General features: G+C 35.5%; 2 protein-coding genes across 6 annotated transcripts; both read right to left on the bottom strand.

Moving 5' to 3' along the window:
• Positions 1-1,881: 1,881 nt before the first annotated feature.
• LOC119644445 (troponin C) lies at positions 1,882-6,709 on the bottom strand. 5 transcript variants are annotated; one of them, XM_038044003.1, is made up of 5 exons: positions 6,650-6,709; positions 5,934-6,020; positions 4,009-4,036; positions 2,025-2,420; positions 1,882-1,951 (listed from the first exon to the last, which is right to left on the bottom strand). In XM_038044003.1, the coding sequence occupies exons 2-5, from the start codon at positions 5,934-5,936 to the stop codon at positions 1,923-1,925; spliced, it is 456 nt and encodes a 151-aa protein (XP_037899931.1). In that variant the 5' UTR covers positions 5,937-6,020; positions 6,650-6,709; the 3' UTR covers positions 1,882-1,922. The 5 variants fall into 5 exon arrangements, with proteins under 5 accessions (XP_037899931.1, XP_037899932.1, XP_037899930.1 ...); XM_038044004.1 differs by having other exon boundaries at positions 6,672-6,692; XM_038044002.1 differs by lacking the exon at positions 6,650-6,709 and adding an exon at positions 6,264-6,353.
• A 21,001-nt stretch (positions 6,710-27,710) lies between these two features.
• On the bottom strand, positions 27,711-55,679 carry LOC119644444 (protein Wnt-5-like; the record flags this gene model as incomplete). Its single annotated transcript, XM_038043999.1, has 5 exons — positions 27,711-28,011; positions 28,087-28,254; positions 30,869-30,971; positions 51,904-52,185; positions 54,786-55,679. Coding segments are annotated over 5 exons (1,635 nt in total), but the record flags the coding sequence as incomplete, so codon positions are not given.
• Positions 55,680-59,505: the final 3,826 nt, after the last annotated feature.

The raw sequence follows: 59,505 nt of genomic DNA, 5'->3' as shown, positions 1-59,505 counted from the left end.
CACAGACCGACAGACACCCTACCCAAGGTTTGTTCGCGGCCGTTACAAGTTTTCAATTGCCATATGATGGAATGTTTAAGTTTAATGTAATAGAGAACCTAAGTCTCGAAAATTGCATAAAAAAACTTTTACACTATATCCTATATTTCTTTCATGTCTTATGTATTATAAGATAATAAAATGTAGTATTAAGCGGCGGGCAATGCGTACCGAGACCTAAAAAGATCTATTGTACTCGCTCGCTTCTTAGGTGCGGATCGCCAGAAGAAAATGCTCGCCAAACATCAGGTATATGATCCTGCCGATGACTTCGTATTCGCCAAAAGACGTCCGGTGTTATAAAATTGTCGCCAAACTTCAGGTATATGATCCTGTCGATGGCGACGTATTCGCGCAGAATATGATGGGTCTTTTGGTTCGCCCCTCGCAGAATCTATATGAATCTGTGTCTGAGATGCCGATAATATTGTGCACGTGATGCCTGAGAGAGTTATAACCCACATAGAAACCAGTTACAAGACGTATGCCGCTCCTCCTTAGCTTCAGTACCTTGTGTGCTTTGCTAGAGAATTCGAGGAATCTTTTAGCTTGCCGTTGTCCTATAGTCTGCTTCCAATGGTTTACTGATTTTTTTATGCCCCATCCACTTCATGTGACGCGGAACACGCCACAGAAATGTCACGGTCCCGTCACCTTCCCTTGGTCCTCTCTTCTTCTCCTTCAATGCTTGACTGTACCCAACTGCACTTCCTTGTGCTTCCTTAGTTCAGTCAGGATTTGAAATCAGTCGAGCACAAGAAGTTACTGCTTGCCCCCAAAAACATGCTAAGCATGTTATAAGTTATTTTTTTTTTTAATTTTCTTTTTTTTTTTATTTTGCTCTTTTTTTGTGGTAGCACTTTGGGATTAAGAATTGTACCTTTCATTAGAACGTCAAGAGTAAAAGTATGTGCGCTCGTCTTTTTTTATTTCTATCATTTTCTGTTTAACTTTTCTATTAAATAATTTAGCGCAAGCGATCAAACCACACACACACTGCATTTTTCCCGGTACTTGTCCGCATGGTTTCTTACAACCTTCCTCGGTTTCTCTTGCAAGCGCATTTTCCTTTCCCCTTTTTGAACGCATATAGTTGATCAATTTGTGAGCCCTGACTGCTTGGGTGCGGCCCTTCGGGGAGTACTCGTGGTGGTTGTGGTTACACTGTTCCAAGCCAAAGTGGAACAAATCGAGTTCAGGTAGGCCTCAACACTGGCCAGAGTGGGTTTATTGATCCATACACAATAAACAATCTGGACTCTGGCCCCTAGTTTATAGGGATTGTCTAACTCGCCAGGGGCATGGGTTACGCTTAATAACCCCCGTGGCATGGGCCACCGTCAGGTTAAGCCTTGCTGGCAGGAACTCACGTTAAACCCATGCTGCAGGATAAAAAAAAAAAATTTTGAAATTTTTGAAAGCACAAAAAATTACATTAAACAGGGAGCAATTTTTGTTGTGACAAAGTTGATGAAACCATAACCATACAAGGTCCTTTAACTGCCAGATAATAATTTTTCAAAAAAAAAAAAAATTAATATATCAAAGCATGAACTTAGTTTCATCTAAGAAAGCATATGAAAAGTGAAGCGTGCGAAGATTTAATCAGATGTACCGATAGAATTAGGTTGAAAGCTTCCCGAAAAGGTCCCGCCCTTTTTTTACAATAACTACAATTCAACTTATGTAAAATGTAGACAATGAAAAGCTGGACGAGCCGAGCTCTCCGATATTAAAATCGTTACGTCTTGTTCTCTCTCTTTCCTTATATGATATAAATTAATTTCTTTTTTATTTTACAATAAATAAATTATAATAAATTGATTTAGATTTGTTTTTTTGTTTTTGTTTTTTAGTTTTTGAAGAAGAAATAAAATCATGTCTTATTCGCCAGTCATGACCTCCATGAATTCTATAAAAAACAAAATTAATTTAAACGTTAGTTACATTTGAATAATTAATTATATGTCGATTAAGGCGCATACCATCAAAATCTACGGTTCCTGAACCGTCAGAGTCAATTTCCTCAATCATCATATCTAAATCCTCATTAGTGAGTTTGTCGTCTAATTCACGTAGGATTTCACGTAATACACCGGTCGTTATATAACCGTTACCCTCTTTATCGTATAAGCGAAACGCTTCTTTGAGTTCTGCTTGCATCGCTTCAGCATCTTCTTCAACCAGGAAACGAGCTGCTAGCGTGGTGAATTCTTCAAACTCAATTTGACCCGAGCCATCCTCATCGACTTCAGCTATAATTTCGTTTAAGGTAGCATCGTCCAGCTGATGGCCCAACATACTCAATATTGTGCCAACCATCTGAGTACCAATATAGCCTTTCTTCTCCGGATCAAAGGCGTTGAAGGCATTGCGCAAGACTATAATGAAAAAAAATAAATAAATAAAAAACAAATATTCCAATAACAACAATTATCGAATCATGACTTTCACTTGATAGCATGATTACATGTTCAAATTTTTCAATAAGCTTTTCCATGAAAAACATGTGTGTTTTTGCAGTAATTTAATAGCCGCAAAAACAACAAAACTCGAAAATACATAATTTTTGTTTCTATGCTTTCATGATAAACGCCGCAGACTTAAGCCAGACAAACTATGTCAAATTTTAGTCGTTCTCCTGTTTTTTTTTTTTTGGTTTTTTTATTACATATTTCTAGCACAAAAATTATATGTTTATAAAGTAACTAAACTAACTGCTAGTGCATATACCTGTGTGTACTAACGTACACATATGGGCCTAAGCAAGCACACATGCAAGCATGTTGTGTGTAAATTTGTGAAAAAAAGGAGCGAAAAAGTAAAAAAAAAAAAATTTTAACGAAAAGAAAAACATACAACTTATGAGCACAGTGGGTGCAGAGTTATTGAAATTCATGGAAATAATGAATTTAACAACAACAACCTACATAAGCGAAGTCTTGAAAGAGTTTTAACACCCGACACCATTTGCGGTGCAAACGTGTATTAAGTTTATACCTATGTAAGCAAAGTCTAGGAAGGCCTTTGATGAGCACATCTTCTTGATTCTCGATCGATTCAGAGTGACTTTCTGAAGCTAAACTTGTCCGTCCGTCTGTCCGGTTTTTTTCTTCTACAACCTGTAGGCCGCAATTGTTGAGATATTTTGGTGAAAGTTAGTATACTAACGTGTCCGCCCCGTTCAGCTGTCCGTCCTTCTGTCTTGTTTGCTTGCGTGCCAGCTGCAAATTTGTTGCACTGACGCGTTTGGACGAACGCTATTGATAACGGTTCGAATCGGACAATTTTTTGTGGAGTGTAGGATATTTAATGGCCGCTTCTATACCATTATAAAGGTTTTACTTTTTTTTTCCCAATCTGTTCAAGCCACCGGCCATATAGCAAGCAACCAGAAGCCGTACATTAAATTCATTGTAACATATTTGCAAGTCATAGTAAAAAAAATTAGGGAATAAAGCAAAATTACTCCACTGAACAATCGCGAGATTATATACCCTACACTAACAGTTGCAGTTAATTGAATCAATAAGATCAGCAACCCTACCCTAACTACCATTATTTAATTTAGTTATAAGAGAAGATTCATTGTACTCACTCACTCTCTCTCTCTCTCTCTCTCTATCTATCTATCTATCTGTCTCTCTATCTCTATCTCTATCTCTATCTCTCACTCTCTCCCTCTCTCTGGATGCACATCAACGCTCCAGCTGTGTCTTATTTTCTGCTGTCTCTTGGCCTACCGCATGGTGCGATTTGTCTTACGGTCTTTTTCGATGAAATCGCGTGGGTGTTGTTTTTACATTACATTAAAAAACAAACATAAATTTTTCGCTTATTGTGCGAATAAACGATACTTTGTCTCTTGTCTTTTAAACATTTGTTTTTAACTGCCCAATTAGTTTAATTTAATGTTAATTGTTTATCTTATGTTTATGCAAAAAAGAAAAAAAAAAAGAAAATACTTACGGGCAATTTGTTCTTTAGGTAATTCCTCCTGAAATACAGAAATTCAGAAAAAGTCAAAATTAAATTTAGTAAAAAATTTATTGCAAGTTTCATAAAGATAAAGCTATAAAGTTTTCATCGATTTCGAGGTGAGCGTTTTGACCTTCGAACTGTGTGAACAAATTGTCATCAAACAATTGAATAGAAGAAGAGTTTCGAAAGACCGCACGACTCGAAACATTTCATGGCTACAAAAGGTAGCCATGAAATTCTTATATATGGGGACTACCTTTTTGTGGTTCCGAAAGTGAAACATACTTCTGACTAAGATTTGGATGAAATTCTTTTCCAACCTACGGTTAAGTTCCATGCATATCAGATGAAGCTCATATTTGGCTAAAGGATTTCATAAACAAGGATTATTGCCCGTTTGGTGTAAAGGAAATACATCTTATGTTCCCAAAGGGTTTGTACATTTGTTTTTTGTGGAATAAAAGTGCCATTCGCTACAGAGTATGAAGACTCTTTTGAAGAATTCTTCTCATTAGTAATGTTGTAATATTCATCGAAAAAAATTAACATGAAAACGTGATATTTGTTTATATTAATTAGGTAAGGAGGCATATTTAACATATTAGGTGTTTGCAGATATTTTGATCAGCGACTTTTACAGATAAAAATGATAAAGGAATGGGAAATGCCATTCCTGTACACAATCCTTTATACTGGATATTTTGACGTTCCCCTACCTAAACTAGCAGTTTTCCATTGAACATTATTGATTTATTCAACGCAGGCCGACGCTGACCAAGGGCTGCTCAAAAATTCTCCGTCAAAATTCGTTACTTTTGTTGCTTATTTGAAGCAATCTCCTGCCGAAGCCCACCAAACACGTTCAGAGGCTTATGGTGATGCGGCTCCATTGCATCTCAATTGTCGGTTTAGGTAGCAGCGACACGAATTGTCTGAAAATGCCTTCTTTTGTCCGCTTGTTGCAAGAGCCATCCAGGATGACGCGGTCGGACTACCACTTGTTCGGAATGATGCAGCATAGCTTGGCTGGTCGGTGATTTCGCGAATTGAAGACATGAGAAAATGGATCGGCGGGTGAATCGGCGGGCTACCAAATCGATATAAATTCTTTCGAAACGATATCGTCATGTTGCCAGAAATATGGTAAAGCGTTGTGGAAAATGATGGAAAATATTTTGACTAGCATACGTTGTACCAATTTTTGCCAATAAGTGTCGAGTGAAAAAATGATCAAAATTTTTGCAAACACCTAATATTTGAAATATTTCCCATTAACTGTTCGACTCAGCCTAATGGATGTTTAGGCTTGTGCTAAAATAAGTAAATATGTTTTGTTGTTGTTTTGGAAGTACACACAAAAGCCAATTTTCTTAACATATTCTTTGCAAGGATTCCATTTTCTTGAAAATATTGCTTTCTATGGCAGAGACCGCAAACGTTCGTCGGTGCCGAGATGCAGTGTCTCGTTGCTTTCTTGCCACGTAAGAAAATAAAGAAAAAGTTAATAAACGCCAAAGCGTGGTTCAAGGCCGATAACGAAACCTTCCTGCAGTCAATCGTAATCGATTCCAGGGAGGGCATTAAACCCACTGCCCCCCAAGTTGACTTCACCTTGCTTTACATAATTGTAAAAAAAAAAAAAAAAGCGACGATAATATCCTAAGCTATTTGGATTTTGTCATAAGGCTGAAGCTTGCAAAGAACTGCACAAAACATTTATTTATTTATAGATTTTTTTTTTTTTTTTTTGTATTTTATTTAAAAATAATGCACAGCAATAACATAAATTTTATGAACACATGCATCAATTAGCTCGTAGTAAGATGACTCAAGCGATCAACATTTACGAGTTAATAAATTTTTTTTAAATTTTCGCTAAATATTTAAAAAAAAAAAACACAGAAAGCACTTACCATTTTTAGTTATTACTTGGTAATGAGACGATGAAGAAACACTGACACTGACAAACACACAGACACAGACAGAAACGAAATCGAATCCTTTATAATGAGAAAAGCAAACGAAAACGGTATTGCAAGCGATTTTTAAGAAAAAAAAAAAAGTAAATAAAAAAATAAAATCAATTTTTTTTCCGCTTTAACAGGATAACAGAGAGGATTTCGGTTTTCTTTTTTTTTTTTTCCTTCTTTTTTTTCTATTATTTAGCTATTTACTGATTATGTGATATGCTTTGATAAATTGCCTAAATGACCTTTTGGTTTGTTTTATGAGGAACACCGTACCGAACCGAACAAATGCGTTGTTAAACGTTTGGCAGAATGTTATGCTGAGAGATGATTTAGAAGAACTAAATCAATTACAAGATTTTAAGCCTTAATGGCATAGGTGCAAAAAGAAAAAAAAAAAAAAACAAACAAAAAGCAAAGAAAGAAAAAAAATTAATAAATAAAATAAAATAAGATTTATTCCTCTGGCTACATAAGAAAAAGAAAAAAAATATTAAAAATTTTCAGATAAATTAGAAAAAAAAAAATAAATAAATAAAAAATAATAATAATAATAAATGTTTAACGGGAAGTGGGTGGAGGTGAAAATGCGGCCGCAGCAGAACAAAACAAAATTTTGCAACAAAATTGTTTTTAAAGAAAAAAGTAAAACCAAATCGCACCAAGGAATCTACGAGCCTCTACCGTTAGTACCCGCGAACCGCACACCACACATTCACCGACTAATTCACCTATAGACAATTGTAACCGAGCAAACCATGCCATCTATCCGCCAATATTATTCTATTTCTACATCTTCTTCTTCTTGTTCTTGTTTTTGTTCTCCTTTTACGATTTCGTTACACTTACAAATTGTTGTTGCTACTGCTACTGTTACGGGGACAAATTATGAGATGAATGTATGTAACAAGTGCCAAAAATATAATATATTTGTATGCGTGCATTAACTCTTTAAGTGCCCAAAATATAAGCCAAGAAATCGAAGGTATAGGTGAAGCCACAGAAGCCCTTTACTGGTCATGTTTTACAAAAATCTACAAAGAGTTGACAACCCGGCACATCACTCAATAGCTTCGTACTACCCAAAAAAATCATATAAATTCTTTAATGGTGACAAAGTCTAGATGCTACGAAGTTATTCAGTGATGTGGTTACACTACCTATTAACCTGCGAATCGCTTTCAATTGTCATCAATTGATTTAATCGAATATACCTCGAATTCGTCTTAATAATTAATTGCAGTGTGAGGGATAACTGAGGACTCACGACCAGTTGGGGGGCTTCTTGTTTGAGTCGAAGGGTCTTCGATTTAAACGAAAATCAGTTTCACGTAATTCTCTCTTCATAAACCCAGTGATTTCCTCTCAAGGTACCGTAACGATTGTGGCTAAGGCCTCAATTCTTTTGTGTGAGAAATATTAAATAATCCATTTACGCAATCGTATACTAATTACGTAAACTCCCATAAATCTTGTTCTGTGATATAAATTTCTCTTAAGTGAGTATAGCGTGGAAAATTTAATACGATTTAAGGGAAATATGAAATTTCCAAAAACCATCAATCAACAAAACCTATCAGGGGCTGTTCAACTCACCAATTATGCCTTCAGAAGTCTAGCTATAGTTTTGCTAGGAGGTGCATGTCAAGCAAAACAAATAAGACTACCTTCTGTACAGAAGTATTAAAGAGTTTTCGTACGAAGGGCTTACTAGCCTATTATTCAGACTTATGAACAGAAATTTTTACTCTTAAGCTACTTGGTAACAATGCTTCGAAAAGTTGGATTGGTGAACTAAATCAATAACACTTAAACCCTGCGTGTAAGTTCTCTTTGATGTCGTCAAACTTTCAACGAGACAGAAGCAAAGATGAATAACTTGAGATAAGGTGTCTGAAGATAGAGTGCCTCCACATCTGAAACTATTCAAAATGTATGTACTTCCAATATAGTAGTAAAATGGAACGCTTAAACTAGTTATGATGTTAAGACGAAAGAAGTGTAAGTGAAATTTTTAAGTTTTATATCCCAATTTTTGCGATATTCATGGTTTGATACTTTCGATGGCTGTAATGGAATATGCAAAGAGGCAAAGAAATCGACTAACAATTCTTGATTTAGAACAAATGGACATGAGTGTTGCAAGTCGAACGACAAAATTAATGTAGAATCCATCGTTGAGCATTGTCTGTAATATCCCACAAAAACTTTATGAGTGTGAGTGCGTATGTGTTCGCTTTGCTTTGTCTCTAGTGTGGTATTTGTGTAAATATTTCACTACGTACTGATAACCTGCTAAAGGAGATCAAAATTTTTGCCAATACACACACACACACACAATGTCTCTGGTATATATACGTAAATATATATTTGCACACATTCATATATATATTTCAACATATGTTGTATGCATAAGCAACATGAACAACAATTTCATTTACAATCCGTTGGCCGTTATTGCTCACGATGCCAAAGATGAGATGTACTTGTCATGCTTGAATTGTTACCTTTGAAAAAAAAAAAAAAAAAACAAAAAAAAAATCTTTATGAAGTGTTTTTATTTAGATTGCTGTTGCTTTCTCGTTCGTCTTTCGCCGCCTCCATTCTCTCCTTCTTCCTGTCCCCCCCTTCATGTTACATATGCACATGTATATATATATATACATATATATATATTTAAAAATTCACACGTATTATAATTTCAATTTTGTTGTAAATTAAAAACCACTATAAACTTCTGTCATAAAAATAAAATTTACAAAAACAAAAAAAAAAGGGAAAACACTTCGTTAGCATGTGTTTTTCTCTTTAAGATGTAAAAAAAATCTCAGGCTCGTAAATCTTATTAAGAAAACTATAAATAAAAAAACAAAAAAAAAAAATCGTAAAAGCATTATAGTGGGACGCGACCTACCATTAAATACCATACACCATTGCGCTTAGTTTGATTTTGAAAATAAAATTTTCTACGGCCAGTAGTCGAGAAAGTGGCCCAATCGGAATCATTTTCAACAGCGTGCGTTCTTGACGAATGAAGGAGCAGGTGGGCAGACGAACAGATGGAGACCATAACTTATGGTCAGGTGGACAAACAAAACTTAGATCGATGTAAAAAATGATTCTAAATCAATCGGTAAAGATGGGCCTAACTCAAATTCTGCTCGGTGTTGTATACATCCGCGCAAACCTAATATGTCCTTGTACCGCAAGGTGTGTATCGTATAAAAATAAAAAAACCATTTTCAGCTTCGTTTTGCCATACTCTCCGATGCTGCTTGTCTCCTAAATGATTATAAAAAAATCGTTTTGACCTTTATAAAAATTTGAATGAACGCCTAAGCCCAATCTTTAATCTGGCTTTAAATTTTAGCCAGACAGCCGTCTCGTATAAGTCATGCGTTATTGCTATGGAAATTGCAATTTTTGGGGAATTTTCAAATTTCTCTCAAAGATTGCTTGAGTATTCTACGGGCGGACGATACAAGCCCATTGTGAAAGTTAAAGTGTACACGATTAGGGCATAAAAATTTGCTTAGGGTTATTCAATTCCCAGTTTTGAACTTTAAAGCGAATAGGCGAATAGGTCGATCAATAGGTCAACAATCTATCCATGTTTTTAAATACCATTGAATGTCGCGTACACAATGACGAGCCTAGGTATACCTACATCTCGCTCTCTGGTGGATGTGTAAATATGCACAACGTTAACTAATTTATATTTCGATGTTTATAAAACATTAATTAAAATTGATTTTTATTCTAATGGCTATTATGTAAAAATTTTTATAGCATTTTAAATTAAGAAAAAAAACATAAATCACTTTAAACAATTGTTGGCCACATAAACAAGAGAAAAGAGGAAAAGCGCAAGTTTCTAACACTATTGCAGCGGTCTAAAGAAGCTTTCTTTCGACGGAAAGGTATGACAATATTAACATTTAAGGACTTTGGTACCTTCCACCATACCTTCAGGAAAAAAGATGATTTTAGAAAATTTATAACAAATGGCAACATTCGACACATTCTTGCGAAGCATGTTCAGTGAAATGAGCCTAGCGTTATACTGACTCCTGCGACGTCACTTTTAATTAAAAGGAAAAGGAAGCAAATCGAATCTACAAGCCTACAGCTAGAGGAGTTCATGTGATTTTCTAAAAATATTCATTTTTGTTCTATTAGCGAGCAGAAGACAAAACACTCTTTCATTGTTAAACAAGTAAAAACACCATAGCAGGCCACGTGCAGTTATTCGTGCAAAACCTTCTCAGAATAAGAAGAGGAAGAAGACGCAACCAATGCGTTGCATGCAAAATAAATCGTACGGAAGGACGGACAGATGGACAGACAAGTTCAGATCGATTCAAAAGAAGGTTCAGATTCGATCTGCATAATACAGATAGGCCTATCTCAAGTCGTAGTCTCAGGACATAAAAATATTTTAAAATTCTTCCGTAGACCGCTGTGGTCGCATTTTGAGAAAAAAAAAAACGCTTTTCACGTCTTGCAATTTATTTATGATATGTTTTCTTATAATAATGTATTTTTTTATGACTAGACTGCAACGCCAGGACTGCAAAAATGGCTTTCCCTGTTCAAATTCTTCTCATTTTATGCTCGATTGTGCCTATTTTGCTGCATCCGTGCAAAGGCAAAATCGCACATTTTAAAGTTAGAAATCAACAGGTAAAATATTAGGCTATAACTTCCCAGCGGATGGATCGAGGATGTTTTAGTTTTTTCTGGTATGGTATAGTCATGTAAGTGACCAAATCACGGCCATTGGTTGACCTTATATTCCTAACTGATTATGAAATGTTTATGCCGAACCTCGACCCCGACAAATGTCGTTTTGTCGCGATGGAGACGCTCAATAAATGCAAGGACCCCAAGAGCAAAGCCGATGATAATGTAGCTACAGGTAGTGCCATCCATACGGGTGAGGTCGAACGTAAGCACTGAACACAAGAGCAAGCAGTCCAGACAAGTAACCCGAATGCCAAGCAAATATGCCTCAGGTAATTAGATGACAACGAAGGAAAAAGATCACCGAAACTTGCGAACCTACCAGGGCACCGTTTCGTCCTTAAAAGGCGAATGAACCAATGCAATTGATCAACGGCTTAAGCTTAAGCAAAACGTAACGGGAGATCGTTGAAAATCACATGCAAGGAGAGCAAATTCTTATAATCGATCAAGGGATGTTTGTGCCAAACTTCACTATCCTATCTTCATATTTGCGATTGTAAAGATTCACAAAAATGACCCGTGAAGTTGAGTCGCATTATGTCATATAATGCAACATATATACACATATAACATCTAAAGATACCATCTACCTCTTTAAGCAGACATCCAATGTTAATCTGCGTCAGCCATTTGCTCAGTAAAGGAGACGATTGCGTGAAATTCTTTGAAAAGCTAAATAAAGATCTCTACTTACAGTTTATATATCGCGCCTACATAAAGCCACTGGTGTATGTGCATACAATTGATGAGGTGATTGCAGTCAAAGGCATGCTTTCTTCCCGTCCTCGCTGTCCGCTCACGTTCACGTTTTATGTTAATTGGCAGCAGCAGACAATATAACGACAGCACAACATAGCTTTACAAATGGAAAGCAGCAATAATTTGAAAATATGCTAAAAACAACAGCAGCAACAGCAACAGCAACAACAACAGCAGCGCCTTGCAAATATGTAAAACAAAAAATGGCAAGAAAATGAATTTAAAAAACAAAAAAAAAAAAAACAATGACAAAATACCACAAAACATGCAAAGAAAAATTGACAAAAAAAAAAAAGAAAAGCAAACCATTACAACACAAAAGCACGATAATAAACAACTATAAAAATGCAATTTAAAAACAATATTAAATAAAAGGAAAGAACTTAATTTTCGTAATACAGTTTTGTAACTTATTTAATATAACATTGTTTGTGCTATGAACGAAAAGGAAATTTTTACAATGAAATTTATTTATTTATTTATTTTTTTTTTTTTTGTATGTTTTAAGCAAAACAAGAGATAATTATGGCTTAGTAAGTAAATTGAGCTCACTTTAAGGCAAATCCTAGATACTTTCCCGACCGGGAAATTTTTACAGGACCTATCTACAGAGGTTCGGTAAGCTATTTAATGCCATGCTTCAGGCTCTGTAGTCGATCGAAGGCACAACTGCCCACAATTGAAGAATAAAAATGAAAAAGCTTTCAGACATGGATCGAAATGCACCCGCAAAACGCATCAAAACAATGGGCAGTTACTAAGAAAATTTTCAACAAGATGTATTCTAAGTGGTGCTGGGGAATTTTTCATCTGCAGGTGTGAGTGTGTACACAGACAATTTCATCTGAGTCCCTTGTGGCCTTTCTTGACTTCGGAAAACCAAAGAGAAATAATGGAACAATCATAGACGTAGCACTTGTCGGTCGGCCGGGTACATTGGACACTCCCTACCTTTCTGCCACTGCCCCTATTTGACCATCTTTACATTATGCAGATACAGGGGCTATCCCCTGAGCGGTTGGTTGTGTGCATAAAACAGAAAAATAAATAAATAAAACAAACAAACAGGAAAGACAGTGACCTTAGTAAGAGTTCCTTACTGCTGAGGTTATTATGAAAGTGACCGGATTGAGGCCTTACCGAAAAGCATTGACTAACTTTGCTGGCCTTCAATTGACACCAAGTACGTGCACACCGTTTATTTTTACTAGAACATTACCCATCAATTCACTCACAGCTCGTAAAACAATGTATGTTAGATTGATTTAAAATGACGCCACTTGTTGAAAGATCTTTTCTTTTCGTACTTAGCACATAGGCATTCACTAATTTCGCAACAAGTAGTTACATATATCATAACAGGTGTGGCAAACTTTCAATTTCGTATAAGCAATTTTTTCTTCTTCAAGTAGATTGATCGTAACAGATTTTCCATTACCATACCACTACAACTGCAGCTACGTTGATTCACAGTTTCTTTCATTGTGGCGTTAATTTCCAACTTTCCTCACTTCTACAAATCAGTGGCGGCACTGCGTTCACTGCCTCAAAATCACTTTAGTAGAGATTATTATCAAATTTATGGCTACATTTGATTTATCGGTTCTTTTAAATGAAACAATAAAATGAATTTTTATTCGAATTTTTAATGGGGCTCGACGGCAGACATGCATTTGCGAAGCCTTAAAAGCTGCCAGACGAATGAAATAGAAATACAATAGAATCTTTTGCGAATATGGAGCAAATTGCTTTTATTTCTTTTCGTGACCCATTTATTTATTTGTACATTTTAACGTATCATTGCAGGAAAGTTTTATTTCTCATTTACACGGTATTGTTTTTCTCGAAATTCTCGGCCGAACAGATAGCAAAGGAATGTTCGCTTGAAGGTTGTGGACAGAAAACAAGTAAAAACGCTATGGTGGACCACGGCCTACCATCGAATACCCTACACCACTTCGTTTGATACAGTTGTTAATGTAATATCTTCTCGAAGTAAGTTGTTACATGGGGAGTGCTTGACAAAGTGGTCCGACCTAAATCATTATCAATAGTACATGTCCTTGGGCCGGTTTCCCGAATTTAATCAAAAATAGCTCAAAAATTACGATCACTTGATTGAATACAAGAAAATAAGAAAGAAGGACAGATGGACGGACGGAAAGACACGCAGAAAGACAAGCTTACTGAATCGACCGATATAATAAAAGCTGGGCGTATCTTGAATCCTTCTGTGTGTTGCGTACATTCGCACAAATTTAATATGCTCTCGACAGTGCTAAAATGTACGTGAAGAACGTGAAGCACAAAAATGGGAAAGCTCTACAACGCAGAATGTTTGTGGTTAGGCGGTCCTCTCAAACGCAGTTCCAGGCAGACGGTGGGAATAGCAAGCCCTACAAGGGTCATGGCCCGATAAGTGGCACATCCGATAAGAAATCTTATATAAAACTTTCACTATTCTATTGTAAACGTAAACCGTAGATAGGTGCGATCACGGCACTTAATCGTAGCATATAAATTTTCCTTTGGTGTACAATTTAAAAAAAAACGAAACATTGAAGATATTTGCGAACTTATGCGCCTCCGATGGAATGCTTAATAGTGGTTTCATAAAATTCTTATTTTCTTCTTTTTTATAAGAAAACTCCTTACAGCTGGGTTAGGTGATAAACATTTGCGGTTGGAGAAGCGCAGGAAGACTTCGTTTCATTTTTATTTTCAATTATTCGCTTTTGTTCTTTTATTTATGATTTCATTTCTGCGTGGACGTTATAATGAACAACCTGGACGTATATGAATCCATTTACTCCATAATAATAATTTTTAATTAAATCTTGTTTTATTCTCTAATAATTATTTTGATTGAACATTTTCGTTTACCATTATCTGGGAGGAGCTCGCCATTTCGTTTGAATAAATAATAAAACTTCTTCTTATAAAGAGATAAACGAGAAAATTATTTAAAAAAGTTTATCGAATGTCGATAATGTATTGAAACAACGCATTAACTGCCACAACCGAACTGATGCGCGATAAAATATTTCTTTGTTGAAAAAATTGATTGATTGATGTTTACTTCTAAAATACAATTAGAAGGAAACTTCTTCTCTAGGCACAAAATTTCGAATATTTATAAACAAACAGACATCAAATAGTCTTGTGACGTACTTAAAATTCATTTCCAGACCAAATATAATAGCTCTCTCTCTCTCTCTCTCTCTGCCTCTATGGTTAGCCATACTTTGGAAACCCACTCTTCTTCCATAAAGAGACGGAAAAAAAAAACAAGTAAAAAACTATATTCGGCTGCGACCGAATGTTTTAACCCATCACCGCTATTGTAAAGAAAAAATTACGAAAAGAAGGCAAAAAATAAAGTTTCATAGTCTATTATATTGAATGGGCATGGTCGCTTTTATATATTTTTGTAGAGTAAAAATGAAAATTGACATCGTGTGTCCAAAGCAGGTATGCACAAGTATGTTTACCACACCAATTAACAGAGAGATGGACAGATGGACTGACAAACATGCCGTAGAAGGGTTCACATATTATACTAATCAATGGTATGTAGACTGCATGGGGTCTCTAAAGTTTCCTTCTGCAAATGTTTCGCGAAAGGAATATTCTATAATAATAAGTAGGCGTGGCCGATTGTTTCCAGTTTTTTGCAGCTGCTACACGTCCGCCCATAGAATATAAATACAAACTTTGAGCATAATATCCCATTCGTTATATTTTTAAAAGCAGAAATTGTGCAAGGTGTAAGGTTACGTTGTACTATGGGCGTACCGCTGTACCGATTTAGCTCAATTTCATTACTAACCTGCATGCAAGAATTTCCAATATTTCGGGGAAATTCGAAACAAATAGCTTCCTAACTACGATCAGGAGAATGTTTAACATAAGCAGACAGACAGGCAGACGGACGGACGGACGGACGGATGGACATACTTAGATCAATTTAGAATTTCATGCTAATGAATAAGACTTTATAGGGCCTCCCGAACGAACTTTCGGGAGTGTTGTCAACGTTTTGATAAAACGAATATACCGCCTATCCCTCACAAAGATGGAAACAGATCCAATAATTCAACCACACGCAATATTTTTCTAAAAATATATTCCATAATATATTCCGTTACATTGTGGGCCGTAGTACTTAAATTATGTATTTACGCATTACAAACACAATTGATGAGAAGAGAGCTGCTAACCGATCAATCAAAATATCATTTACAAAATTATTAGAATTTTCATGAGAAAAAAGAAAAATAAGAAATAAAAAAATTGTACCTTATGGACATTTTAGGGGCATATGATGAACATAAAGTCAAGCGAATGCATCAAAATCGGGAAGATTTCCTTCTCCTTTTTGATTGACAGGTGAAGCACAACAGACTCTTCAAAAGACTCTGAATCATGTTTATAGCAAATTAAAGATCGGTATCCCCTGAAAGTTGTAAGGTTAAGGATTCACTCGCACCTTTCTACACAATATTTAATCATTAAATTTAGCGACCTGTCTGCTAAGATTCAATTTCTAAAACAAAGTTTAGTTTATAGTTTATTAGAAGAGAATCTTTAAGCATAGTGTAGTCCAAGAAGCATAGTGTAAGATCGACTCTTGCTCCCATTACCTATTTGCGAGTATTTCTAGCGAAACAATTCAGCTCGCACAGTACAACTCTAGATTGGAGAGAGAAGTCGATCATCTGTGCTCACTAATGGCGAACAAGAGCAGACCTTGTCTTTATAAAATCAACGAACGCAACAAATTCAATAAAATGAAGTCACATTTCTTGCTCCTTACTTGGGGAATACTTTGTCTAATCAATAAACCAACAACAAATCTACTACTATTATAAAAATTTTTCTCACCGGATACTTGTATTGTTGTATGCGTTGGAAAAATTCTGTCCGTAACTGTACCTTAAACAAATAAAGGGGATTCTCTTTCACACACCAATATGACGAGATGCGAGAGATCATTGGGTACCAGAACCCGGACATTTCTAATTCGATATAAAACGAGCGCAGATTCAAGACCACAATGCTTCCAATAATTTCACTTATAACGTCTTCTCCATCTTTAATTATTATTATCTCATTCGTTTTCTTTTCAGCAAAAATCTCGCACTTGGTCGCGGTTTCTTACAAGTCATACTTTCAGTCAAAGTTGTAGGAAACCATAGGCAAACACGGGCTCCGCAAATGTTGACAAATGTTCGCATTATGGACGCGGACAGAGTGGCCATAGGATAAAATGTCCGTGTTCCGAACGCGGGCAGATGCTAAGAGAGTGTAATTTGAAACCAGCGCGTGTTTGGAGACTTCATATAACTTTGGCTGAAAGTGGAATCAATTCCGAGGAAAACGGAACGAAGCGAGAAGATTGTGGCCCAAAAGCGAGAGAGTCATATAATGACAATCGTAGATGAAGAAGACTTTGTAAGTGTGAAACTACTGGAAAAATGCCTCAGGGCACCATGTACTTTACATCAAATTAAGAGCGAATACTTTTGCTCTTGGGTGTAAGGAGTTTGACCATCACACTATCTTCTATTCACAAGCCGCTTGAAAGCTTCTCTGCAAACTGTGTGGAAATAATTAGCAGCGATAATGAGGTGCCAAAGGTATTTTGGAATCGAGATCGAATGGAACTAAATAAGTTTTCCACCCATCAAGTCAGAGGGAGAAAGGAGATGCTTTCCCTCATTCCGATGCGTCGTCGAAGATATACCGTCAAAGTCAAACAGCTCACACCTGGCGAAGGTCCCTGAATTGGATCATACCTAAGGTACTTTGGAAGTTGTACCAAATTCTGAATATCGTTTGAATTAAGCAACGAAATGCCGAATATTCCGATTAAAATTTATACATAATTATATAATAACGAATTATTTAGTACTTTAGTTTAGGTCAAGAAGATTGCTGCCTACATTCTTGTTCGGTAAAAGTGCGTATGTCGCGTCTTTTTAAAAATACCATTTTACATTCGCTTAAAATAAAAAATAAAAAAATTTTCTATTTTTAATTAAAATTTTTTATAAACAACTACATTATTGCTCTGCGCGTCAGTTGGCTTTCTTCTATTGCAGACGCGTTCGTGGTCTCGTGAATGTAAATCTCGTGTCTTGCGTTGGCAGACAACATATGTAATATTCTCTCTCTTCTTCTGCTTTCATCCACTGCCAGGAGGGAGCGTGAAGCAAGCAAAAAAAGAAAGGCAAACAATATCGTTTGCACGACTGTTTTCTCTCCCCTCCCCGTACCTAATCACGTCCTAATCCTTTCCCCTCTACACAGATTAAGTGTAGAAGTGGAAAATGAAAGCTAAAATAATAAAATTTTATGAAATCGAGCAAAGGGCAATGCTGCCAAAACAAAAATCTTACTGCGAAGATAGCACACACACACACACACACACACACACACACACAATTATATCTAACTACTACACAAGCAAATACATTCGAATAGAATAGAAAATGACTACAATTAGAAACAACAGCTAGAAAAATTTGTGACTCGTCGAGATAATGAAAAAGTGTTTTTTTTTTTTTTTTTTTTTTGCTAAGAACAAAGCAGAAAAAAGAATTCGTATGCGCCACCACAGAAATACTTACTTAGCGTTAAAGGTTTACATGAATTTTACACGTTTCAGAAATGTCGAGAGATGATGAATGGCGCATTGACTACATAGCAAATAAGTTGACAAAATATTGTGTTGAACGACGCGATAAACAAGAAAAACAATACAAAATTTAATAAAGAAATTTTGAGAAATTCCGCAGTGCTGTCGTGACACACGGACACGGACATATGTAACAGTTTGACGTTCGTTTTTTCTTATAAGCCCGCATATGGCAAAATGAATATGTATCGGCTTACGATGATCTGCGATCAAATTTCCCGCCTTAGACTTCAGTTAGGAGTCCAGTTTGCTTAGCAACAGTCATGGGTAACTTTTGCAAGCCGCCTTTTGTTGGCCAAGCAAAGCGTCTCTTGTCAAATTTTCTCCGATAGACTTTAGTAGTTAAGAGCTGGATTTCACTAACGACAGAAGAGTTTCTACTACACAACTCCTATAGGACGACGGCCACGAAAATTTGCTTGTAATCCTGCAAATACCTTATTCCTTACAGGTTTCAGTTAAGAGTCGATTTTTAGCAGCAAAACTTAAAAAGAAAAGTTCATGCTACACCTCCTCAATAAGGCAACCAAGCATAAGACAGTAAACCGATGTTTTCTCCCAGGTCGTATATAGGTTATATAATAACGTGAGGAAACTATCTCCCTGGTTTCTTCGGCGGTACACCGTAGACACTCTACAGATAGATTACGTCCAAGGTTAGACCGAATCGCTCAGCATCCATTACTTGTAAATATTGCTCCCAATTATCAAAACGTATCGTTCGACTTGAATGTAATTTTGGCGAAACCTGAAATGAATTTCAAGCCTAATCTACTCCGTCTATCCCCCTATCTGTCTGGGAGTCATTTTCCGAGAAATTACTACAGAAAGCTGAGACTTTGTTAAATAACTTAATTTCCCTTCACGGATCAGGTTCAAGTCGACAAATGCAACTGCTTAGGAAATAGAACCTCTTTCCTCTAACAAGTTCCGCTGTGATCGGACATGAATTACAAATTTGCTTTGAACGTCAGTAAAGGTGGGATGAAAATGATCTTGATCGGGGTTAAGTAATATGCGCAGAATTAAAAACTCTATGAAATCGCATAAGATTTGTGAAGATAAAGTCATATATTAAATATGTTACCCGGCGACAGTGTCTTCTATGAGCCAGAGCTACAACACGATTTTCACTCTCAACGGTGATTGATTGATCCAGGGTCCAGAGTTTTATTATTTAAACTTCTCCAGAATTGTCTGTTGACGGGGAGATTTTCAAAATTTTGTCAGTAAAAATATTTACTAAAACCACCCAAGGAGCATAGAAGAGCTTTACCTCTGTCAGGTTTTTAAATGAAAATTAAACAATTGTCGTATCGAACTCTTTTTCCCGCTGAATCGCCATGAAACCTATACAAGCAATTCTTCTCTCATCAATTCTTCTGCTCTTCTGGTATTTTAATCAGGATGAAATATATTTTCGTAAGCTATACATAAAGTGTTCATCAAAAAATAGAAATTCATCAGAAAAGAATTTCACTCATATTCACCGAAGTGCTTACCTACGTAGACATAGCTCGCGAGTTGGATAGACGCGCACAAGAGCGATAGGGGAAAAGAGTCATAGCTTCGCAAGGCGTCAGGTGAATTTTTTATTTTCTTCTTCGATGAGGACCGTCCTATAAATTTTGCTTCAAAGGTCTATGAAGCGCCCGTTCAATTCATATTTGAATGCCGTGCGTTATATTGTAACAAGATCTGAGAAAACTTTTAATTTTTAATGTTCACCCATAACCGCGAAAACTTGTAAAAAAAATATATTTTCCAAATGATTTGATCTTGAGAGTTTCTTAAAGGTTATCTACGATTTGTACTATGCTTGCGGCTGGCAAAATATTTTTTTTTTTTGCTTTATAAAGGACAGTGAAAGTTGATTACATAAGGATATGAAAGAAACGCGTGTTGAGATATTTCTACAAGGCTTTACTTAATACTGTTATGCTTATAAGAACTTTTCAAAATAAGGCGTTATGCGGGAAGTGGTTCCAAATCATTTTTAAAAGCGTTCCTTGTTGATCGAAGACACGTCGGTGTTCCGAATTGCATTAAAGTATCTCGAAAATTATGGCTTGTAGCTTGTAGATGGGCAGACGGACAGACAAGCTTAGTTCAATTTATTGGTATGAGCTCATCTCAAGTCCATCCGGATATTGCATAGGGACAAGGTACAAGAAAGTTATACTCAGCTGTGATCGTATCTTCTACAGCAGTCACAGTTATCTTAAAAACGACTGGTGTCTTTTGACCGAATGACGAACGCGATTGAAAGTAGTTCGGATTGGCAAACTTTTTCTATTACTTCCCGTATAACGCCTTATTTGGGCTACATGAATAACTATATGGTTACTGTAGGGTGCTTAATGTTGAGTCATTGCCCACTGTAATGTTTTTATTTGTTTTCATCAGTGTTGGATATTTTAAGGAGTGTTCAGCATGGAAATGAAATAAACAATGACAACAAAAAAAAAACGCCTCTTACCCGCTGCGCGTATAAAATAAAACCTTGTACAGTTACAGTTACAGGGGTCAGTTCGAATAAATTCCAAATTCCTTCACAGACAATGAAATGTCAAACTTCAATGCGAGTGCGAGAGATTCTCTCTCACAAATTGTGATTGCGAAGAAAGTCATTCTTAGAAATTCTCATTAGCAGAAATGTATTCTTATCAATACATTCGAGAATGTAAGAGAATAGGGGTGTGGTGGTCTTAGTTAGATAAACTCATAAATTCTCTTCGTGTTTACAGCAAATGAAATAATGATTTATAATCGACTTAACGTTAAGTTGCCTTCGCGGCGTTACCTTAACGTAATATTCGATAAGCACGCACTAATACATAAAATATGATATTCATATATATTATGTAACATGTCAATGAGTAATAAAATTAGAAAATGAATGTAAACAACGATTATCGGATTAGCTTCTGGGTGTTCAATCAAGCTGTTAACAGCTTAACAGAATATGCGATTATCGTTCGGTTCGTCATTCAAATGAATTCTCGCTGCACGTTATTTACATGGACTATCGAAGCTATCGAGCGAATTGAATATCCGATAAGTTGTTGTGCCTTACAGTACTTGTGGAAAATGTTTCGTTAGCTTGGCGTGGTGTATGCGACGTCCGGAAGGCCTTGTGAGAAAGGCCTACCCTTTTTTATATCAATCGATTCAAAGCATTCTGTGAATCGGTTCAAATACGTTCGCCTATTCGCCTGTTCGTATTCCTCTGTTCCTCTAATAAATACTTATGTTCAACTTACGTGACATATTTTGGCACTAGAGCGAACACTATTCACTGCTCCATCCGATACAATCTAAGGCTGTAAATATTCTTTACGGTTTTCGTTTCCAAAGGTGTGACAGACAGACATACAAGATTAGATCGAAACGAAAGGTCGAAAGAATCGAAAGTGATTCTAATCGATCGGTATTATACAGGCCTTTTGGGTGCCGCATACATGCACACGAACGTAATACATTCTTCAGGGCCAAAGCCAAGATACAGACGTTGTTTGCATTTATGGATAGAAAAGAAAGCTTGTGGAGCCGCTTGCACTTTATTACTTATCGTAACAATCCTTTTTACTGTTGAATGTTAAGAAGTTCGATAACTTTACAGCCTATTGGGCTTGTGGTCAGGCGAAACTTAATGCATTCACTAGATATCCTCACAAAAATACTTTGCAGCTCGGAGAGCGAATGAATTTGGGAGGAATCATAAGATTTCAGCTCTTTGGAAGCTCGGATTCCAGGCAAAGTTTGTTAACGACAACTATCATGTCTTGGTCTGGCATATTCATTTACTATGACCCTGCACTTTGTTGTTAGAAACATAATCTAATTTTCTTTATAGGTATGTATCGTACGATACGAGTGAGACGACAAGGCATCTAATGAGTGTTAATGTGGCGATAGTTGAACCATAAGAGAAGCAAAGAAAGGGCTACAGTTTCTTCAAAATGTTGTGAATACGAGTTGTTGGGAGATTAATGTCTTCATTAATATGCCTTTCAAACCAAGATTAGGGACTGAATTCACTTTCTCATTATTAAAGTCGGACGAGAAAGCAATAAAGTAAGTCGTCTACATTTATTCATTTAGTCAAAGCACGTGCGAACGAGATGACTACAACACCAACACCAAGGGAATTGCAAAACCTTACTCCTAATGCACATCGTCTGTCCAGCTGTCCGCTAGACATCCTTTTTCTTTAGACAGAAGGGCAAACTGTACGGTTTGAAAATCTTATAAAAAAAATCATTTTTAAAAAAAAAATTCCTCACAGTAATTTATCTTAACAATTACTTATGCATATCTGAAGATTTCTTAGAAGTTTTCGTTCTCGAATATATTAAATACGTGGAGAAAGTTTATACCTTGGGACAAAGTTGGTGCTTATATCACTTACCATCGAGAAGGCGTTAGGAAAATTTGAATTTTCGAAGAAGAAGAAGAAAATGTCTAAAATCTCTCTATCCAGGGCATATGCCCTTAGATTGTTGAGTTGTATAGCCTATGATGGAAATGCTGAACGATGCACCTCTGCTGAAAGATGCACCTAAAGATAATGATGACATGGGGCGTTTATTATTATTATTATCTAACATATGGTAATACTACCACTTTTGATAAAATATATATCTGTGGTAGTACGAGTTTTGATGAAACCAAGACTGGTCCGACATGCTATTAATGTTTATGTATATAAGTATATCTTCACGGATGGATGCATATTTCTAGCGGCAATGACGGTTTTAAATATATTTAGCATAGCTGAGCAGAGATAATATTGCAAAAAATATAGGAACAATTATGTGTTTTCTATAAAGTTTCATTTTCTTTGAGAATCATTAACAGATTTCGTCATACTCTAGCTTGGTACGGAAATATTATAGTGAGTCCATTTCATGTAGTGTGCAAAACTTACATTTTATATTTATCAAAGATGGAATACCTAAGATTTTTATGCCAACAATCAATGTCACTTCTTGGTGATCATGCTTTTTTTATCAGCGGGACGCAAATAACCCGTGCCGGTAAATGTAATAATAACGCGAGTTTTCTGTTTTTCTTTTGAAAAAAGAAGAAGTCACTTACGAGCCACCATTAGCATCAAATATTTCTTTACTACACTTTTTGTTTTTTTTTTTTCTTTCTTTCTTTTATATGACTATAAACAATTGTAATAAATGTATATAAATTATAATATAATTTATAAGTCAATATTGTGTAAAACTGTGTGTTATGTGTTGCGTGCATTCTTTATATGTATTTCTGTTTTCGTCGTCTCTGCATCTCATATAACAAGAAAAACGGCACATAATAAAATTAAAAAATAAATCTGCCGCAAAAAGTTTCGTGTCCATCTTAATAAATGTCTGAAAATATAATAATGGATTTTTTAGCGAAATTGAAAAAAAAAAATACATAAACAAGTTTTAATAAATGTTTTTATTTTTCTATTTTGCTTTAGTTGAATTTTTTTTTATTCCTGCTTAAAACAAAATATCCTTTAAATTTAAAAAAAAAATATCCTTTAAATTTAATTTTTTTTTTTACTGACCACTGAATATTAAGTTTAATCTAGACTTGCCATAAAAATAGGCCTTAACGACTTAGCGCATTTTTAATCAGAATGTGATTCCGAAACGATTTATCAGAAACTAAGCAAAGCTCGCCATAAAAGTAGACCTTACAGATCTAATGAATGACATAAATTTTTGACCAGTGTATGATTGATCAGGGAGTAAGCTAGACTTGTCATAAAACTAGGGCTCAAATACCCACACAAAGGGACTACTCTAGTTTATTATTATGACAAAATGTACCAATCTAGACTTCGAAACAAGTATTAAAACTATGTTTGTGCGTTTATAACTTTGATTTTTCGCTAAGAGCCGTTAGCTAGTTTTTTTCTTTACATGGTTTAATTTTCTCTTAAATAAAGACGCAGAATTATCGTTTGTGAAATAACAACTATACGCTCTGCACAATATAGAATTGCTGGGTATGATACACAAGGAATAATAATTATATAATAATAATATAATAATAATATTAATATAATAATAAAAATATAATAATAATTCGCAACGTATTCAAGCATGCATATATGTGGTTATATGTGGTTAGCAGTCATTTGTAGATGGTATTTTGATCGTAATTCATGCAAGTGTGGTTTTACTTAATTAATATTTTTATCGATATTTTAGTCTAGAAAATTAGTTTATTAGTTTAGAGATTTTTCACTCCTTATGTGTATGTAAAAAAATGAAGTTTGAAAGCACCCGGTGTTGTTTAGATACGATATCACATTTCTGTAACATATCTGTGGGCTAAAGCTAAATGGTCTGTGTCTTTACTAGAAACGGAAAAATATTATAAAAAAGAGAGTTTTACACTGCTTTACCACTTTAACTGCATTTTTGAAGGTCTCTCTGTTTTTACGCGCAAATACGACAGTGGACCCTTGGTTTCTAGTTACCAGCGGGCGTGACTGTACTCATTTGTCCGATTCGCATAAAGCCTTGCTTTTTTTTTTTTTGAATTATGGATAATACTTTCTTTGTCGAAAAGCGAAGCCTTATTAGGGTGGATAGAATTATGACAATGTCAGCGATAGATAACCGATGCAATAAGAGACTATAATGAATGAAATAAAATATTTCATTGTCAATTATATTAAAATAGTTATTAGTTAGTTAGAATAGTAAGAGGAAAACATGATTTTCTCCCAAATCTGTCAAATGACAGCGACTCCGAACACAGATTCGCACTGCCGGATTTAGCCTTTTTTTTTTTTAATAAAAAACACCTTTAGAAAATTATGGGCTTAGATGTTTAACGGCATGCAAGCATCAAAAACACTCCATGACGACCCTTCCAGGAGCTGTTGATTGTTGAACATAATGATAGAGCTAGGTGAAGGCGAACAGAGGATTAGGGCCGATGTTAGTGGATGTAGGTGTGCTTTCATAATCCTCTTTCTCACTTTCCTTCCAACCTTTGTCCAAGGTCCTACTTTTCTATAATAAGAGCTGCAGAAGTGGCGAACTTCGCCGCTCAATCAGTTTGCTCAGTTTTCAATAGAACCGATATGGCTAAGTACTCAAAGCGTTCCTTTATTTAATGTTAACGGTGTTTCCGCTCGAAGTCGAGGGATTCCGGTTAGCTGTGAACACAGACAGACTGCCAGTGACAATAATAATAGTTTTGGGTTTGCTTTTACAAGCAAAGCTCGTAGCTTAAAGGATAGCCATGGCTTGATTAAGCGGAAAGTGATGGGAAACATCTACCAAACCGTATCAAGAGGTAGTAGGTAAGTAGAATAAAATGAAACTTCACTTAAGTTAAATTTCGGTTTTTCTTTTGTTTTTTTGTTTTTTTTGATTTTTATTTATATTTATATTTTTCTCCTTTTAATTTAATAATTCTAACTGAGGGTTAGGGCTCAATGTGCTTCTTACTGTTGCGTCTTTTCATCTTATATCTATGTATATATAATTAATTTCACATTTAATACAAATAAACTAATGCTTGAATATCATCAGCCAGTCGCGTGTATAGAAAAAACATTTTCCTTTTTTGCTTATAAAATTTTTAAACATTATAATTTTTAATAATTAATTATTGAGAAAAAAAAAAAATATGTAAACAAATCAAATCAAATACTTTACTACTTAAGTCGACATCAAAAGACTAAATGAGTATAAAAAGTGGCGAGTTAGTTAGATTAAGAAATTATTGATTAAATGAAAAAAGAAAATCAAAATGTTTGCATTGAAGGGCATTGAACTGCTTTGATTTGATAGACGATACTGTTTGAAAGGTAAAAAAAAAAAAAACACGTCTTCATTAAATATGAGGCAGCGTTTTGTTCCAGCGATCCATTGACCGCTTATTATATAACTTTTAATTTATTCTGTTCATTTTAAAGGGTATTCCAAACTGAACCGACATCTAAATCCGAGGCAAACAGAGGGTCGTTCGTCTTTTATCATGCAATCGCATACGCATTGGAAACTCTGGTATAGAAAGTGTACAAGTGATATAAAGAATCTGGGGAACAATAACTTCAACTTTGCGCTAATATTTTGCTTGCTACAAGATTTGTTATAGTCACGACATTGTTGAACAATTCTTCATTCCCAATCCCAATCCCAGAATCTCAATTGTACGTTTTATCAGTTTGTTTTCGAAAGTAATGGCCAGGGGAATGAGACAATGTTTCTAGGCAAGTCTTGCGAGACAGAAAGTATTTCTTGGCAATTTTTTTTTTTTTTATATATTTGACTTTGTCTCTCTTACGCGAGACGTGTACTTCTCCGCAATGGAGACCATCAAACCTGCTTCGTTCTGATGGTACGACGAGGTAGTAGGGAGTTGTGGCACAATTGCATGGATGCTACGTTGATGACATCTTGAAAAGCATTTTTCTTGGAGAAAGGATAGTGTGCTCCTATGGGATGCCAGAACACATATTACGCGCAAAGGCAAGGGGTTCAGCTGTGTACAGTAAGAGATCAGGAAAAGCTAAACCGATTTGGCGTAAATCGTAAGACGGAAAGTTAAGAAATAGTGGTCAGATGAACCAACGAGGAATTCCTCTCAATAAGTATGGTATGTTTCCCGTCCCACTCCGAGGAGAATCTCCTCTTGGCGCATTTCTATCGTGGTAGCTGTGCTATTAGGTGGGCCTCAACGGCGAAAGGTTGGGTCATACCCATTTCTTTCTTGTAATTTGGTACATCAGGAGTAGTAGGGTCTCTGTAAATGAAGATTGCCTTCGGGCGCCATCAGGTAAAACTGGAAACTGGAATCTGCACTGCATTATGACTCAGTCACTTATTAAAAGTTCCCCAAACCCACATTCGTCGTCATTAAAACAATATCGAGTATTTCAGATAAGGGTCCAATTTGGAACACCCTGTAAATAGCGTAGCGAAAAGTTTATCCAAAAAAGAGGAAAAAAAGAAAAGAAGAGGATAACTGGTAAAAGCCAGTAAAAACCGAACTCTATTCGGTAGGCGTGGCGAAAACAAATTTTCTGTTTTCGAATCAAAACAGTTAGGAGCCGTTTTAAATATCACTTAGAATCTCTACAGGGTTTTTGTTTTTTTTTTTTGTTTTTTTCTTTGCTTCATTAAATATTTTACAATTAAATTTTTTTACGACTTATTCACTAATGAAAAAATAAATAAATTTTCTTCTCTCTCTTATGCTTATGGAATATGTTTACATTTGTTGTTGTTTGTTCATTTTCGATCATTTTTCCTTTTTTCTTTCTCTTTTTCTTTTTCTCTTCATATATATAGAGTTAATGCATTTTTAAAATTATCATTGTTTTCCTTTAAAATGGTTCAATAAATTAAGTTTTCCGCTTTTCTTTAAGTTAAAGCTAAATTCTATAATTATGCAGTTTTTCTTGTTCTTTTTCTTAGCTTTCTTTTTTTTTTTTTGTTTCTTTTTTCGTTAAAATTTCTATTACAAGTTACAAATTTTACAATTATATATTTAAAAAAATGGTTTAAAAAAAAAAAAAAACAAAAATTAAAAAATAAAAATAAACCAAAAAAAAGAAGAAGAAGGAGACATGTGTTTTAGTCACAGACGATAGCGATAGTGGCGATTATTTACAGGTATGCTCTTCGATGGTTCTCACGCAAAGTTCACATTTCACCTGACAACACCAATGAAATTTACAATTGCAACGTTCTCTTACAACAATACTTTTCGTATTATAGCCCCGTCCACAACATAGAATACCGCAACCGTCCAGGCCATTCGAGGTTTTATTACAAATGCGTCCATGAGTTCCTGGAATCACAATTTCCTCGAATTAGTAATGAAAGTTAAAGGGAATGAAAAAAAAAAAACAAAAAACATTATTACCCGGCCATTGTAATTGTCGACTACTGCGACACCAATCTGGACTTTCATCTAAATAAACCAGATCATGAGCGGTTGGCACTTTGAACTGCGCGTCCTTCACTTGCAAACGTCCGCGTTTATTGAGTTTCACTTCTGTAGACTCTTCATATTTTTCTCGCAAGTAATCACCTATCATGTGTGTGTGTGTGTGTGTGTGTGCGTGTGTTAAGTAAGTTTACAAGAAAAAAAACAAGAGAAAAACATAATTAGAAAGAGAAGCCTTATCAAAGACTCGAACCTATAAAAGTTAAGTTGGTCCGTTAGATAATTTGGTCCGTTAGATAGTTTGGTCCCGTTAACATTTAAGTTGTTAAGTTGGGCTTTTAACCATTTATTTATTATAAGCGACTCTGTGCTTTGCCTTTTAACAGGGAATTTATTGATTTAGCGAGGGCGTTGATTAATTTGATAATAAAAATTGTGGCAGTCTAATTTTAGGCTAACTTGTAAAATAAAAGAAATTAAGAAATTTTATAATCGCGAATATTGCGCTGTTCATGTGGATAACCTTTTTCAAACATAGAAGTGTGCCTAAAGAATTTTCAAATTCAACTTTTACTGCTGCTAGTTCACAAAAGCGGTTTCCACATAGGTTTAGCATACGAATAAATTTCAATTGCAATTTACTCATTTTCGCTAAGGTATGCGATGGAATTGAAATTGAAATTGCTAAGGTGACAGCAAGAAATAATTTAATCTTTTTTTATCCCTTTCTACTCTAAGCTCGTCAAGTTTTGTTTTTATCAATAAAATTAACGCTTCTTACCCATTAGTAATAAATTTTTTGTTATAAATGATTTTTTAGCTATAAACGTTTTACTTGCTTATACCCATCAACCGCGCAGAAAGAAACATTCGAAATCCCACAAAGTATATATATATTCTTGATTAGCATCAAATTCTATATCGAGCTAAGCATGCCCGTCTGTCCCTCTGCCCGTCTGTGTCCTGAACGCAAAAATGAAGCTACCCACTTCAAATTTGAATTGCAGATTGGTGTTGAAAATGGGTCAAATCAGTCGAAGGACACGCCCATAGCACCACATAAATTCAGAACTTCTTCGTTTTTCAAAAGAAATGAAAAATTGGTTTTTTGTTCATTACTCGTAAACTACAGCGTTGAAAGCATATTCTTTGGGGCGATGCTGCCCAATCTGAGCACAAAAATGGAAAAATTGACCATGCCTACCCAATATTATAGTGAGTCATAATATAATTATTTTTTCAATAAACGCCTTAACGTGTGAAAATTCTTGGCCGGTTACAACCCTTAAATGTACTTAAGCATGTCCGTCTGTTCGTCTATCAATCTATCTGTTTGCGTAACTTTGCAATATCAGCCTAAGTATATCGTCTAAATAATTGAAAAAGAATTTGGAATTGATCTAAACTTTTCAAAGGACACGCCCACATGTCTCTATGACAAAAGCTTTTATTTTGTAAATAGAAGAAATCAACTGCGCCCGCTCCATATTATAGCGGATGAGAATTTTGTTCTTTTGCTTCTTTTGCCTTTTTTCGGGTAAACGGTGGTGGGTATAAAAGATTCGGTCCCGACCGAATTGAATTTTCTTACTTGTTTCTTTTGTTACTTCAAAGGATTTTTTTTATTTTCGCTTGCAGACATAGGCAAAATTTGAGAAAAATACACTGCCTCATACTGTTGAGTGTAACGGATCATTTTTGAAAAGAAAAAAAGTTCCAACTGTATGTCCGTAATCTTTCACGTTCTCACTTCGCGAGCATGTTTAAAAGTTTTAGGTCTATAAGAGCCTTGAAGACTTAAGTCCACTGTAACCTTCACGAAATAGAGAATGGGTGCGCTTTAGCTCATTGGAGAGGGAACGCAAGCATAGGTTTCTAGACTGCTAAGAAGATATGTACCATAAATAGGATGCACAGACTTTTTACGATGATGTCCATATCAAATGTTTTTCTTCAGATCAAGAAGTCGCTCGCAAAGCAAGCCTATAGTCATTCCCATCATTTCCATTAGATTGTGTACGGCCACAATCATCATAAAACCCTACAAAAGTACGTTCCGCAAACGTTTCAACAGAACAAACTGATCTCATTTCATTCCTAGACGGAGGGTATGAAAATAGTAGATACATGTTTGCAATAGGCATGGCTCTATTAAAGGTGACAACCACGACACATCCCTATGTGTTATGGTATCAGAGAGTAGAACTTTTCTTCACCATACTATGACAATCTTTTACGTTTGGTAATAACTGAAGATGAGAGAGGGGTACGTTCATTTCGGCAAAACGTTTGAAACACCCAGAAGGAAGTTTCAGAGATCGCGTCAACCATACAAATTCGAAATCAATTCAGATATGTTCGTCCGTCCGTCCATCTGTCCGTCGATATATGTATCAAATAAAAGGAGCTGGAGAGAGAGAGAGAGATACAGACGGAAAATACTTTGTAAAGTACAACAGACACATGATATAAATTTCCCCATTTGTTCTGGAAATGAGGAAAATATCAATCGCGTCCATATTATAGAGTGTGGAAATTTAGCTTTTTTTCTTCTTTTAATGGTGATGGGTATAAAAGATTTTTTGATTAATTTTTTTTTTTTTTTTGTATTTTATTATTTATTTGAAATTATTTTCGGCTTTTATGGGTACCAAGCACATAATCGAACTTTTTTCACTTTCTTAACGTTAAGCACTTAAGAGGTTAAGCTTAGAAAACATTTGTTGCTTTCAGTTTAGTACGAAAATCACAAACTTACCGATCTCTCTTAAAGATGATAACTGTTGCCAACACGTAATTAAACTGCAAGAGCCGGAAACGCCATGACATTTACACGTTATTCGGGTCTTTTTGATGACAGCCTTAAAAGCAGAGAAAGAAAATGTAGAAAAAATCAATTTATGGTAATGGGTTCATTTCGCGCCATTAAACTCTCTTCGTTACTCTTAAGTAAATTAAAAAGGGGTAGGAAAGCAATAACCGTACTCGAAAGATGGATTCTGTCACTGGAAGGCTGTTTGGTAATTGAGCCTTCGCTAGCGATCGGCGCTCTAATCGCATAGCCGACAAGATGCTGGCCGCGATCAACAGATCGCCGTTCGTGGGTTAAAATCTCAATGCGGTTTGAACATATTTTCTAATAGCTAAAATGTGCACTCGTGCAATAAAGGCACACATCCATTAAGCTTCGTTCACCCCCGTATATCTTTCTCTTCCTCTTTGTCCATCTTTTGCCTATTTCTTTCTGACCATAACCGTAATACCCTGACAGTTCATTACATTGATGTTAAAAAAGAAAGAAGTTATGTATCTACCTTAAAGAAGACGCCGCTCGTTTGGAAATTAGGGGAAAAACGTTGAAAGAATTATGACTTGTTTGCATAATTGAATAAAACTTAGGAAGAAGTTGACAAGCAGAAGACAAGTCAAGCAGAGCGAACTGATGACAAGCAACACATTGTTCCCTCATCAGCCTGTTTTCGTATTCGATCAACAAGAATTGTAGCGAAGTGGAAGCAGCTTTGTTCGATTCTCATAAATTAATTTCATCGTCAGAAAGAGCACGTTGTTCATAAGGCACATCGCTATACAAACTATCAGTTATGTTTGTCCTATGCGCACGCAACGTAATAAATTAATAATTTGCGCTTGGTTTTAAATTAATTATAAGTTGTCTCTTTCTCACATGCAAGCTATAGCTGTTCTTTTACTATGCATACATATGCTTTATTGTTCATTCGTTTTTCAACCGTCAGCCACGATGCGGTCGTTTTAGCAAACAAAATGTTATCGTTCATTACACTTGCAAATAAAATCAATCAAAACTTTACGCAATCTACAAATTCATCTTTTATTTTTGCTTTCGACTCTACGATGCAATTGTAATTCTCGATTCGTTTCGCTTTTAATAGCAAAAAAAGTCAGCGTCATACACAAGCAGATGTCATCTGTAATTTTTGTTCTCCTACCCTCTCACACTTTTGTTTTTCGTTCGGGACCCCTCACAAAAACCTAAATGGTATCAGCAATTTATTCTCAATATCGGAATCGTTGAAGAATTTCAAAGCAGTGCGCTTTAATACCAGCGGTCAGGCTCTGTCGTGTTTTTAATTAAGCTCAGTAGCAAGCGTAAAACATTGTTTTTTTTGTAAACTGGTCCAGCTGTGTTTACTATTATCGGTTGTTCTAAGCGATTGCTTAGAAGCTAAACCTTTTAGGTGAGGATTTTTATTTTAAGAATTGTAGCCTTAAGTATTTATGTAATTGCGACTGCGAGGTTTTATAGCAAATAAACTTTTCAGCTCGAAATTGTTATTATAAATATTTAAGGCAGCCCTTTACGTATTCTACAAAGTCAAGTATAAGTTGTGCCCTTGAAAATTTTGTCTGCACTATAATGTAATCATCATTGGTTGCAATTTCTGTATCCAATTTGAATTAAATGAATAAATAAATAAATAAATCTATTCTTAGTTTTCAGTTCTCGTTTCGACAAGTCATTGCGTATTTGGAGAGAAAGAAAAAACGTTCCTTGCTGTCTAATGTTAGCATCTATTTAAGAATTAAATTTAATCTGTTTTTGTTATTTGGTCTGAAGTTTTCTGCAATTTAATGAAAACAAAATGAAAAAAAAAAACAAAAGATTTGAAAAGTCAGTAACAAACATAAATCATTTCGTAGACGAATTTGCGAAAATCACGTAATGTCAGCATATTTTGCACATAAGAAACGAAAATTATGATAAAGTTAAGAAGGCGAAAGGGAAGAGGGGGAGAAAAGTTTTTTGCATTATTATGCCATCATCAAATAAAAAGTCAATGCATAAGACAGACGAAGGGACAGACATTGAAACAAACAAACAAATAAATGCAATTTATTTAAAAAAATGCGAAGCAAACCAGCAGAGACTGACAATATTGCACTTCATATACTCGCACGCGTGCATCCACACAATATATGAGTAATATTAGCTAAATGTTTGTCATCGTGTATACGCACACATATATAATATATATATAAATTTTTTTTTTTTTTATGCTAAAGGAAATGGCGGGCCAAGAAAACGGACGAACAAACCAACCAGCAACTAATACCGACTACACATAAAACAATTCGTGCGAAAGGGAGAGGGTGGGAGCAGAATGAAAGCAGAGAATAAAAATATGCGTTTCTCTGCAGAAATGTCAACGTTCGGCAAAATCCTTGGAAAATTTATGACATTTTCATATTACCAGCACAAACAACGGCGGCATGTACGTATTTATGTGTGAAGTAATACTTATGATATGCTCAACCAAAAGAGAAAACCATGAAAATATATTTTTCCAGGCTAGAAGCTCGAGGGGCTGCCCCAGCAATAAGAAAAAACGCAAAAAAAAGGAACAGAAAGAAAAAAACAATAGAATAACGAGCACATATGAATTTCTTCTGACACAAAATAATTCACCAGTCAAAGTGAATTGAAACAAATAAAAAAATAAAAAATAAAAACCGTAGCGAATTTAAAGAATTTAGTTTTCCGATAAAAAAAAAAAAAAAAAAAAAAACGGAAAACCACACACAGCACTAGAAAGCTTCTTTTGTCAGGAGAACAACAGAATTTTCCAAAACGCACTCTCGAATACATTTTCAACGCTCGAATACTATGGCAAGAAAATCTATATTAGAAAAACTATATTCGTTTTAAGGCGAATTTCGGATACGCTTCACCACGCCTCAATATATGATAACCGGTCAGTTCCGTGATAGCTACCACTTGGACTTAAGAATCTTTAAATTACTTGAATTGATTCCAGTACATCGTCTCACTAGGTCGTCTTGACTGAAATGAACGCTTGAATAGAAGTAAAGTATCGTCAAACCAGTTTTACTTATCGTTTCTTTACAAAATATAGGTAAAGTACCCACGAACAACGTCCACTTTCTCCTTTCGTTAGAAAACAAAAGTACGATATCTTCAAAACAGTTTTAGAAAACAGACGTAAAGTACCCACGAACTACTTTCACTTTCTCCTTCCGATAGAAAAACAAAGTAAGATATCTTCGGACCAGTTTTAGAGAACAGAGAACTACACGAACTATTTCCACTTCTATTTTCGTTAGAAAAAAAAGTTTTGCTTATCGTTTACTCAACTCTTTAGCCACAAAAAGCTCATGTAAACGAATATCGCTACAGCATAAACGCATACCGCCTACCCGAGTAGCTAAAAGTCGTGAGTAGTCGGTCTTTGCGAGTCCAAATTTCAGTGATACGCCCATACCATACATAGCTGGTCATGGGCATAGAGTAAGTACTCAGGCGTTACATTTACCGATCCGACACGCACCCACTAAATTCTATCCACACTCTATCTCTTTTCCTTCTTCTCTTCCTTATTTCTTTTTAACCCTTGCCATGATCCAGGGACATCCCCTAAGCAATTGATCATATATATATATATATATAAAAAAAGAAAGAATAAAACGAACTTGATACCAAGTTTAAGTTTCTCGCTCCAAGATAACAGTGTTGTGTAAAACTTTCTATAAAAGTTAACATTTCCGTTGCATTAATAAATTTTCCTTTAAAGTTAAATCCAAGTAACACAGAAACTTCTTCTACTGAGTATTTTACTACACATCGTACATACAGAGGTAATACTCTACGACTTGGCGAGGAAAGATAGTAAAATCATCCAGCCAATAATAAAATTCCAGATCAATGTCTGTCATACAATGTGCGGACGAAAGTCGTTCTTCGTTTCGGTCCCATAACGATGCGAGCATAAAGATAGGGAGGTAGACTCTCCCTTCAATTGGTTGGCGTGCGTATGAGATCGCAGAAGACTGGCAATGCCAACGAGAGGTGCACAGGGAAGTGATGGTCATCGATAATCAGGGAGTTTCTTCCTTGCACAGCAGCTTTATTTAAGGACTTCGAGTCGACGCAAACAATGCTATAAATAGATTCTGGCTGGCTCAAGATCCGCCTGAGTGGCCGAGTAGGCTAAGCGCATCGACTAACAACTCTAGTGGCTTTGGGTTTAAATCTCAAGTGCGGGAGATTTTCCAGTAAAACCGATAGCCCCAGCTGCTAATGATTTAAGCCTTAAGTCTTTGCACTTACATCTCTGGCAAAATTAGTTAGAACCAGAATGCTCAAGCTAGCGTGGGATATAAAATTTATGACGGTAACCAAGCAAACGTATAGGAATGAAAGATTGATAAGATGGAAAATCTAAAACTTAGTAACAAGTGCAACGAATTCCTATTTGTATAATGCTGAACGGAAGTACTAAAAAAAAAAAGAATTTGGTTCTGAAGGGTCTTTCATTAAGAGCGTGAGTTTTTAAAATGATAACTTCCAGTGTCGAATATAGCTTTTAGTGCGCTCTTGGGTGTGAAAGTATTCATTACAATTTGCGATTTCAGCCGGCGTAACGACTCAGGACTTTTGAATGCTTAGACACTGTTAAAAAATGTTACCAGAGTGACAAATAAGTTGCGGGTGACCATCGTTTGTTCATCAGAAAATCGGGTCGCCATTATCGTTTGTCTAATCAGACCGCCATAGTCGTGCAAGTTAATACGCACGGATTATTTTCTGTGAAGCTACAGATCTATGCTGGCAAGCTCAAAACTTTGGATGATTTGGAGGTAAGTCCTCCAGGTTGGTTTTGTTCATAATAGATTGCAACTCTGCAATGTCTAAGGTTCGAAATAAATCGCAATTTTTGCACAAACTTTGATACCTTGAGTTGTTTTATTTTATTTTTAATTAAAAAAGCTCTACTCTTGATGGGTCTCACTTGAAACATGAAACAGCCGTAGGTTAATCTCTTGTGATTACAGGTTAGAAAGTATAAGGGTTTGCAGGTAAAATTAATGATATTATGATGATAAGTTGTTGTTGTTGTTCGGAGCCAAGTAAAGAAATGCATGGAAAAAAAATGCTGACATTTTTTTATGACACAAACCAAAGCATGAAGAAATTTAGGCAGAAGTGTGCAGAGGTTCTTATTGCATATGGAATTTATTCGTCCGTTACTAATACACTTGGCCACTTGAACGCTGAGTGTACTACAGCAGAGCGGCAAGATTTTCAAGGTCATCATATATAGAACATTTAAGATTTTTTTGGGTATTTAGGTTTTCCAAGGTATTACGAAAACACACCAGACCCTTATCCAAATCAATTTTAATAAAATAAAGACAAACGAACCGACGGACAAATGGAGTTCATAAAATGGATTTAGAATCGATCATATCGAATAAAAATGAAGAAATTTTTATCGAACACCATCACCTCGCTGATATCAAGTATATGGCGCGCATAGAGAATAACAAGCTTAGCATACCCTTAACCTGTAGATCGGTGATGGATACAAGGAAAGAGAAAAAGCCCTGAACTGAAAATCAAAAGAAAATTGAACCAATCTTAAACTATAAAGAAGAAGAAATCGAGACAAAGCAAACTCACACGTATGCAAACACACTCGCATACACTCACACGTACAAGCGACATATCCTTAACATTAATATTTCTATAAGTTTGATATAAAAAAAGAGTCAGAATTTAATGCTTTCGGGGTTTTTGTGTTTTGTGTGTCAAAGAGAAAAGAAAAGAAAAGAAAAACCAAATAAATAAAATAAAAATATAAAAATAAGACACATATATAAATACATACATGCATACAAAATTGTACACTAGAAATGCATGAAAATGCTTGACAATAACATTGACATTAAATTGTGTATGCACAGTGCGGGGCATGAGTGTGCGTGTGTTTTTGTGTGTGTGTGCATATATGCGTAAATTTGTATGTGCTTAAACAATAGCAACTTTACGATCTGGTTCTTTGTCATATTTCATGGATGTTGAATGGCAACGAGTCGACTCAACTTTTTCCATTGGGGTCCTCTTTATTTTCATTTCCATTTCCATTTCAATCGAGATATATTTGCTATATATTGACTCATGGCTCTTGTTGAATGTCACAATAGATATGCCTGTGAATGTATTAGCGTTTTATGCTTTTATGCGTTCGTGTGTAAATACCGCATGATGCATTCAACAGAACGTGACAAATCGTTTGGATTTGTTTATGTCAAAGTATCGGATTAGTTTTTACATTCATTTCTTTGTTTTTTCTTTTCTCTCCAAATCCCCTTTACAAATTTTATAAACACACACTAAGCCTATCAAAGAATTTGCGACCTTTCGATATCTGTAGTTGCTACTAAGCAAAAAGGCTTCCGCGTTCTCTTACACACTAGCTCCTTACTTATAATAATTACGGGATAACAATAATCACTTACAAGATTTAAGAAAATCTTAAAACTTTAGCTTTTGTCCTCGCATATGTTGCTTTCTTCACACATGTGTGCGTTGTACTTAACGGCGAAAAGAAAAAAATTCAAGAAATAAAAAAAAATAAAAAAATAATGCCTTCTCCCAGTATCTGTGTGGCGGTCGGTATAAGCCATGATGCAAAGAAATGCTACGTTGTTGCAGATTTAATGTTTTTGGAACATACGTGTCGCCGTAAGATTCTTTCGCGCGTATCTGGAGTTGCTTCTGAGCCTTTCCGTTTTTTCGTTTTTTTTTCCCCTCTTCTTCTTCTTCTTGTTCTGTTGCCATTATTTCCTCCTCCATTCAGATGTATGTGCTTTTTCTGTTAATAATAAACGAGGTAAAGTAATTTTTATTCCATTCTGCGGAAAGATATCTGTGCAGACATATAACGGAGTACTTGATTAACATCTCTTCGATTTATTCGCTTTTAAAATTTTATGTTTTTAATCTCTCCCTACCTTTCGCAGGTACCCACATTCGTACCCACTGCGAGATAATCGAATATTTCTCAAACACATTCAGACCATTTTTGTACTCTACAGCACTGTTAAGAGTAAGGTTACATATGCATACAGCATTCAGAATGATTTGCGATTAAAACATCCCTATTACGCTAACCGATTCAGAATATGATTCCGAATAATAATAGCTGTCTGTATTTCCGCCTAAGATCAACATGTCTTTATATTCAACTTACAGAAGTTATTTCGATGAAATTGTTTTGATCCGCGAATTCTATTAAAAACTGATTGAATCAATCCTTTTTTTACTCCATTCTCCATACAACGAAAAGTGTGACGGAAATTTTCGCAAATTCGAATCGAATCGATTCATTATCTTAAGCCATTCGTACATAATTGTTCCTCTATACTAGACAAGGAAATATAAAACCGGAATTTAGCTATAAATGGTTTTGACATCACGTGTAGGAGCCATATACGGCTGAAGCTGTAGTTTTTTTCTTTAGTTTTGACATCTGGCAGTTAGTAGTACCACAAGGCAATAATAATTCTTTCATTGACAAAACCATTGAGCTTTCTGCCAAATAAAAGGCATTCACTGACAACAAATTTTCTTTACCCGAGCAATACAATAGAAAGCCTTTTTCTATCCCTTGAACCTATTATGAGAACCATAGGCGTACAAATTTACGGCGAGATCAAGGCGTACCCGTTCACACGTATTGTCAAATTGAATCACTTTTTGCAGGACTACAATATTCTAAGCTTTGCGGGACCACAAGAGTGCGGTGAAGCTATACCCAGCCGACAATTAAAGGACTCAAGCCACTCCCTGTTCAAAAAAGGAGTGAAAAAAGGGCAACAGAAGGACATTTATATGCATGTCCTTGGTCCAACAATCTATAGGCAGCATTCAACTGGGAAGTGCTAGTCCATGCGGCTTACTCATCCGCCTTGAGTCTTACTTTGGTTTGTAGGAACACGTAAAAGAAGTTATTCGATTAATAGGTCGCCACGTAAGACGAAGGCAAGGGGGAAGAATGCACACCTGGCGGTAAGCATTACTTCTAATGAGATCTTTTTTATCATTTTTATATAATAAACGTACTCTTTCCGATATATACATACATACCAGATAAAATAGGGTTTTATAAGAAATGATTGTTTAATTTTTGCTGACAATAAGTCCAGGGTGGAAGCTCGATATATGAATAAACTTAGATTGCATTGGTCTATTTCTCCGATCCTCTTACATCATATACGAAGTCTAATGAAAAGTGATCCTTTCTATGGCCTGTGGCCTACTTTTTTATGTCTTATGCCAAAAAAAATCACTCTTTTTAAATTTTTAGCTTTCATTAAACTTTGAGATGCTGTAGGCTATTTAAAGTTCAACTTTGCCCAATTATAGCGATTTTCATTTCCCTTTTTCTTGCTTCGTTTTATTAATTAACTGCAACTGAATCTCACTACCGTAGCAGATTACGAATCTGCCGAATTGTGTTACAGTAATGACTAATGTAATATTCTTCAGGTAAAAATAATAATTTCAGCGATGGCTTAATAAACTTTAGTATCCTTCTCTTATCCCCCGCCGATTACTAAGCTGAGGTTAGTTACTTAGTTACTACGCTCTTTTTGGTCGGCGTATTCTTGAATAAATAAACAGGTTTCTGGAGCGTAGACTGAGTTGATTGCTGTAATGTTCCTTAACAGAATCAACGAAATCTTTACCTCCCTTGAAAAGATCTTAGGAATACCACCACCAGTGTCATTCAAGTTCCAAAAAAAGGAATGATGGTTGAAGAAAACTTGCCCCAAAGTTTTACGCCTGCTAAACACAAAGGAACCAGAAAAAATAAAAAATCTTACTATGTCTTAATTACTGTGCACGAGGTGATCGCAAGAGAAAGAAACTCCCTCAACATACTACGAGGTTGGATATATCTTATAGGGAGAGCTTTGTTGTAACTGTCTAAAGCGGTCCAACTAGATATTTGCCTAGAAGCACTTATTTACTTTAACTTCCCAGCAAATTGCTTCGCGGAGAGTTCTTTAAATGACTTGAAGAACTGTTTGAGTTGAGATCAAAATTATCATAAAATTTGCGAGAGAACCACGATTGGTAATGGAATCATTCAGATGCGCGTTTATCGCAGACTAGACGGTCAAAGCTTTAACAAAAGGTGCCGGCATGCGTCCACCGCGTCGATGGAAAAACTGTCATGTCAACCTAACTTGATCTGTCCTTCTGTAGCGATTATAAGAAGGAGTGAACGTCGTTCCACAATTATAAAGAGAAATCTTCTCCATTTTTCTTTTACTTTACCGTGCTTCGCACGCTTTATTACTGCTTTTCGTAGTTTATTAAAAAATATGCAATAGACTGCGAGTTCAGCTAATTAACGCACATTCTAAAAGACACTTGGAAAGGTTAGCAACAATAAAATGAAATTTTTTTAATTAAACATTTTTTTTTTTATATTTCAACTTTCTTTTTTAAAAACAAGTTATTAGTTTTTAGAAGAGACGATGTTGCTTTTTCTGTGAGCATCTGTCAAAACTTTGACTTTTCCTTGCGAAAATATGAACTTAAAGCTGTCACACTACCCTGAAGGTTACGCAGCAAACTCTAAATACAAAAATGATTATTTTTGTTGCACTTTCTCTCTCGAAGAAGAAGAAGGAGAAGAAGAAAAAAGTGTTGCTAAGTTATGTGAGGTAGAAAATATGATATGTGATATGATATGTGATACGGTACCGGAATGGCAAGAAGCCACGATTTTTTCAAATGATCAGTAACACCGAATATTTTTGGTTCGCACCCATTTAAAGAATTAGAATTAGAATCGCTAAGGAGCGCCGTCAAAGATCATTGCGCCAATTATTAATCGAATTACGCCAACTATCGAGCGAAAATGGCCCCAGTATCCGAGAAGATCTTATAAGTATTACGGCGCTTGGCTGGGGAACTCGTTTAGGAAATCTTAACAATACTGAACTGGAGTGTGTTAAATCAAGGCTGAATTCAGCAGACTTTCCTACTTCTGCTTAACTCGCATTTTAACTTATGGCGTATTGGCGTTCGTAGCAGTGCTGCCATATTTAAGATGATATCCACAAAATACACACTTTCATAGCAGTGCTGCCATATTTAAGATGATATCCACAAAATACACGCTTACGTAGCATGTGGCGAGTAGAGTTTTCGGTGCGAAATTTACTTTTCTTCACAAAGATGGAAAAGACGTCAAGACATGTCGACACTGTGAATAATAATTTTCTTGAATTAATCCTTTTATACCCCAATTCACTTGTGTTACAAGGTTTTATTAGGTTCGTGCGAATATTTGCAACACATCTACAAAGACTTGAGATAGACCCATGTTTTCTTGTAGCTTTCGCTTCAGAATCACTTTCTGCTTCAATCCAATCTTGTCTGTCCGTCGGTCCATCTTGTTTTCTTGTGCTCAACCTATAAGTTGAAATTTTTGCGATATTTTAATGAATTTTTTTTCATCGACGAGCTATTGGAAATCACGTTTCCGACCACTTCCCCTACAACACCTCATTTTAAAAAGTCGTTATACGAAGTGGTGCAAAGTATTTAATGACGGACCGTGTTCAACTATAACATATCTGCTTGTTTTTCAATAAAAAATACGCTCGTGATTTATTTACATATTTTGTATGCAATTCCAAGTGGCTGTTCTCCTAATGCAGTATCTTATTATAGAGCATCAACGGAATAGTTTACGCGTTCAGCCCATTAAGGAAGACCTTGAAATTGATGACATTTACTTACTTAATAACTGAGAGAAAGAGAAAACCTTAGGCGGGGAAGAATGCTTCAAAATCATGCAATAATGCAATCATGCAAATGAAAGCATAATTAATGACTTGAAAAATTTTCAATTTTCAATTATTCACAATAAAAGCCAATGTTTGTATGAATAGACAATAAACGATATTGCCAAGTTAATGGCTTGTGCCTTATGGCTTTAGTCTTTATGCATATTCAATAAAAACTTATGCTAATTGCTTTTATCAACACTTTTATGATCGACAGCTAACAAAACCGATGCCATAAATCAATATGAGAACAAAACAAGACCACGACGGCATTCCATACCCGGCATACGCCGAGTCGATGATGTTGTAAGCGCCTAGAATACTATGACATATCTAATAAGAGCTAAGCTAAGCAAAAATAGGGCGTGCAACAGCATATACAATAGTGTGAACGTTAGTCTCCGTTCTTTTTTTTTTTCAAACTCAACTGACACATTGAGTAATGCGGTTTATTTGTAAACAATTGTGGTTTTATTACATTAACCGCATTAAACCAAAAAAAAAAAAAAAAAAAAAAATTAAAGGGAAAAAAAACAAAATAAAGCAAACAAGAAATAAATAGAAAAAACGCAAGAGAAAAACCGAAACAGCAACATGAACATAATGCACTTAATAGGTTTGCAAATCAGTTAAGTGTTAAACAAATGTTGGTATGCATGCGTTTGTTTGTGTGTGTGTGTGTGTGTGTGTGTGCCGCGTAGAAAAATATACATAGTTAAATGAATGTTGTAATGTAACGGTGGTGTGTGGTAGAAAATTCAAAAAAAAACAAAAAAAAAACAGAAAAAAAGCCATGCTATGCAATCAGTGACAGAAATCATGAAAAATATGAAAACATTTATTATAAAAATAGAAAAAAAAAAAAAATTAAATAAAAATTTTTGGTTGCTATATAACATTGAAAAAAAAAAAAACAAAAGGTTTATAAAAACGACTAAAGGATTTTTTATTGCCCTAGTCTGGCTTAAAACAGACACACGGAATGACATAAATTTTTCCCCTGTGAAACTAGCATGAATTGATTAAAGTTTAAAAACAATTTTTTATTTATTTTTTGGTTTCAGTACATTTTTCCTTTCTTTTATAAGCCACAGAGAGAACACACAGAATAATTTCAACGTGTTTTTTAGCTGCTGCCAAAAACTATTATTATGGATTTGCAATGTTTGCAGTGGTAATGAAAATATGCGTTTTAATTAAACCCTCCGAGACGCGAACTAAGCGCGGTCGCCCAAGCCTGACGGAAACCTATTTATTCATAATTTCATACATTTTCTGCAATTTTTATTATTTTCAAAGCCTTGGAAGTCTTTTTTTTTCCAAAATGAACATAGCAGCATAGTCGCAACGTGGCACGAATATTCGAATATATCTATATATTTCCGCACATCGCCTTCAACATATATTGGTCCCATATTTGGCATAACTATCTATTAAATAATTCCATTCGATCTACTGACAAAAAAAATGTAGATGCGACTATATATGATAAACTCGTGGCATACATTTGGATTTTCAGTTTGAAAAGAGCAAAAGATGCATAGGATTCGTAGGATTAGTTCGACAATTGCATGAAAAACTGGTAGCATACATTTCAGGGTGCTTTGTTTAGAAATGGCGCCACAAGTTCACGGACTCTATGGGGACTCGCTTTCGTTTTTGAACTCAATCGTGCCATTTCCAGCTTTGGGAATAAATGAAGTAAGGAGATGTCTTGCTTAGGTCGATACATACATAGCAAAGGATGGCTTTATCCACGTACTGCAGGTTTTTTACTTTACGACCGATTCTTTGTGATGTATTGTTGGATCTAACTTGAAGTAAGTTGGTTGCCAAAGTCAGGACGGAGCCTTCTGTTTACTGGTACAGCGGATAATAGAAGCCCTCAAAGCAATTTTCTGCTTTGTATTAGCAAGTAGCTCCGCCAATTTGGTAGTTCGATTTGATCATTGGTCACAAACATTGCCGGCGTTTGCTAGAAGACAACTGCAACGGGCTTGATGATGACGACAATCACTCAGCGGTGGTTCTCTATTCATGTAACGATTTGGTGAGAAAAAAATGGGGAAAGAGATAGAGAGGTGGCGGCTGGAGCTTCGTGGATGTGTGTCTAATCGGGAAGTGTTACGCCTTTTCCGAATGAGCCAAAGAGAACGCTCTCACACTTGAGACTTGAACCCGCGAATATTGATTTGCTAGAAGCGATTCGTACCCATTCAGCTACTCATGCCTCTAGAAGCTAAGTATGCGCAGCGACTTCGAGTTAACCTTGTTTCACTCTGTGCGCCATTGAGTGCTGCGAGAATCCATTTAAAGCTATTGGAAAAATAGTATGCCGCCATCTATGTCTAAGACATGATAACGAAAATATAGGACACTTGACTTTTTTTGATTATATATATGTATGTGATATTTATCTTTGAATGATAAAGTGACTTGTAACGGTATTTGAATTCTTATTCCCAATTAATGGGGGTACAAAAACAAGTCGGTTTGAACTCGTAACTATGTCGTATCCCCTTTGATTACTAGTTTATTGCGACCTTTTGCTTCTCTGACCCTTGGGACATAAGCATTAGCTGAAGCATAGACGACAAAATTGTTACCGCAATCGTTATGTTGACTAAAAGTTATTTCGTTTCGTTAGTTGAATGGCTGGTTTGGTGCTCTATACCTCTGGCAACTGGCATAGAAACATCAGTTCGCTTATGTCGAGTTATATAAGGCCAAGAGTTTTTTCAACGATAAACTGTCGCCAAAAAAAATTACTTTTTTGTTGTTTTTTTTTTTTTATATCTTCTCCTCCTTTTAACAATTTTTTGGAATTTATGAAAAACAAACAAAATATCGTTGACGAACAGCCGCATGATAAATGTGAAATATTTCTTTTTTGGCCGGCCCATAACCAGTTTAAAGTAAACACATACATATGTATAAATAAACTTCCGTTTGGCATCAAAACAATTGTCTCTGTCTGGTGCAGCGTTATCAATACTCGTGATGCTGCTGCGACTATTGCTATTCGACAGCACGCTCTTTCAATTTCTATATGTCAACAACAACAACAAGAACAATAACAATAACAACAATAATAACAGCAAACTGCTGCTCTTGATATTATTGTCGTTGTTGCCATTATTATTGGTCCTGCTATGGCTGTTGACTTACAATAACAAAGCGTTACATTCGAGCAATTACTCTAACTGCCGTCTTCACAAGATATGCATCAAGTCGAAAATTTAAGCAAAAAAAAAACAAAAAAAAACCTTACAAAAGCGTAATAAAAACTTACAAAACATAGTCGAAAGAAATGAATACAACAACAACTACAACAACAACAACAAGAAAAAAATGCAAGAGGATTGATCAACTTTTATTTAACAACAACATGTTTTTGTTTATAAAGTTCAGATTTTTGTTGATCCTGAGACTCCTCTTCTCCTTCGCACAACCAACCAATCCTTTCTTAATACATTGTTTGTTTGCTTGTTTTTCTGTGAAATTATGTTCATTTTTGTTTTGTGTTTTTTCTTTTTTCTTTTTTTTTTCTCTTCTTTTTGTTTAGCTTTTCATTTCGTTGTCGTTGTCATGTTATTTGATGCATCAGTAAATGTTGCACCAATTTGTGTTTTGTGGACGCTTTCTCTCTCCCCCACTCTCTCTCTTTCTCACTCTCTCTATTTCTTTCTTTCTTTCCTCTCACTCTTTTGACTTATTATTCATTTTTTTTTTTTTTTTCTTGGATTTTTTGTTAAAAGTTGTCATGACTTTGGTCGCCTGAGTTTAAATTACTTAAAGGTTATATAAGTAAAGTAAATCTTGAACTTGTTCGGTACTTTAAAGAGATTATATTTATCCTCTTAACTTTTTTTTTCTTTCACTTACTTATGAAAAACTTTATTTAATTTTGTTTGTTAAATAACATACAACAATAACAAGCGAACAATTTCGCTCAGCATATATTGAACTTTCAGTTAAATCCTGTTTACATTCGATAAAAACGAATCGTAATTTAATCAAACAGTGACAACAGAAACTTTGAGTCACTTTCGAGCTTTGAACCCCTTTTGATATCTTTTGCTTATGTCATATTACCTTTCAATTTTATACTAAAAACGTAATTTTTAAGTTTGGACTTAGTTGTGACATCAAAACTAACGCTTTTCACACATAGTTAGAAAAGGGCCGTATGTCTTGGACAGGAAGAACCCAATCAAGGACGAAATTCGAAAGAGGGATGCGTTGTAGAATTGTGCATAGCATTTCACAACAATGACCGCAGTTCCTCTACAAATTATGAACTCAAGCAAAGTTCGCGGGGAACTTGCATTAACACATAAATTTGTTTTTATCTTTTAAAAATTTTTATACCTTTTATCAATTGTAAGCTCTCTTCAGCTCTTTTGCCTATGTTATGCAACACTCAGAAGGACTTGAGATTTAGTCAAATTGCATTATGGCAATCGGTTTAGATTTGCTATCTAAATCAATCTAGCCGACCAGCTATTTGTCGGTCTATCTGGGTAATCTGCCCATCTGCGGTTGGTCTCGTAACGACCGAAAAAGTAGTGCGACGTGAGCTATTTCCAGGAGGACAGTGTATTAAATTTCATCAAAATATCTCAACAATGACGACCCGCTTATAGAACGCAAGAATGCATGGCCAGAGATCAGACGGACAGACAAGCTTAAATTGAAATCTTTTCCATATAACACCATTTTCAAAATAAAGGCGTTACATCGGCAGTACGCCTTGGGTCAAAACCTATCAGTGCACGGAATTTTGCCTATAGATTGAATAGAAAAAAACTTGGATGGACATCGAATAGACAGACAGCCGGACAGACAAGGTTAAATATACTCAAAAATGATTCTAAATCGTTGACTGTAAGAAAGGTGGGTATATTTCGAGTCCTTTTAGCTGTTGCGTACATCTGGACGGAATCACTAGTAATAGCGTGGACTAGAACAGGACACATTATTTTTAGACAAAGTTCCCAATAAAAGAATTTATTTAAATCTTGCGCATGCTTAGTTTATCAAATAATTTTATGGACTTGGAAAGTTATGGCATAGGGTATAGTAGGTTTATAAGCCCATATATAAAGGCAAGGCAAAACGAACCGAAAGCCCCTATTTCTTGTACTAACGGATTGAGAAGCAGTTTCCATAGCGACGAAACTTGCCATTGGTAGCTAAATAAAAATTCCTGGAGTATGTCAAGTTATCAGGCTTGATACTTTTTAGTCTAACACGAGCCCTTTCTGGCTCATCTTTCGTAACGTCGACTTTGCTTTGAATGAAACAGCGTCACGGACCCTTTAAAACTAACTTCGATTCTATAAGATCTGTAAGATTAACATTTTTTTGGTCGCCTTTGGCCTTTTTTGCTCGCTTAAGGCTTTTCAGATAAAATTCATTAAATAGCTCAACATTTAATTTGTTTTCATATATATATATATATACTTGTAATTTTAATTTTTATAAATATGTTTATGTGTATATGAAGGCATTTTAAAATATTTGTCGCTTACGATTATTGTGCCAAAAATTTGTTTTCATTTCATAAAATATGCATCAGTAATGACTACGTCATATGTTTGTATGTGCACGCTAAAGAATGTATTGGCATTTAACAAGTGTCCTTTGGCATTCTTACATACACAGATATATATACATATATATATATATATAAAAGTCTTCCTGACATTGCCTGCAATACGTAACTGAAATTGTTATTTATTTACTCTTAAAGGCATTTCATGCAGAAGGAACTAAGAATTGATTGTTTAGCTGTCAGAACTTAAAAAGCAGAGAAGAGAAGACATACCCATAGAAGCAGATGTGAAAATTTCATCGATAAGTGCATGTATGTTATGTTGCCTAAAAAATATTGAGCCTTTATGAATTCCCTTTTTTTTTCCAATTCATTAAAATTCGTATTTTCATCACTCGTGCATGTATAGAAGCGAATTGAACATGTTCCAATTATTGGGCTCAATATTTCTTGAGTATAATGCAAGACTAACGTGTATATGAAAAATCGGAAATTGTGAAAACTCTTTTTAAAATTTTCATTTTCGCAAGATCTACGTATGTGTTTTTCTAACTAGAATAAATAAAATGAGCTGTGTACCTATCGGTTTACGAACTAATGAATTCAATTTATATATATCACCTGTGATAAATTATTAGGACTAAATGAAAATGGCAATAGATTCAGGTTCGGTTAGATTGCTTCAGCCAAACAATAAATGTGCAAATAACTCACTTTCACTTTAATAAGCTCTACTAACACAGTAGTATGAATGAATGAAAACATCAAATATTTTCATTATTCATTAATATTCATATGAGTTTTTACTACCACAACTATACATACAAAACTAATTTTTTTTTTTTTCAAAATCTCCACAAAAACGAGGTAGAAGACAGCATTGTCAATGCTATTCTGCCATTTATATATATATATATTTATATATATATATAGGCGTTACCTATGAAAGAAAGTATATTAGATTTGCCATTCGATCTGTTACACCAGCATAAACGAATCGAGAGAACTTTCGCCTTTAATTACGGCAAGTTAATGATTTAGTCCCATCTTTGTGCTATAGAGCCATTTGCCAAAGACGCTCGTGTAATGACGATTAGTAGACAAAAGGAATATCTTTCGTAATTCTTCTTAAGCGACTTAAAGAATTGAGTGTTCAAGGATCCAGTGAAACATTCAGGCCAATCCCCAAGATTCACGATTTTGTATACTCATTGTCAAGGGCTTACACGAAGACTAAGATTAGTCGAACTATTTCCCTTCGAGTTACTTCCCTTCGTAATACTGCGAGGTACACATCAGGCGTCATTTTGAAATGATTTTGATCGGCCGACAATTTGAATCAATTCAGTTCTGTCCGTCCTTTGGTAGGTTAGTAGTTAAGATTTGATATTTGAAGAAAATGTTTGCAATTCGGTGACATCAACAAGCCCTATAGGCAATAAGAGTAGATTGCGGAAAAAAATGTTGATGCCTGGAACGTCGAGATTGAAAACATATATCCTCAGCCCAATGAGAAGACCAATTGATTTACTAACACTTACACATCTAACAAAATATATTCCAAATGCAATGAATTGAGTTTGAGTTAATGGATATCAACAACTAACCCTCAAGCAAGTCTACTTGAATAATTCCTATAGGAAAAGGTAGACTTGAAATTGTACGAAATGCATGTGGAATATGTACGCTTGTATAGGGAAACGTTTCGAAACGTTTTTCATACAGAAGTTTGAGAACTTCTTGAATTTTAAAAACATTGCTGATTTGCTTTCAATTCAAATTTTTTGTTTCTTTTTTCCCCTAGAGAAAAGAAGAGAAAGAGCACCACATGAAATAAATTTTTGCGAAAGGCAGCCTACGTTTGATAGTCACTATCGATGTTGTTGCTATAAAGCATAGAAGAAAACCAAACTCGCATGGGAGGAAAGTGAAGAGCACCCACACCTTAAGGATTGTATTACTTGAAAATCGATATTTGTTTTATTTTTGAAACTTTTTTTTTTAGATTTTTATATGTGAGTTATATTGGGATGCCATGTGCTTAAACTTGTGGACTTTTCCTCGAGCTTATAAAGTTTTTTTTGACTACCACTATTAATGACGCTCTTGCAAGAGTACTTAGCATTTAGGGAATCAGCTTGAGGTGTAAATGCAAAAAAGCACAGCTACAAGACCCGGCTAAGTTTAGTGAAACACTTATGTTGATCTAAATTGTTTTTAACTCAGGTGCTCATCGCAAAGTAGTAGCAGATGTTTAATTTGTTTTCGTCACTTACTGCATTTTTAACTAACTAAAATTTGTACTTAACCTCAGCATTATATAGCACGCAATTGTTTTCCTAAAAGTTCTTCTTGCAATTCCAACTTTTTAAATTTTGTGCCTTTAAATGAAATTTCTTGAGGAAATTAAGTGAAAAGCAGGTAACCTCGCTGCACCTTTTTCAAAGTCAGCATTCGTTAGTAATCACCTCGAACCAAGTGCCAAATAACTTGTTAGATTAAAAGTTGGGACGTGGGAGAGATGGAAGCCTGAGAGATGGATGCAGCTCTTCGAGGAGTGTCGTGATGTGGCTATGGTTACGCCAAATGACGCCGCGAGAGCCTTAAATAATTGGGAATGGTAGATAGGTCTAGCCTTGCCCAGATGCGAGAGTTTGGATCATAGAGAATCTTTCATACCTCGCGTTTTGGCTTTGGTTTAAACCACACAAGTTATCGCTTCCGTATAATTTTATAAAGCTGTGCGTTTGTTTCGTACCCATACAATCGTTGTGTTCCGAATGTTTTCCTTTCGGCGCCCTTCGCGCCCAAATACATTGAGCATCATCAGTTCGCGACTTAAGCACCCATATTCCCAAGATCTAGCTGGACTCAAGGTGTTCACTAATCTTGCAAGTATTCGCTTGACTCACCAATCTCGACGGAAAGTAAGGAAAGTGCCTGCCTGGGATTCTTCTTCAGCTAATCGCTGATGACTTATAACAATTTCAGGCTAACTGGATTTGGATGTCTACCTTCTTTCGGCCGCTTGACGGGCAACGATATTATTCGTAGATTATGTTGCAATGCGGGCATTCATCTTCCTATGCACTGCTCCGCTTGCCTGTTGCAACATTTAGCTTTACAGCAGAGTTAAATATTTGAACGAATAAGTTTTTCGATTTTCGATCAATGGCTTAGAGGATGTCTTCCCCTGTCAATCGGGTAAAACGTTGATGGCCAGACAAAATTGGAGATACATAAGGAGATGGGTGTGGCTGCCCAGTGAGTGTGTGCCCAATCGGTAAGTGTTACATCTGCACGGACTGCGACAAAATGAACTCTTGGAATTTGAGCCTGTGAACACTATGTAGACGCGAGCTTGTACAAGGAAGAACAAGAAAAGTATGTTCGAAAATTTTGAAAAAGCTTTCGAATATTTTTGATGGGACGCGTCCGCGTCTTCGTGGTTCGCAGTGCCAATACAACGATTGTGTAATTCACGTCGTGTAGAATCACTATTTCGGTAGAAACTTCGGTCCATACCGGTTGACTGGAATCAAGTTTGTGAACAGATGCGTTTTTTTTAAATAAAGATTTTAATAAATTAAAGAACCAGTAGGCGTTCCATTGACTTCGGTATTTGCCTCAGTACATTCGCAGCGTTTGCTAGCAGAGCTTCATTTTGAGTGCATTCATTTTCATGAAGAGTGCATCACTGCAATTTTTTGTTGTGAAAAAAATTATTTCAAAACATATTTTTTTTAAAGCAATTTAAAAACAAGTAAGTGAAGCATTGCTAACCGCTATGGATATTCTAGATGTATTGATGGCACTCGACATTGACGCAAATATCGTCTGCTTGACTGCTACTAATTCGGTTTAGAAGAGCAAAGAAGATATCAATGCCAATTGGCTTTCCAATAGTTGGCGCAGACAGAGAACAAAGGAGAATAAGAGAATTTTCGTCTGTCGTTCGTAATTAGTCTGCAAAATTTCTCTGCCGTCCACATACGCAACCCTTTAAATATGGTCTCTAAAAGCAAAGCATTTGCTTGGGTGGCACTTTTCCTTACCTCTTACCTCGATAAAAAAATGTTAAATCACAGCACCTAATTGGACTTCTAAGCCCAAACATTCCCCCTCCCCGCAAGTCATTAGTCATTATAAGAATATCTTCCTCCTGTGCGAACCTATAGCTTTAACTAAACAAAAGCGCGTTTGTTTCAACAAGAGCTAACTGATCAAAGCAAAGGAGTAACGTAATGTTTCAAATTGAGAATTCATGAAAGACAGGGTTGTTAGTGCAAGGAACACAAAAATAAAAAATACATCCTCACCATCAAATCGATAGTGAATATTAGTGAGTATTAATTGAATAACGACTGACTGAATATGCAGACAAAGAAAATCGCTTATCGCCCTATGAAAGGCCGAATTCAGAGCAAAAGATAAGAAGAACGTATAAATAAAAAATAATTTAATTTTAATATTATGATTTGTTTAAATGAAAAGCAATCTATGAAAAATTTAAGTGAAAATTTATTTAAATAAATCAAAGATAATTTGCTCTCGGTTTACGTGGATTTTATGGTTTAAATGTTACTCACCCTTCTGCCTGCTTCGTTATTGTGTAAATTCATTAAACTGCGTGCTTTCAATGAAATGCTGTTTTTCCATTTGCTACTGCTGCCGACGGCCAGTGAAGGACCGACTGCATAACCCAGATTACTGCCACCGCTATTATAGCCGCCAACATCTGCTACCATACCATTGACAGCTCGTTGATTTTTACGTTTTCTTTTACGACGATTGCTTGTCGATGTTGCACCGGCCGCCGCCGCATCCATATTGAAGACTTTTGAATTTAAAATTTCACGATTGATTTTTTCCTATTTAATATTTGGAGCACCACAATAGCCGTTCAATTTATTCCCCAACAAATGATCAAAACCATATGAAAAAGAGAGGAAGAGAAAAAGGAAAAATTATATTAAATTTCATTTTCCGTTCAAATAATGGCGAGAACAAAAAAGGCAGGTACCCCTGCAGGATAAAAAACTGAAAAATTAATAATAAACGTTATAACAAGTTGAGGAAAGTTGAGCATAAATGCAAAAAACTATACACATTCATCTACATATATATATATATATATATATATGTATGGACGTGTGCACGGACAAAAAACCTTGTTTGCTATTCGCTTAGTGGACCAAAAAAAAAAAGAAAAAAATCCTTTAATAATTGTTCCTCACGTTATAGGAAAAGTTTTAACCAAGAGGTAAACTTAAATAAAAAAAACAAACCGAAATTCATTGCAGAGTTTTGATATTTTTTTTTTTTTTCTGTTGTTCTTGTTTTTGTTAAATTTCCTTTCGACAATTTAAAATGTTGTATTATCAATCAATCGAAAAATTCCCAATATATTGTCCACCTTCGATGGGCAAATATGTCGATGACAGTTTCTTTATTAAAATATGATTTTATATCCAAAGGAAAAAAAGAAAGAGGCAATCATTGTCTTTTGAGGACTACCCAAAAAAAAAAAAACATGGCAATGTTGAAATATTCTTCAAGCCTCTCATAGATATATATCCGGAATATTCCTGGAAAAGTCACAGTCACACCATGAAACCATCGAAATTGAAGTCACTTTTTCAATAAATACTGAAAGTAACTTCAATTTGCTCATTAGTTTTAATTATGTTACAGACCAATACCAATACAAGTTCTTATGTACTACAATTTGCCGTTTTGTAACAAATTCAATGACATTAACCAGGGTATACGAAACTTCTTGGGACGTGTACAGCAATCAGGAGAACTTGAGATGGACTCCTATTTTATTATACAGATCGAATCCGAAATTGATTCTGAAGCATTTCCGCGAACGATGCAGGCTTTTCTATTCGGCTGTGCATTTGCCGGTCTGTCCGTCTGATGTCTCTCGACGCAGTGGAAGAGAAAGGAATGTTCAACCTGCAGATCCCATATGTGCGACTTATCTTAGGCTTGTCTGTCCATCTGTCCGTCTATAGGAACATCTGGTTGCTCATCTATCTTAATGATATTTCGCATGTTAATGTGTTTCGGCTCAAGGGCAAATACTGTTGAAAATGATTTGAACCGGAGCACATTTACGTTCCCTTCCTTATAATGCTTTATTTCGAAAAGTTATTATGTGACTAAAAAAATGGTGTAAACTATAAAGCTTTCGCTTAGTTTTCATGTTGTTAATATGTACTTTTTACTCGTAGAACAACAAACTCTGCGACGTATTAAACGTTATCTCTAGTGACTTTCTGGCCCCGAGAAAGATAGCAAATTAAGTTCTTTTTAAAAAGGTTCATCAGACTTCATAATGTTGCCCCGCCACTAAGGCAAAAAAGAGTAAAAAGTGAAGCGAATTTTGCGTCTGTAAACTGGTTGGCAGTAGACTGAATTTATTGATCATTGTTTTCATCAACAGGGTATTTCTGCGCTAAACGTTCGGGTCGCGCATGGCATGCCAAAGAGTTGGGACGCGGCGTGGCATGCCAAAGAGTTGGTTGGTTAGAAAGCAAGTCCGTTTGTAGTAACATTGGTTTTAAGCTTTTAGGCTTGAAGGCAAGTCTGTTCGGTTACAAGCAATGTTATTATAGCTTTCCCACAGATTGGCGGATAAAGAATCGCAATTGTATGTCTTTTGAATCTCATAGTGATTAGAGTTATGTTAACGCTCATCCACAAGGGATGAGGATGGGAGAAATTAATGTTTGTTAAGCGAAACTGCAATATGTGCGATCTGCCACTCAGGGGACATGCCTTGTAGGGGTAACACGGCGTTGATCAGGCAGAAGTGGTGAAAGGGTGGAGAAAAACTTTAATTTGTGTGTGTGTGACCGATCGGCCCGTATTGTGTCTTTACCACAGCTACGAACAAGTACGATCTACTGCACATGGGACATGAGTCGACTTTGTAGTCGCGACTCTTAATTATCCAGCTATATGCCGCAATGAAGCATATTTCGATATATGAAAATACAAGAGGCAACTATTTATTTGCCGCCAGAGAAGACGTAAAGGAATAGTAAAAAGTTATTTTTATTTGCCTTTTGAATGGAATGCAGAGTCGATGTTAAGTGTAAATAGAAGAGAGGGGAAAAGGGGAGAAATTTTTTAACCAACTTTCATGGTTGAGAAAATTTTCTGGTAATTGTCCAAAACTCTTAGCCAGAGTTGCGCTTTTTATATACTCTGTCATGAAAGCCATGATATTGAAAGCAAGTTAAACTAAACTATTATTGTTGTACTGATTGTTGTTGTCGTCGTTTAGGTTGTGTCAGTGGCTGGTAGATTTTAAAGTAATACATACACATATATATATATGTTATATATATATATATATATATATATATATGTATATATTATATATATTTATATATACGCACACTTATATATATATATATATATGTAGAGGTAAGTAATGAAACAATTTGGTAAAGTTTACCTGCAATTCAAGCATTTCCTTTTCCTGTAATTTCGAATTGAGTATTTCCTTTGTAATACGCTCCTGTAACTCTAATAAATCTTCCGGCTTAATGCGTCCTGTATTGTATTCCTCTGAAGAGTCTTTCTCTTGACGTGGCACAGCCACAAACGATGATCTACTAGCAGATTGCTGTGGCATAAGTGGTAATGGTGGTAATGGTTGAGCGTCTACAGTTAATGTCAAGTTACTCGAAATGGTCGAAGGAGATGAAGAACCTCTAAAAGAAGAAGACGATGATGGCGACGACAACGACGACAACGACGACGACGACGATGTGGTTGATGATGCGGGGGGCTGGATGGAATAACTGCTAACACTTGACGTTGTTCTGTTGACATTGCTGCTGCTGTCGGTATAAGTGTTTCTAAGGTTTATCGCTTCGGTGTTGACAGTTTTATTGGAATTTTCTAGTGATTTGATATCGTGGCGAGTGAGGGCAATGTCATCATTAATGCTACCAATGGAAACGGCAACAGCTGATACCAAAGTCGCAGTATTACTGTTATCGTAGTTGTTATTATTATTATTGTTGTTGTTGTTGTTGCTTTCACTTTTGCTTTTACCTTTGCCATTGTTTGCTGACAATCTTTGTTGACTTTTTGTTAATGTTGTTGAACTGTTCAAATTGGTATTTACCGTGGAAACTGTTCTCGGTAAGGCAGCAAAGTCGGAGGCATCATCTGCAAGCATTTGTTGTTGTTGTTGTTGTTGTTGTTGCTGATGATGTCGTTGCCTTCTCGTTTGATATAAGCGTAGATTTTTACGTTTTTCAGGATTACCCACACCACGTGTACCTCGTCTGGTTTCCTTTTCACGTACATCGATAAAATCTGTAGCGAATCTGTAGCAAAATATTAACAAAAGAAAAAATAAAAAAATAGATAAATAAAAGAATGTGAAATATGAAAATAAAAAATGGAAAAAAACAAAATCAAAAATGCATCAAATTTTACATTAATTTGATGAAATTTTGTTTTTGTTTAAATTTCAAATTTTTTAACTTGATATAAAATGCAATTAAAAATTTTAATTAGATACAAATGAAGCCTACAAAATCAGTTTTCGGTAGCAAACGCCCCATCGTATACGAAAAATAGGAAAATCCATTCGCTATCTCAGGGGGATGTTTGTTGTTTGTTTCTTTTGTTCGTTCGCTTATTGCCATAAATTAAATGTATAATGATTTTACAACAATAACATAAACACCCACCACCATCGCCATCATCACGACACACACCGTGCCACTTATCAGCCCTTTTGAAGCTTATTTTATACAACGCGCAACGCCCTACTTTTTCTTGTTTGTTTCCTCCGATAGAAACTTAATTGCATTTGTTGCACTTGGCGACTGGTGGTATACAATAATTGTACGCCCTCGAGCAGCTTAAGTTACGGGTGCAAAGATTTGCACTTATATTTGTTTCCATATGCAAAACTGTACGATATTATGCCACTTGTATGAATAATAGTCGCTCTACTCTCTTCTATACTTAATATTTGTCGTTTTTAACGCTTTCGCCTTACAATAGGGTTAATTTGCCCTCAAGCCCCTTTGAAGAAGAGCAAGAAGAGGTAGGTAAACGGTAAAGGTAATCATGGCGGAGATGTTCATTGCTGCATATGTTTAAACTTGAGTGGTGGTTTTCTTATATGAAATAAAAATTCAATACTAAGGCTATCTATCTATTTTCAAGCCATATACACTGCACAGTATATTCAAGCGTACATACATTCATTGGATGTCTGAAAATTTTCAATTTAAAACAGTAAGGATTGGATTTACTTCGTAGTACAAACATCTCGTTTAAACTCTACTCGCTTCAACTGCATATCGTTGCCTAGTTGAGTGTAAGCTGACCATGACATGAGATGGGAAGAAAGGGGAGATGAGAGACTGTTTTTCAATTTTTTGAAATCCGTTACATTGGTCTTAATTAAGAGAAAAAAGGCGACAATAATTATACACCTCTTCCGTAAAGCAAATGAAACGATAAAATGAACGAATTACGAGGAAAGCTTTTCTAGTACGTTCTACTGATGTGAGCGCGATGAGTCTTCATAGTAACATTGAGGGATTGTCTAACCTTCAATACTCCAAAGTAAAGATTTCATCGAAAAAAGTTTATCCATTTAATGCGAAAGGTCTTGATATCAGTAAAATTTATAATCTTGTGAAAAAACAAAAGAAAAAAGTATTTTTTATTCAACAATAAAGTAAAGAGTAAGTAAGAAAGCACTACACCCAAGTGACAAGTGGGAACATCAAATACATTTCACTCCTTCGCTTAATGCATTAGCTCACTTACTTTTCTCTTATCATATCATGTTGTCGTCGCATAAAGGCTTCATTTTAATGAGATGCCGTGAAGCGACTTATTTCAAATTTAATTAACTATATTTTCACTTTACTTGCACGTTTCGGTTGCGCTTCCGGTTTTTGTTTTAATTTGCAGTTGCCTTGAAAATTGCAAATTTCAAAGTTACTTAAGAAAAATCGCTGAGTAACACTTTTTTGGCTCAATAAAGTGATGCGAAATATTTGGGTTGGACCAAGAGCGAAGCTTTATACGGCAAGGACGTTTTACTTTTAACATTCCGTACTAAAAGTTGGTCCATCATTGTAGTTTGTCATACGAATAGACTGCAGCAAGTTTGGGGCATGCAGATCTGTGATAAGAACACCAATAAAATTTAGTCCACGTTTTCAGTTAGCTTCGATGTAAGTGTTTCCTATGAAGGATTATATTATTCAAACCGGTGTAGGGTAGGGGACTGGGTAGCGTCGGCCTTGTCCGACTACAATGCTTTTGCTTCTTATATTCTACACCAGTCAAGATTAAAGGGTCTACTAAATTCGTGCCGATGTATGCAACGCGCAAATGGACTTGAGAAGGAATCACTTGTGATTATACCGATCATTAGTAATTGTACCGAATTACTTTCTGAATCATTTTCTGAATTGATCTAAGCTTGTTTGTTCGGCTGTTCGTCTTGTTCTCTTGTGTTCAATATGCAGGACGCAGAAACATTTGCACTGACATGCTTTGGCCCAAGGACGAACGCTATTGAAAACGGTTCGAGTACGAACTCTTTTGTAATGATATCCCCTCTCAAACTGGTGCAAATTTTAAGCGATATCTCTCCATCCCTCTCCCGCTCAGTCTATCTGTCTGTGTCTCTCTCTTTCTGTTTCTCTCTCTCTCTCTTACTTACACCTGCTGTCTGACTGCGAAAGAGCAGAGGAGGGAAATTTCTTGCCTACTAGTCTCTGTTCTACAAAAGCATTTCCTTCCATAGGAAGTATTTCGATTACTGTGCCACTTGAAATTACGCCTTGAATATGTTCATCCTTGTGATGTTATATTTCTAATTTCCATTTTATCATATGTTACAAAACAGTTCAGTTTACTTTGAATGAAATCTATACGGAAAGCTTTTCAAAAGACATTAAAATAATTTCTTATCTTTTTGTAACATACACAGCCCACGAAGCCAGGCATCATAAATCCATGCATGTAGAAACGAATATTTCGTGAAAGGTTTATTTGGATATTTGAGAAATTTATAAAAATCAACAAAATATTACTTTTCAAAAAAATTTCAGTTTCTTTCTCTCTCGTTTGGTTTCATGCTTTAAATAACTTAAATAACAAAAGTTTTTATTATGCTTATCTTAAAAGTAAAAAAAAAAAAAGAAAATAGGCAAATAAAAAAACAAAAAATGAAATTGCGGTCAAGTCTAAAAAATATAAACATAAGCAGTAAAAAGAAAAAAAAAAAAGATTTATTTTGTTTGGTAAATCACTGCCAAATGCAAACAAATACAAGTAAGCATAGATAACTACACCGTAAGTAGTAAGTAGTAGTATTAGTAGTAGATAGAAAGGTGGTTTCCGAGAGGTATACGGCTATGGGTTTGCTGTTTTTTTATGTGTGTGTTTGTACGTGAATATATCCGGAGTTTATCTGGCACATATTTAAAGACTTCCATGTGTGTTATCAGCATAACCTCCTCGCAGTTATTTCTCAATCGTTAAAGCTATATAAGTATACATATGTATACATGTATGTATGGATGTGTGCTTGTTTGTTTGTTTGTTTGTTTACTTGCACACTTCCTTGCAGTACTCATTCCAAGTCACTACAATAACCGCATTTTAAACTAAACCAAACATAATAGAAATCGCACTTCTACAATAGAATATAGTGACGTGTGTGCGTGTTTTTAAGTTCACATATATATTTATATTCATATATATATATATGCGTATGTGTTTCCATCATTATGTACATTTATGAAATGTTCTGCAAAATATTTGTATTAAAACGCAAGAACGCCCATTATAAAGGCAGACAGATAGAGAGAGACAGACAGACAGACGGACGGACGGACAGATAGAGCACATATGTGTTCGTTGCTATTGCTGCGAATAAACAAACAAACACATCAGCGCGCATACAAACACACACATGCATGAACACACATATACCAAAACCATAAGCTTATCTGTCATTGAGTTGCTAAACAACACGGCAGCCAGTATACATTAGATAAGTTGAAATCCTTAAAGCCTTGTGGCAAATAAAATGTTTTTTCGTCTGTTTATTTTTATTTATTTTGTTTTGTTTTGTTTTTTTTTTACATTTTTGTATTTCTTTTGTTGCTGCTTTCTGTCAA

The sequence above is a fragment of the Glossina fuscipes genome, unplaced genomic scaffold (assembly GCF_014805625.2).
Source record: "Glossina fuscipes isolate IAEA_lab_2018 unplaced genomic scaffold, Yale_Gfus_2 117031, whole genome shotgun sequence".
NCBI lineage: Eukaryota > Metazoa > Arthropoda > Insecta > Diptera > Glossinidae > Glossina > Glossina fuscipes.
Note: the sequence above shows the minus strand (reverse complement) of the source record. Positions and strands in the feature narration are given on the sequence as shown.

Coding starts and splice junctions, on each gene's coding strand:
- LOC119644445 (XM_038044003.1), bottom strand. Junction 2,421..4,008: donor ACCTAAAGAACAAATTGCCC/GTAAGTATTTTC, acceptor TTTTCATTATAG/TCTTGCGCAATGCCTTCAAC. Junction 1,952..2,024: donor AGGAACCGTAGATTTTGATG/GTATGCGCCTTA, acceptor TGTTTTTTATAG/AATTCATGGAGGTCATGACT.